The sequence below is a fragment of the Chenopodium album genome, chromosome 8 (genome assembly GCF_948465745.1).
Source record: "Chenopodium album chromosome 8, dcCheAlbu1.1, whole genome shotgun sequence".
Lineage (NCBI taxonomy): Eukaryota > Viridiplantae > Streptophyta > Magnoliopsida > Caryophyllales > Amaranthaceae > Chenopodium > Chenopodium album.
Window position 1 is genome coordinate 70,126,801 of NC_137841.1, and position 72,089 is coordinate 70,198,889.

The 72,089-nt window shown below is 37.0% G+C and overlaps 4 protein-coding genes and 1 pseudogene across 4 annotated transcripts; 4 read left to right on the plus strand and 1 right to left on the minus strand.

The window, feature by feature from the left end:
• The first annotated feature begins 10,836 nt into the window (after positions 1 to 10,836).
• Positions 10,837 to 13,651, plus strand: LOC145642159 (BURP domain protein RD22-like). Its single transcript, XM_081693253.1, has 3 exons — positions 10,837 to 10,990; positions 11,332 to 11,440; positions 12,435 to 13,651. Exons 1-3 carry the CDS (start codon positions 10,952 to 10,954, stop codon positions 13,502 to 13,504), a joined length of 1,218 nt encoding a protein of 405 aa, XP_081549379.1. The 5' UTR covers positions 10,837 to 10,951; the 3' UTR covers positions 13,505 to 13,651.
• A 9,250-nt stretch (positions 13,652 to 22,901) lies between these two features.
• LOC145555441 (BURP domain protein RD22 pseudogene) lies at positions 22,902 to 26,722 on the plus strand (annotated as a pseudogene).
• A 2,838-nt stretch (positions 26,723 to 29,560) lies between these two features.
• Positions 29,561 to 32,199, plus strand: LOC145555442 (uncharacterized). The gene is made up of 3 exons (XM_081617184.1): positions 29,561 to 29,599; positions 29,887 to 30,013; positions 30,351 to 32,199. Exons 1-3 carry the CDS (start codon positions 29,561 to 29,563, stop codon positions 31,706 to 31,708), a joined length of 1,524 nt encoding a protein of 507 aa, XP_081473310.1. The 3' UTR covers positions 31,709 to 32,199.
• A 9,093-nt stretch (positions 32,200 to 41,292) lies between these two features.
• LOC145555443 (BURP domain-containing protein 6-like) lies at positions 41,293 to 43,714 on the plus strand. The gene is made up of 3 exons (XM_081617185.1): positions 41,293 to 41,361; positions 41,953 to 42,073; positions 42,705 to 43,714. Exons 1-3 carry the CDS (start codon positions 41,293 to 41,295, stop codon positions 43,712 to 43,714), a joined length of 1,200 nt encoding a protein of 399 aa, XP_081473311.1.
• A 7,810-nt stretch (positions 43,715 to 51,524) lies between these two features.
• On the minus strand, positions 51,525 to 69,269 carry LOC145642160 (helicase and polymerase-containing protein TEBICHI-like). Its single transcript, XM_081693254.1, has 26 exons — positions 69,035 to 69,269; positions 68,401 to 68,753; positions 67,861 to 68,104; positions 66,858 to 67,748; positions 66,483 to 66,547; positions 66,064 to 66,169; positions 65,755 to 65,955; positions 65,454 to 65,654; positions 64,002 to 64,163; positions 63,687 to 63,926; positions 63,269 to 63,481; positions 62,597 to 62,947; positions 61,571 to 61,723; positions 61,242 to 61,463; positions 60,682 to 60,900; positions 60,456 to 60,573; positions 58,432 to 59,543; positions 57,764 to 57,961; positions 55,876 to 56,135; positions 54,748 to 54,937; positions 54,533 to 54,643; positions 54,096 to 54,448; positions 53,263 to 53,371; positions 53,036 to 53,173; positions 52,469 to 52,565; positions 51,525 to 52,391 (listed from the first exon to the last, which is right to left on the minus strand). Exons 1-26 carry the CDS (start codon positions 69,068 to 69,070, stop codon positions 52,321 to 52,323), a joined length of 6,414 nt encoding a protein of 2,137 aa, XP_081549380.1. The 5' UTR covers positions 69,071 to 69,269; the 3' UTR covers positions 51,525 to 52,320.
• Between the last annotated feature and the right edge of the window lie 2,820 nt (positions 69,270 to 72,089).

Below are 72,089 nucleotides of genomic sequence, written 5' to 3' on the forward strand. Positions count from 1 at the left end.
CCGACCTGAACTCAACCCGAATCCGATTTGACCTGACCTGAACTCAAACCGAACCGATTTGACCCGACCCGAGCTCAACTCGATCCGAAATTGACCCGAAAAATAACCGATCTAATCCAATCTGTTTTGACCCGAACTGATATTAACCCGATCCGATTTTAACTCGATTTTGATTTTTACCCGATCCGAATTTAACCCGATCATAATTAATTATTTACTTTTTTATTCAAGTTCTTATACTATATATTTACTAATTATAAATAAGTTAACTTTTTGACTACAAAGAAATAATCCGGAGTCTAGTTTACTTCATGTACGTATCAATTATATTAATTTACTTTCGAAGCTTTAATAAATGCCACAAAATCTAATAAACCTAAACATTAAGCGGGAGTTAATTGATTTGCTTGTAAAGCTCTAATTAAAGCTACCTAAAGCCTATTGTCATTTTTAATGAATTTCCTCCCATTCTGTTATATTTTATGAACTAATAATTCTTTTCTCTAACACCTACAACCAAATAATAAACATAATTAAGAGGTAGCAAAAGTATTATTATTACCAATTAAAAAATCCGTAATTACACTCCCTATTATTTTCACTATCAACATAGATTGTATACTTGTGCTTTACTTTCGTGCTAACTGAACTTGTGATAAAATTTCATTTCATATACTACACATTTTGTATATATATTGTCATAACTTAGGGTCTATTCTGTTCACCTTGTTTTCACTTACGATTTCAGGTGTGATTCAGATAAGTTCACTTTATATTTAATAAGTTCTAATAAGGTTACCCAAGTACAAATTAAGACTAAAATAATAAGTTTTAATAAGGTCTAGTAAGTTCATATAAGTTCAGGTAAGTTAATATAAGTCAGGTTAGTGAAAATCAGATGAATAGAACACACCCTTATAGACTTAATTATTGTATATTATAGATCATTTAATGTTTAGTTTGATAACTCATATGATTCGTAATATACTAATTAATATTACTTTAAACTTGTTGGAAATATGTTATATTGATAAAACTGAAGTTATTGGTTAAAAGTGCGGAGGACAATTGTGCATTATTGTAGAATTATAGGCGTTATACATCGCACGGTTATATACTCACTACATACATATGCAATAATTTATGCTTAAATAAAAAGAATTTACATATGTATAATGTCAAGTTTTTAATATACAAATTGAATTAGTAATAAAGTAATTCTAACAACTCTAACAAATATCTTTAAAAAATTGAATCAGTAATAAACTAAACTAATAGTACAGAACTCATAGCCTCATATGATTGTACAATTGATGAAGAGTTGTAAACTTGTAATAACCTAAAAAAATGACATACTTTTTTTTTGTATATATCACCATATGTAACTATTATTCGTCAATATATCACTAGCTCGGTCTCACTTCTCACTTATATAGGTATGATAATTATTCAATCTCAATTTTCGTCAAAGATAAAAATCACACATAACTTGATCAAATGAGAAAACTTAAACTTCGTGCTTCGTAATTAATAATCATATTGACCCAATAATAAGGTAAAAACTAAACAATATCTCTAGTTTAAAAATAACCTTATTTGGATATGAATTTGGTCAACTCGACCAAAATCCAGCCAAACATAAAAAGGAATTGAACTGAAATTGACCGAACCGAACTTGATCGAACCGAAATCATCCGAACCGAAATCAACCCGACCCAAATTCATCCGACCCGAAGTTACCCGGCTAAATCCGTTTTAAACCCGATCCAAATATATCCGAACCGAAAGTGAATCGATCTGAAGTTGACCCGACCCGTATCCGACCCAGACTCGATAGACCATGACCCGAATTTGACCCGACCCGAATTTGACCCGATCCGAGTTAAAAGGATAATTTTGATCCGAACATATCCGACCTGAACAGACCCGACCCAAATAGACCCGACCCAAACACCATCCGGTTATCCGAATTCACACCTCTAGTCACAGTGGTGGCAGTGGAGTGTCTAACTCTTTGTAATCCAAGAGTTGAAAAGTACTACTCATTTGAATACTTCGTCACGTGCACCAGTGTATTACAAATTTACACAATATTTTATATCTAATAATTAACTTTTCGATGTAAGATGAATAACAACGAGTAGTTAAGGGTTCGTTTGGCATCGCTTTGGTTTTCTGTTTTTTGGTTTTTTGTTTTTTAAAAGTGTATTATATAAGTCACATAATGAATCAAAAAATATATAGACTTATTAAAATCATGATAATTTTGAAAACTGACAACAGAAAAGTGGAAACACCTTTTTCTTGTTTTCTGTTTTTGGTTTTTGGTTTTCAAAAAAACAGAAAACTGAAAACAAAAAATGATGCCAAACAAGTCCTAAGTTACCATCTCAATTTCTTATTATTTATAATATTTTTTTTAATAATACCCCTTTATTATAAATAATAAAAAAAAGAGGTGGTATTTAGTTTACCATGATCATTGACTTGTCAAGTTAATTTTACATGATTATATCAAATGGTCATGGCCTAGGAACCACATGACAAGTTAATAAAATGTTAAATGTAGATTCAAGCAACATTATTTATGCATGGATTGGTATTTCGAACGAGAATAATTAGCTAGGCAAGGAAAAATAAACATCTTATACACTAATCTAAAAAATAATTTCTTATACAAATTATTTAAATTCATACCAAGTAGAAAATAAAGTTTTCATAAATCCAATTAAAATACACTTTACTTTACGCAATTTGAATTTTATTTTTTCTTCATTCGTTCTTTACGTGTTATTCACCCCATAATAATATCTCACCCTTACCCAACTGTTGGAATTTCTTCTTTGAATTAGTTGTAGTTTCCCAATTTTTTTGCTCTCCATTTTACTCATTAACTCTAAAAATCAATAGCTATTCTTAGTTAAATTACTAAATTGAGTAAAAATACAGTTACATTTCTTTGTAGATCACACTGTAGTCTTAGCCATGCATCCATCCTAAAACTTTCCGCAAATTAACGTATGGTGGAGAATCACTCATCTCATTTTTCCCAATGCCTTTATATACCCCCATCCTAATTCTCTATCTCACAAACAAAAAAAAATTGAATTTTCTTACCTTAATATCATCTCATTTATTAAATAAAAATTACAAGAAAAAAAAAAGTAGAAAATATAAAAAGAATAGTGTTATTCTTCTTCAATTTTTCGTATACAATTTGATCATTTAGAATAAATTCAATGGCGTCTTACTTCCTAAAGATCACTGCTATTCTTTATGTAATGCTCTTTATCTTCTTCTTTATTTTTTTATTTATTTATTTTTTGTTAATGATATAATTAGTTACTTCTTCTTTGTATTTACTAATTTCTTAAATTTTTTTGTCGACTTTATGTAGATTGCAATAACAGTTGCCGAAGCAACATTTCTTATTCCAGCCATATTAGGAGGGGGCCTCCATCATGGAGGTAAGAATTAGTGAAAATATGTTTAATTACTTTATTTATTTATTACTTGTTGCTCCCCTAATTTATTTTCCCTCGCATTTTAATTTACAAGCAGGTTTAAATGGAAATTATGAGGTTTAAAAAAAAAAAAGTTATGAATTCAATTAAAAAATATTGTAATTTATAAGGTCCTATAAGATTTAATTGTATTATTTACTACAAATTACAAACATTTATATTGATTTTAGGTGATATTAACACATCTAAATCTTTGTTCTTTTTTTTTTTCAAGGTCAATTAGGTGGCAACTTTCGCTTCAATCACCAATTAGGAGGAGGATTCAATGCAGGTGGAAGTAAGGAAGTTTCACTCGGAGGTGGAGGGGGAGGCGGATTTGGAGGCAATGCACAATTTGGAGGCAATGCACAATTTGGAGGCAAAGCTAATTTTGACAAACATATTGGAGGTGGAATTGGAGGCGGATACGGAGGCCAAGTGACACCGCAAGGTAAAGCACAATTTGGAGGTAATGCTAATTTTGACAAACGTATTGGAGGTGGATTTGGAGGTGGATTTGGAGGCGGATTCGAAGGTAATGCACAATTAGGAGGCAATGGCAATATTGACAAAAATATTGGAGGGGGATTCGGAGGCAACGGAAAATCGCAAGTTAATGTACAATCAGAAGGTAATGCACAATTAGGAGGCAATGGTAATTTTGAAAAACATATTGGAGGCGGATTCGGAGGTAATGCACAATTAGGAGGCAATGGTAATTTTGACAAAAATATTGGAGGGGGATTCGGAGGCAATGGAAAATCGCAAGTTAATGTACAATCAGGAGGTAAGGCACAATTAGGAGGCAATGGTAATTTTGAAAAACATATTGGAGGCGGATTCGGAGGTAATGCACAATTTGGAGGCAATGGTAATTTTGAAAAACATATTGGAGGCGGATTCGGAGGTAATGCACAATTAGGAGGCAATGGTAATTTTGACAAAAATATTGGAGGGGGATTCGGAGGCAACGGAAAATCGCAAGTTAATGTACAATCAGGAGGTAAGGCACAATTAGGAGGCAATGGTAATTTTGAAAAACATATTGGAGGCAGATTCGGAGGTAATGCACAATTTGGAGGCAATGGTAATTTTGAAAAACATATTGGAGGCGGATTCGGAGGTAATGCACAATTAGGAGGCAATGGTAATTTTGACAAAAATATTGGAGGGGGATTCGGAGGCAACGGAAAATCGCAAGTTAATGTACAATCAGGAGGTAAGGCACAATTAGGAGGCAATGGTAATTTTGAAAAACATATTGGAGGCGGATTCGGAGGTAATGCACAATTTGGAGGCAATGGTAATTTTGAAAAACATATTGGAGGCGGATTCGGAGGTAATGCACAATTAGGAGGCAATGGTAATTTTGACAAAAATATTGGAGGGGGATTCGGAGGCAACGGAAAATCGCAAGTTAATGTACAATCAGGAGGTAAGGCACAATTAGGAGGCAATGGTAATTTTGAAAAACATATTGGAGGCGGATTCGGAGGTAATGCACAATTTGGAGGCAATGGTAATTTTGAAAAACATATTGGAGGCGGATTCGGAGGTAATGCACAATTAGGAGGCAATGGTAATTTTGACAAACATATTGGAGGCGGATTCGGAGGTAATGCACAATTAGGAGGCAATGCTAATATTGATAAGCATATTGGAGGGGGATTCGGAGGCCACGGGACATCGCAAGTTGATGTACAATCCGGAGGTAATGCACAGTTTGGAGGCAATGCTAATTTTGACAAACGTATTGGAGGGGGATTCGAAGGCCACGGGAAATCGCAAGTTAATGTGCAATCAGGAGGTAATGCACAATTTGGAGGCAATTCTAATTTTGACAAACATATTGGAGTTAATGTAGGAATCAATACAGGTGGAAATGTAAGAGGTTCAGGTGAAGGGAATATGGATAAAAGTTCTGAAAGTTCTGTAGGCTCTAACTATGGTGTAAATGGTGGAAGTTCAAATAAAGGAACAAGCCGAGGTAAATCACAATTTGATAGCAATGTTAACAAGAATAAACAAAGTGGAGGATCTACAACCTCCAATGATGGTGTGAATGAGGGAGTTTCGTCCTCAAACCAACATAAAAGCTCAAGCCAAGATAAATCACAATTGGATAGCAACGCCAACAATTATAAACAAGGTGGAGGATCTACAAGCTCCAATAATGGTGTAAATATGGGAGTTTCGGGCTCTGACCAATATAAAAGCTCAAGCGAAGGTAAATCACAACTAAATAGCAATGTTAACCATTCAAGCACAACACATAATTCAAGTATAGGTCAAGAGTCAAAAGCCAACACAAACCAAGGCATTGGTAAAGGATCAAACAGATCGTCTGAAAACTCATCTGAACAAAATACTAAATCCTCTAGAACGTCTTTAGATCACGGATCTAAGAAGTCTTCAGAAAATTCCTCAGGCAAAGAATCAACTAATCAATCTTCTACAACAAATCAAAATTCAAACGAGTCTTTAGGAAAAACACCTAGCCAAGCTTTTGACAAGTCATATGGCAAATCGTCGGAGAAATCTTCTCAACAAGGAGAAGGTCAACAAACGTCAGGTTAATCTTCAATCTATTATATCTTTATCATATACTTTTAGTCATTTATTTGGAAAATAATTATAATACGAAATATAACCAATTTTATACACCAGGCAATAAAGCTAGTGAATCTTCTGGAAAAACTTCGAGCAACAATAGTAACGATTCTTCAACACGTGGAGTCAATCAATCAGCAAAGAACACTGTAGAACAAGGATCAAGTAATAAAGGAGGCACATCCTCAGAAGATTTATCAAGAAAATCTTCAAAGAAAGGAGCAAGTGAATCATCAGGACTAACCTATAATAAAAATTCAGGTAAGTCTTCTAGCCAAACAACCGACAATTATTTAACACAAGGTTTAAATCTTGGGAATTGAAAAGAATCTAATAATTCGTTAGATAATTCTTCAGGTCAATCATATAACCAAGGATCTGAAAAATCTTCCACAAAAGGATCAAACGAGTCGTCCTATGGTAAAACTTCAAAGTCTCTCAACCAAGCCACAGGACACCATTCGGGAGCAACTTTGACACATGGATCAACCAAAGCCTATGATAAATCTTCAACTAAAAGATCAAAGCATTCTTCTAGTTCAACTCATTTCTCTAGTCATGAATCAAGATCATCAAGCCATTCATCACACAATTCTTCTTCAAATTCTTCAAGCAATTTATCCTCAGGAAAATGCACATGCCAAGATCCAACTAGCCCGCCGTCTACCCAAACATCTAGAAAACTATTAGTTAAAGCTGAATAGATTGAAATACAATACAAGGGGCATATAATTGTATTATATACCTCTGATCGCTATTTTACAATTAACTTGCACTGTTGGTTGCATGCACCAATAATTATGTTGAATCCTACATTTCTACATACTTATATCCTAGGGTTTGGAATAATATTTTGGACATTGTGATTTCGTTCAATATATTTAAGCTACTATTTTATGATTCAATAAATTTACATTTTTTGTAATATTGGTTCATTCATTTATATCGATATCTTATTCTTAATTTATATATGTACTAATTTTTTTTTAGAAAGAGTATATCAATTGTTACCTAGTGTTATATTAAAGCATAAGAATTAAAAAAAAAAAATAGTATGTTTTTTATTTTTTTAGTCATGATATAGGTGTTGAAAAAGAAATAGGATTATATGCTCTAATAGTCATTCAAATGCTAGGTTAAATTCAAAAATATATAGGGTCCTTTGAATTTTCTCTTAGTCATTGCCTGCAAATTAAATATATAAAATTACATTTTGAAAGCTTTTAATGATAGAATTCAACAATATTTTCATTGTATACTAATATTAAAAAATGTACTTTAATTTGATGTTTTGGGGATTTTTGGAATACCTAAAAGTGGGGCATGGATTCCCTCGGGAGATAGATTCTGAATGCAACACTAGGATGGTACTACAATCTAAACACATGTAAAACAATGAATTTTCAATTTACTTTATGCTTTATACTAGATATTCTTCCTTTATGGGCTTTGAGCCCTTCTTTATTTGTTGTCTCTCTTAGGCCACAAGTCATGCTTGTATTGGCCTTTTATAGCTGAATAAGATGTCATGTGTTGGCTTGTAATTGGGCCACTTATTGGTATCTCATTTGTCAGTAATAGGAGTTTAAAATGCCCCGAAACAGGCACCCCTAAGATCTAAGATGAGTTGATGAATAAGTATATTGGTAGCCTTAGCTCCACTTATTGGTAATATAAAAATAATTAAGCTAAGCTTTTTGAGACAAAGTAAAGAGATAGAGCTTATTGGCCTCTTGATATTTTTAAAAATTTATTATTTCTCCCTCTACCTTAAATGTATATATATATATATATATATATATATATATATATATATATATATATATATATTTTGGTGAAACAAAGAAATAACAATAAAAAAAAAAAAAGGATTGATGAAGGCTGTCAATTTTTATTATTATTTTTACACGTAGTCTTAACTGATGTTAAATTAAACAATGTGTTATGTATGTGCTACATATAAAACACCTAGGACATACATATATAATTCCTAGTTTATACAACACAAGAAAATACTAATAAACCCGTTCTATGTGGATGATCGAAGATCTTAATTAAAGTTTTGAGAGGTGGTACCGAGGTGTGATCAGATTTCGCCTACATGAGTTGTTATATATTATGTCTCTCTCTTGTCTCTATATCCAAAAAAAAAAAAAAAAAAAAAATAGGAAAAAAACCATTCTCTTAGGGACCTTGATGTTGAACAAAACTTTCATATACTTCACAGTTCACACTGCAATGGCAAATGCAACTCAAGAACCAATCATAAAACAACTTTTGCCGTCGTCCTTTGTAACCTTAATGAGACTTGTCATGCCATAGAAGATATGGCAATGAAGGCATGGGCTTGATCACGGCTAGCTAGCTTAGGTTGCAAAAACCAAACATGGTCACATTGTCTTGTGACTTGATACACGATACCCTTAACATTGGTGCACCGTGCACGTAGTCTGATCTCCCTATTGATTGGAAGAGACTCAATAATGATGTTGGAGTGTGCTACATACCCCCCCAAAAACAATTGCCGGATATTATACTAAAAAGGATGTATAACTATGTACCTTAGTACTTCCCTCAAAAAAATGTACCTTATTACTTTTCTAAGCTTGTCTTGTTCTATGTTAGTTGAACCACAAAAATGTATTACTACTATGGGATAGTATCTCTATTCTCTAATAGTCTTATTGTTATTATTTTTTTTTAGCTTAATGATCGAGTCTTTGATTATTGTCTGTTTTATTATTTGTTAAGACGAAAGAACACCAATTAAAGTAGATCATATTGTAAGAGTAGTCATGATATCTATTTATATTTTCTCCCTTAAGTTAGATAATTACGTGCAAGAAAATAAGAGGAGTATATTCAATCCTACGAGTATGTATCTTTGTTGACATTGTAGCACAGCACAATAAATTAAGTAGTTGTTTGTTAAAATTTGTGTCTTCTCTATTGGTTAATGCAATAAAGAGTACTCCTTCAATTAATAGATTGGTAAAAGGTAGGAGCAAACCAAATGATAATGGTCCACTTAATTACTAAGCACTAGATTTATATGCACGCAATAATATATACTTCATAGTTCGTATGTAGTAATTAATTAGTGATAGAATAATAATGCACTCCATAATATGTGTGATCCAATAAACAAATTACAAAAGACAAACAAATTACTTAAGGGCTTGTTTGGCATCAGTTTTAGTTTTCAGTTTTCTGTTTTTTTGAAAACCAAAAACTAAAAACAGGAAACAAGAAAAAGGTCGGTGTTTCCACTTTTCTGTTGTCAGTTTTCAAAATTATCATAAATTTAATAAGTTTATATAATTTTTGATTCATTATGGGACACATATCATATACTTTTAGAAAACAAAAAAACAAAAAACAGAAAACCATTGCAATGCCAAACGAACCCTTAATTTAAAACCGATTTTATTAAAAAAAAAATTTATGTATATATCTTAAAGGAGGTGAAAAGAAAATACGTAGTAAATAATTTATCCTAATATTACGTAACTGATTATAAATGATGTCGTTCTTTAGTTGTGCATTTTACATTAAAGGAAATACATGGTGGAGAGAAATTAAAGAGGGCAACTCTAGCTTTTTGTTCAACCAACCATGAATTAGTTATACTAGACTTAAACTCGGTAGCATTTAAAGATTGTAAAGAAAGAAAGGCTTCAATCTCATGGTTGTTGTACGTATGTACCTTTATTATATCCTTCCTATTGTGTATGATACTAACCTCGTAGCAGATTAATTCCAATTAATTAACCTTGTAAACACAATTTTAAATATCCTATAATAGAATAATATCACCGCATCTCATTAAGTCCTAACATGTTTTGCATATCTCATCACCTAAATATAACCCAAATCTATCAGATATGATGTGAAGAATGTGAACACCATACAACGTATGAAGTATTTGCCATATAGAAAGCACTTATATCACATCCAACTATCCAAGTGTAGTACATGTACCAAACTGATGCCTGACACCGACACAGAAATATTTTTTTTGGGGGGATATTTAGAAAGCCACAAGGACGGAGTGAGAATCGATTTTAAGATCTCTTGAAATCAGAAAGGAAGCTCTAACCACTTAAACTATCTCTCAGTTTCAAAAATGTCAAATATGTGTCAGACACACACACACAATCTATAGTGATATATGCATTTATCAAATGTATTATATGTATTTTATATTTTTTACCATACACGTGTCCATATTTTAAAATTGTGGTAATAGTTTTGTGTTCATACTCATCATGTCATGCCATGTATCCTAGCTTGCCACCTCTAATCAATGCAAATAAAGAAAGAAACCGCTAGTATGTAGTCTAAACACACATTATTCCTTCAAGAATAACATACAAACTTGTAACACCCCAACCTCCTACAATCCTAGTGTAGTGCCCTCCTATTAATAAATCTTTAGTAGTTGGTCGTTAAAACTTCAAATCCATCTTATAAAGTCCAAAGAATATGAAATAAGCCGCCTTACATTACATTCACAAAATTAAATCATCAACCCACAAATCATTTAAATGTGACACTATATTTTTCAAAAAATACAAACTTCCTAGCTCCCATCTGTTTTTTGCTCCATCATATTCATTACTAGCAAACTGATTTAGTTGAGACTACATTTAATGTTTTGTTGATGTGTCACTTGAAGAAAATTCAGATGCTACTTACATACCATAATTAAGTTCTTACTATAACTATATTTCATATTATAAATACAAGATCCCTTCACTTTTATTTTCTTCATCTAATACAATACAACCTAATTTCTCTCTTTGGAATCTTTATCAGATTTTGTAATAATATTCAAAATGGAGTTTCGTCTACTATCAATCCTCGCCTTCCTTTCTGTAAGTTTGATTTATTTAACTAAACTACTTTTCATTTTTCTTTTACGGAGTATTCTATTTTATGCAATTTATTGTTTTGTTAGCACCCACTTTATATTACAATATTATGTTAAATTATAATAATATACTTTGTATAATAATTGGGTCGAACTTTATTGTAAATAGTTAGTCTATTTACAACCTATCATAACTGCGATTATTATGATTTTCTTATTCAAATTATCTTGGAATATTTTTAATAAAACTGATTAAAATTTCATTTATTATTTACTAGCAAAACCTTAATTTTTTTGGCTATTAATATTTATTAATTCGTACTTTCGATTTTCTTTTATTTTCAGATTGCTTTGATGGTTAGTGAGGCAGCTCTACCACCTGAAATCTATTGGAAAAAAAATTTGCCAAATACTGAGATGCCAAAGGCTGTCAAGAATTCATTGCCTAAGCTTGGTATGGATTGTTCTTCTATTGCTCTCATCATTAAAAAAGACTAGTTATTTTTTTTTTTATATTTGTACTTTTTAACTGATAAAATGTCTATTATGTACACGGGTGCGCTAGTTATGTCACTTAACTATAAGTACTATGTTACTTCTAATAATTTGATCAAAATATATTTGGAAATTAAGAAGTGGATGTAATTAATGAATTATTTAAAGAGGAAAGAGACAGAACTAGCTAGTAATATAATATGGCAAAAACTTTTATTACAATATTTTCAAATTAGTCACAATATATGGTAGAGTATGACACTACGATAGAACTAGAGCTACACCAACAAGTCAAGCTTGAATAATTTCTATTTATGTATGTAGGAAGGTAAGATGTCATTATAAGCCAAATCATAAGGCAAATTAATAATATTTTATCAATAGTTAGTATATACAGTCATGTGGATACTTGTTAAATCGACTCTATGTATACTTTATAATTGATTATTACTTATAATCAAATAAATCACCGCTCAAAGTTCCTATTGACAAATATAAGGGCTAAAATCAAGTATTTTTTTTTTGGAATAGTAATCAAATTCAAGCACTTAGAGTCTGTTCATATTTACTGAACTGATTGGAGCTGAACTGCACTGAACAAAACTGAACTGAATAGAATAGAGCTAAAATGAATATTTTATGAGAGAAGAAAATTAGAAGTTGAACTGAACTTATTGGAGTTGAACTGAACTGAAATTAAGTTGGAGTGAACAGGTCCTTAACAAGAAGTATCAATCAATCAACACTACATACTTTTTAATAGTGTAATATCTCCTGGCCACACTAAATAGTGTATGCTCTCACCTTTTCCATGTTGGTTCAACTGAAATTACACTTGTCAATGTACAGCTTTGATCATACCGTTCATTTTTACTCCGTACTAGAATTCTAATTTACTTCATAGAAGATTTAAATATGAACGTATGCATTATGTTTTTTTATTTGAATTGTAGAATGGATGGAAGAGGAAAGCACATCAGTAAATGTTGGGAAAGGTGGGGTCCACGTTAACACAAGATCCAAACAAGGAGGAGGAACCGCAGTAAATGTTGGGCCTCATAAAGGAGTCAATGTAAACACAGGAAAGCCCAATGGTCACACAAATGTAAATGTTGGCCCAAAAAGTGGTGTTGGAGTACACACTGGTAAGCCCAATGGAGGACACACTGATGTTCATGTCGGCCCAAAAGGTGGAGTTGGGGTCCACGCAGGAAAGCCCGGAAAAGGAGCAGATGTAGGAGTTGGCAAAGGAGGAGTAACTGTTAAAGCAGGCCCAAAAAAGAAGCCCGTTTATGTTGGAGTACATCCAGGCCCAAACCCATTTAATTACAATTATGCAGCTTCTGAGGCCCAACTTCATGATGATCCAACTAAAGCTTTATTTTTCTTAGAGAAAGACATGAAAGTTGGACAATCAATGAATGTGCATTTCACAAGGAGTACTAATGCAGCCACCTTCTTACCAAGAGAAGAGGCGAAATCGTTGCCCTTTTCTTCTGATGAAACCCCGGCGATACTTAAGGAGTTCTCGGTTCAGCCTAACTCCGATGAAGCTAAGGTTATCCAAGAGACAATTAAAGGGTGTGAGGAGAAAGGCATCCAAGGTGAACAAAAGTATTGTGCAACTTCTTTGGAGTCCTTGGTAGATTACGCGAAAAACTCTCTAGGGAAGAATGTTAAGGCAATGTCTACTGAGTCCAAAACTATTGATGACAAGGTCCAAAAGTATACAATTACCGCGGTAAAAAAGGTGGCTAATGACAATGAGGCCGCAGTGTGTCACAAGCAAAAATATGCCTATGCCGTGTTCTATTGCCACAAGACTAAGGATACATCTGCATATACGGTGTCCTTGATGGGCGCGGATGGATCAAAGGCTAAGGCAATGGCTGTGTGTCATAAGGATACGAGTGCTTGGAACCCGAAACACTTGGCTTTCCAAGCTCTTAATGTGAAGCCAGGAAGTGTTCCGGTTTGCCACTTCTTGCCCGAGGATCACATTGTATGGGTTCCTAACAACTAGACTTATGAGAAATTAGTTTTATTTTCATATGGAGGCTTGAAGAGTTATACTTTGTGTATTTTAATTTGGCTACGGCTGGTTGTTATGTACTATATTTACATGCATACTTAGTTTGATATTGAATAATTAAGATGCATTTGTTATAAGTGTTTCGGGGTATTTTTACCCCCTTTTATAGACAAATGAGAGGCTAACAAATGGCCCAATAGTAAGCCGACACGTGGCATCCTGCTCAGCTAAATAAGGGCCAATAAGAGCATGACACGTGGCCTTAAGAAAGATATCAGAAAAAAGAGGGGCTCAAAGCCCATTAAGGAAACATGCCTAGCATGAAGGAAACCCTAATACACGTGTCAACCACGTATAGGGCAGCCAATCTTCCTAGGTTATGAAACCCTAGGAGCATGATCTCCCACTTCCCTATAAATACCCCATCATTTCATGATGAAAAAAAAAACACACAATTCAAAAAGGCACAATGCCCAAAATATGCTCTCACTTCTCTCTACTTTCTCTCTCTAAAATCCCGTTTTCCGGTCACTAACTTGATCGTCGGAGGCGGAACTCCGGTAAACCGGAGTTCCGTTGTTTTGCAGGTGTTCGGGCCGTACGAGTGTTGCATCCCTGATGTGTCTCCCGCGGGAATCTATACCCCCCTTTCGGGTTATCACAAAAATGCCCGAAACATTTGGCGCCATCTGTGGGGAGGCACATCTGGAATGGCACTTAGCCATAATCGAACACCTTTTCAAGAAATAGAACTCTTCGTTACAAATGTAACCCAATGTGAGGGCAAAGTTGTAATTCTTCTAGATCATTCTTAAGAGAATGAGACGAACTCTTGTATGAAGATAAGACTTGGGCAATACTAAAACCCAAAGTCGTGATCATTATTATGATTGATTATCAAATAAATAAAAAATTTAATTCAAATTTTCTTCGAGCTACATTATTTGATGTGTGCCCGCGAGCTAGTCAAACGACTTGTTAAATGGATGAGGAAAAGCGTCTGAGGAAAAGCAAGAAGCTCGGGGACACAAGCATACCTACTCGTACAGGGCAGCCAGACAGCCTGTACGAGTCAAATTGAAAATCTTGTTTACACAAGCATAGCTACTCGTACAGGCCGAGTAGAATGTCAAGCAGGGGCATTCCCTAGATAAAATTACTCGGCCATGAAGACCACACGGTCGATAAGTCCATCCGGCCTTATAATGGACGGACGGATGAACATTAGGAAGTCCTAAAAATCGCCTAAGGTATTTTTTACCTAAATAAGGCAAGGACACTCCGAGGCGTACAAGCCCTTAGAAATTTGCAAGTTGAGAAAATACTTGAAATTTCATGAGTACGTCCGAGAGATAGCGTCAAAGGACGACTCAATACCACACAAATAAAATATATATATGTATATAAGCCGAATGGCCAAAGCTCAAACAACTGAGCAAACACATATACAAATATTCAGGCGGCCATAGGTGTCAAAAAGAGCTTCTAGCTAAAAGATGCATAGAGCCGCTCAAATAGTGATCGATCATTATTATGATTAACTAATTAAAAAAAAAAGAAGCAAAAAAAAAAAAAAAAGTTGTCCAACTACATTCATTTATATATATATATATTCATATATATACATGTGCATGCCTAGAATAATATATGTATATATAATCCTTTATATACTACTTTTTATAGCAGCATACTCATGAAGTATTGCCTAAGTATGAAACGCATGCGGCAGCAAGAATGTATCAATGAAATGCATTTAAAAAATAAAATAAAAAAAATGTTGGGTATCCAACATATATACGTATGTATACAAAAGGCAAGATTTTATCCTCCTAGCTTTGTTCTACATTCATCCAGCAAGAGAGATTAACTCGTGAGCTCTTGTGAAATAAAGGGAACGAATGATCGTCTTCATGGCCGTGAGAAAATAGCCCAAAGGTCTCCATGGCCGTGAGAAAAGAGCCCACCCAAAGTCCATAAATGGCCTCAATGCCGAGTTAAATTAAAAGGCTCGAACTCAAAAAGATATGCGGCTTTTGATGGCCGTACAACAATTAGAGAGCAAGCTGGCCTGGTACATTGAGACGACATCACCGCCGAATGAAAATACAAGCCATGGTTGCTTAGAGCATAGCTACTCGGCATCCTTGGACGAGTAAAATCGCAACGCATGCTCATCAAAGCACAGATGGTCGGCTGACCAAAGATGGGTGTCCGAGTTGCCCTCACGTGAAGCTCCATGTTCGGAATTCTATACGGCCATGGTAAGTTGGCCAAGTCAAAATGCAAAGCAAGCCCTCCAAAGCATAGATACTCGGCCTTAACTTAGAGGAAAGTATGATGATGGCCGAGTACACAAGCAATTACTCTGAGCGTCCATGTGTCCGAGCTGTCCGTCCGAGTGAAATGGGTAAGCTCACCCTCACAAGCAATGATGGTCGGCCAACTAGAGCTGGGTGTCCGAGTTGCCATCATGCAAAGCTCCATGTTTCACATTTTATACGGCCAAGGCATCCAAGGAGGAAGTTGGACGAGTGAAATGGGTAAGCTCACCCTCAAGAGCATAGCAGCTCGGCAAAAATGAATAAAAGCAAGAATGTCGAGCTCCATGTGAATGTTGACTTTCCTTCCAATATTCATACGGCATCAATATAATGATTATTATGGTGATCATTGAAAAACAAAGAATATAAGTTGGCCGCCTAAATTCATCAACTAATACTTTTGTATAGTTTTATATACTACTTTCATGGGCTACGAAGTACTATATAAAAATGCATACAAGAATAAGAGTTAGTACCATGCCAAGAGAATCTACCAAAGCTATATGGTACGACAAGATCAGAGAATTTTACTTGGCACAACACCTGCTATTATGGAGTTAAAAATTCTCACATCAAGCTCAATACTTGGCCGTATTCTTTTGGAATGTGGGTTGCTCTCCAAAGGCTTACTCGGCAATTTGTCATCTTGCCATGGCGGCAAAATGGTGGCAACATTGTCGGCCGAATAAAATCTCAAAGCATGCCCTTGAAAGTAATATTAGCTCGGCCGCTTGTTTGTACACAACATGTCAGGCCGAATGAAAATACGAAGCACTCCTTTGCAAACAGAGATACTCGGCCACAACAGCAAGCAGCCTGACCGAGCTTGGTGATGGCCGAGCTGCTTGACTGAGCGTAATGAGAAAGCTCTCCCTCACAAGCGTACCTGATCATCCCTAAAAGAGTGTCGGACCTACCTTTCAAAGAAGCACAATGTTTTCTATTTTGTGCGGCCAACTACCTGTCCGAGTTGCTCAAGAAGTAGAGTAAAAACTCAAAATCGGTCCTCACAAGAATAGGTGGTCGGACAGTAGCCGAGTTGGGTGTACGCTGACCGAGTAGCAACTAGCTTGTCTGAACAGAATGTCCGCACAAGAGCTCCCCCAGGGCAACCAAACTAATGTCTGTGCAAAGCTGTCTGAGTTGCCATCATGCAAACCACCAACTTCCCGCTTCCATACGGCCTGCAACTTGACCGATCGAGTTGCTCTCAAGTTGTAGCATGCCAAGCTCAACAGCAATAACACAACAGTCAGGCCGAGCATATGGTCAAAGATCGAGGTTTGGGATGGCAAAACAACAAATTAAATTGGCCGAGCAAAAGAACGAAGCATGCTCTTCGAAGCACAACAACTTAGTATGGTTGCTATGCATTAATGCCGAATTCAATATAATGATAAGTTGATGTTTCCATAGTGACTTGCTACGGTGACCTTTATATATATAGCAAGTAAGGAAAATTTCAAAAATAAGAAGTCGTCCAGCGAGATACTAAGTAGTTGGGCATCTAAAATGTATATATGTATTATGTATATGCATAAATGATGTGTATCAAATATATATCTTTTCCAAGAGAAGAGCAACTCAAACAACAGCAAGAAAATGAGCTTGGCGGCCCTCACACAAAGCTCCATGTTTAAATTTATACGGCCACAAGCATGTCCGAGCTACTTATCCAAGTGAAATGGGTAAGCTCGCCTGCAAGAGCATATCTGCTCGGCAAACTAATCAAACGAACGCATGAAAGCGAGAAGGCCGAGCTCCCTAAGAATGTCGACCCTCCTTCCTAATTTCATATGACAACCAGTATAGACGACCAAGCTTGGAGGCCGAGTTGCACATGAGCAAAGGCCTACCTTCCTATTTTAGGCGGCCATCTAGCGGGGCGGCAACATGCATGAAAGTAGCAAATTTAAGGTTATCATGATCATGATAATATGATGGTGTATTAAAAATATAATAATTTTCAATGACAAAATCATTAATATATATATAATAATGGTACTTGATACACATAAATGCATGTGTCAAATTGCCATATTATGTCTGGACGAGCAGCTATATTTCTGCTGACCGAGCAGCCTGGTTTGGCCGAGTTGCCATGCAGCAAAGCCCCTCCTCTTCACTTCTAGGCGGCAGTATCATGGTTAACCAAATTGTTATACCTGACCGCGCAGCCGCCGGCCTGGCCGACCTACTATTGAGCAAGAGCCCATGTTCCTAAATTTAGACAGCCAACAATATGGCCGAGCTTCTTGGCCGAGTGATATGCGAGATTTCACCCTCGCAAGCATAGCTGGTCGGCCATGACTTGGTGTCCGACCAGCCTTCAAGCAATAAACTATCTTCGCAGTTCTATGCGGCCATTAGCCTGACCGAGCACCTACATGGACGAGCTGCTATTAAGGAAGGGTCCATGTTTCAACTTTCATGCGGCCATCAGCTTGACGGAGCTTATTGATCACTATTGGAAAAAATCTATATGCCTCAAATGATATATTTTCGGCAACTACTAGAGTTATACTAATAGTGATTGATCATTATTATGATTGATTAATCATTATAATATATTAAAAAAAAAAACTGTCCGAGCTTCCTGGCCGAGTGAATAGTTGGTCGGGCATGGATAGAAGTCCGGGTTGCTATTCAGCAAGGGAACTCCTAACCAATATCAGGCCTGTCCGAGAATAATCAAGCGGACATGAGACTAACTAAGCATAAAACAATTGATCGAGCTGAGCCAAAAGGCCTAGCTTGAGCAAACAATAATCCTCCTTTGAGAAAGTGTCGACCAGCTAATAAGCAAACAACCTTTCTTTAGAAAAATGAGCGGCACTAGTGAGAAGCCAAGTGGACGAAGACCATCAAGCCTCGACTTATTACTAAAGACCGCAAACGGCAGCAAGCTTATAACTCCTAATGCAATAAGGCCCTCCATGAAGTCAAGATGCCTACTTAGTGTCCAACCCTCTATACAAGCATTCATTGCTCACAAGATAGCTTCAAGGTCGGGTATCGTTACAATATAGAAGAAAGCCATCAAAGATAAGATAGGACAAGTTTCTTCTAGTTTTTGAATGGCCTAATTACTATACTAAGTGTTAGCCGTCACATTTTATTCAAATCTTTGAAACACAAGCCACCCCATTGAGGAAATAAGGAAAGACTAAGGTCCAAACATTCCTTATTGAGTAGCCACTTCATGAAATTAGGGACAAATGTCCCCCCTTAGTATAAGGCTTTGGCCCAATAAATGTATTAATACCTTCAGATAAGCCTCCCTTAATAGGGCAATGTACAGATCTTTATATGGTCCGAGTGTACATTGAATGGCTCCTTCATCTGAACAAGTACAGAAAACTCTAGAAGAGGCTGAGCTGTTCATACAGCACCCTTCCAAGTGTGAGTAAGACTTACCATATAAAAGAGCAAAATGGCACAAATGCCGAGCTCCAATGCAATGCAAGGAGAAAGCCAAGATGGAAGATACATACGGCAACTTTGCCAAGTATAATTTCCAATACGATGGTAAAACACCGAGTATAATCCCGAAGATTTACTCGTCAAAACACATTGTATAGCTTAAACTCCCAGAGTACAAGGATTCTAGGCGGCAGAATTGTCGAATAGAAATCTCAAAGGTTAATATGACCTTGAAGTTATTGAGAATTGGCTCTCTCAAAGGTTAGTCCTAACAACTAAAAAATCGTTGGATGCCTAGAAAAGATAAAGGAAAAACCATCCCACCTGGCATAGAGACGAGACTAAGAATCTCGGCAAATGCTATCTCTAATTCGGCACAGACACGAGGCAAAGCCTCTCGGCAAGTGTTAAATGTTTCTCGGCATTTCCTAGTCTAAGTTAATTGAAAGCTTCTAGACTCTATGCCGAATGAATGCAAAAGAGGCATCTAAGCCTAATTGGCCATTAAAGAAAAAAAAATATCTAAGCCTAGGTCCAAAATAATCCTTAAAAAGGATAGACCAAATAGGGCAAACCTCATGAATGAGAGGAATTATTGAAAAAGCTTAATAGCTAATCAAACCTTGTAAGAAAGGTACTTTAAGTAACCCATTAGTTGCAAGACAATCAAAGTGGGGCTTAAAAAGCATAATGATCGACATTTGTCTAGTTCAAGGGCAATCATTATTATGATTGATTAACTTAGAAAATATCATACCGGCCAAGGTATAAAAATTTTCCAAGTTAATCAAACCTTTTTTAATTGAACTAGACAAGATGTCGAATTCAAAGAAGTTATAAATTCATTTTCGAGAGGTATAATCCCTCTTGGGAAGAGAAATCACCCCTCTCGAGGGGCTATGTTTCGGGGTATTTTTACCCCCTTTTATAGACAAATGAGAGGCTAACAAATGGCCCAATAGTAAGCCGACACGTGGCATCCTGCTCAGCTAAATAAGGGCCAATAAGAGCATGACACGTGGCCTTAAACATGGGCAACGGGCCGTGCCGTGCCGCCGCGGGCCGTGCCTGACCGTGCCGCGGTGGTGGGCGTGCCGTGCCGTGCCGTGCCGGCTTCGCGGCGGGCCGTGCCGTGCCGTGCCTAAATTTGGCACACCCCAGCCCACGGCACGGCACGGCCCACGTGCCTGGCGGGCCGTGCCGTGCCGGGCCGCGGGCCAAACCGTGCCACTTTTTTTTTTTTTTTTTTTTTTTAAATGAACGTACAAAAAAAAAACGATATATAAATATTTTTTAGTACAACTTAATTTTATATAAATAATGTTATTAATTTATATTTGTGTTTATGTTAATGTTAATATATTTTGTTTTGAACAAACTTTATTTTAATTAAGGTTATAAAAATTATTTATCTAATTATGTTTAAGTTTTTATAAATAATTTTATTAATTTAGCAAAAAACAACAATACATATAATAAAAATTAAATTACCACTGTCGTGCCAGACCGTGCCACGTGTCGTGCCGGCGTGCCGTGCCGGCGTGCCGACCCACGGGCCGGCCACCGTGCCTCGTGCCGTGCTCGTGCCGATTCCCAGATTTTTGTTCACGGCACGGCCCACGGCCCACAGGTGGGCCTCCGTGCCGTGCCGTGCCGGCGATCGTGCCGTGCCGGGCCGTGCCGGAATCGTGCTGGGCCCGTGCCGCCCGCGTGCCGGCACGGCCCATGCCCATCGGTGGCCTTAAGAAAGATATCAGAAAAAAGAGGGGCTCAAAGCCCATTAAGGAAACATGCCTAGCATGAAGGAAACCCTAATACACGTGTCAACCACGTATAGGGCAGCCAATCTTCCTAGGTTATGAAACCCTAGGAGCATGATCTCCCACTTCCCTATAAATACCCCATCATTTCATGATGAAAAAAAAACACACAATTCAAAAAGGCACAATGCCCAAAATATGCTCTCACTTCTCTCTCTAAAATCCCGTTTTCCGGTCATTAACTTGATCGTCGGAGGCGGAACTCCGGTAAACCGGAGTTCTGTTGTTTTGCAGGTGTTCGGGCCGTACGAGTGTTGCATCCCTGATCTGTCTCCCGCGGGAATCTATACCCCCCCTTTCGGGTTATCACAAAAATGCCCGAAACAATAAGAACATATAATACTGTATTGATGTTAATTACCTCCTAAACTTTCTAAAATGTCATTTTTTTTTTAAACTTGAATGATGTATGCAATTTTAAAAGTTGAATAAGCATTAATCAGTACTACCTCCGTCCCTTATTTAGTGGCCTGGGTAGCCAAAATTAATGACCTATTTCTATTTAAAGAAAGCACTTTTTGACAAAATTACATTCTTTTTGATGAGTTGTCATCATTTTTCTTTTATTTTTATGTATTTTTGACATTATTGTCCATTACTTTTTATCTCTCTTTTCAATAATTACCAACTATATTTTCTTTCTCTCTATCTCTCTCTAGCTCCACATACATATTTGTACTTCCACTCCATTAACTTTAAGGTATCTATAACTTTTTTTTAATTTTCGTGAAAAAAAGCCACTAAAAAAGGGACAGAGGAAGTATTAAACTTACCTATGAAATTGTCATAATTTCTAAACTTAATATTACACAAAATATTATTTTAGCAAATATATCTAATGTTTCTAGTTAGCTATGTAACAACATTATTTAATTTTTCTTTCAAACAAGCAAGTAAAATTCTAGAAAAATGCTTGCCAATATTTATGACATTTCCCCTTTTAATTAATCTTTTATGAGTTTCCCTTCCGTAAAGAAATGTTTTCCTTAGGTTCCTTTCTAAATATAAATTCTTACCATATAAAATTATCCTTCAATGTATATTATTTATAGAACTATACAATTTTCGCATATCCTTAACCATGCATTTATTCTTGAAACTTTCCAATAATAAACAAGTGGTAGATGTACTTTCAACATCTTTAATTGCTTCACAAACTTTATTTATATATACTAAGTTCTGTTATTGTATCATCAAATCTTAGCTACTTCAATTCATTTTTACTCTCACTTCCTTTAAAAAAAACACAAAAAAAAAAAAAAAAAACAAAAAAAAAATAAAAATTTAAAAGAAGTCACAAGCTTTAACTACAATTTATTATAATACATAGACCAAAATAATAATAATAATAATCTGGTTATAATACAAAATCATTCTTTTTCATTCTTTTCCCCATAAAGAATTGCAAGAAAAATTCTCCACTTAATATTCTGTGTTTCTTTAAGGTTGAGTTTTATATTCTCCTGATGGATTTGTATATTCTACCAATCCTCACCCTCTTTTCTGTAAGTTCATTATTAAATTGCCATATAAGTATATAATAATCCATTTTACTAATTTTTTTGAGCATGCAATTTAATTAGTTTTTTGAAATGCAATAATATTGTATCATTGTATGTTAATATATATATTTAAGTTATTTTTATTATCAATGTTTTATGACTATTTAATATTATAAAAAAACCCCTAGATATATATTTTTTAAATAATAATATGGTGCAAAAAAAAATAATTCTTTCTTGCTAAGCTGGTTTTTTTTTTCCCCCACAGATTGGTGTAGTATTAAGCCAAGCATCTCTACCATCTGAAATTTATTGGAAGAAAATGTTGCCAAATACTGAAATGCCAAAGGCTGTTAAGCTTTCATTGTCTGAGCCAGGTATTTGTTCTTCAATACTAAAACGTTTGTAATAATAATGATACTAATATATGTTAAATTAATCTATAGTTGAAAACTTGAAATACATATATAATAGTACATGTATAATATGGAGTTGTCTTTAGTACAAGATAAGCTAAAGATTTTAGGATATAATCTAATCATATAACTAATATATAAAGCTAAACTTTTAGCCAGGCGATGAGACAGCGACACTTGGCGTTCTAACTTTTCGCCAAGTGTTGCGCCACGTTGGATAAATTTAAATAAACTTTATAAGATAAATAAGTTAGTTTATAATTCCATTTTGATAGAATTTTAGGATAAAATTGTTAGTTTAGGTACAAATTGAATTATAATTTTGTTTATAAAATTTCGATAAAAAATAGCAAATCGTCACAAAAGCACAACAATTCCTAACTAATTTTGTATCAATGATGTATTTTAAAATTCGACATATAGATTAAAATTTTGTATCAATTAACTAGAGTATGATATAAAGATAATTACCTCTTCTCAATTCCTTATCATTAATATTCAAACGTTCAGAAATTTCTTAAAATAATCAAATTATATTCCTTTTAATAAATCTCCTTCCAATGAATTTATGAAAATATCATATAACTAATATATAAAGCTAAACTTTTAGCCAGGATACGAGACATCGACACTTGACGTCCTAATTTTTCGCCAAGTGTCACGCCACGCAGGCGACAATTAAATATTAAAATTTTACGTAGGATTTATTAGAATATATTGTTTATAGAATAGGATTAAAAAAAAAGTTGGATAGATTCCGTAGAATAAAAAAGTTATTTTAGAGTTTTATTTTCAATAAAATTTGGATAGATTATTAGGATAAAAATGTTACTTTAGAGTTTTATTTTCAATAAAACTTTTGATTTAGAATTTTATTTTCAATAAAATACCAAAATTCTACATATAATCATTCTCTTAAGTCTTAACTGCAACCGACCTTTTCTTAGATATTCAGAGAAAATGAAAAGAGATCACAACTTTAGCCTTTAGATGACCGTTCTTTTTGTTTGTACATCATTGATAACCATAAACGGACAAGTGATTATTAATCCATGAGTACAAAAATTCAAATAGCAAATGTATTTTAGATAAAAAAAAAAAATTATTTAAACGTCGATAAACAACCCGGGCATCGCACGGGGCACAAAACTAGTATATATATATAAAGGGGAGTTTTTTCCCGAATTTTTAGAGAGCCACGTAGGATCTAATTTTCTCAGCGCGCCATGTAGGATTATAAATCTTAGTAGTAGCCAATTAAATAAGAGATTATTAATTTCTTTTAGAATTAAATAATTTAAATGCCATGTAAGCAAAATTGGCGAATGAGATTTTTAAGTTTAAATTAATTAAATATTATACATTATCTTTTAATATTAGGAATTTTATCTAAATATATAACAAATTTTAGGCTCATAAATACAAAAAAAAAAAAAAAACATTATTTAAAAAAAATAAAACAAACCGTGCATCGCACGGGCTTCATCTAGTTTAATTAACATATATAAAACTTGTAAACATAAGTTCATGCATGCATCGTTATACTCTTACAAATTAAAGAGGAAATTCATGTTGATTAGCCTGATTTACAATTTGTGCAAATCAGAGGTCAATTTTGTCTTTCCAGTCATAATAGTAAGGGTAATCTTATCAATGCACACATAACTTGGAAAACGTTGGGATAACGCTAGATAATCAATGTCGTTAACTGTTCCCATTCTTCACGTCAGAACCCAGAACCAAGAACCAGAAATCCAGTTCTTCCTCCACGCCAGAAACCAGAACCCAAAAACCCACTTCTTCCTCCACACCACCACCGCCTATGGCAGTTCAAAATGTTAATGCGAATGAAAGAATTCCCCTAACGGGTTGATATGGCCCTAATTTACACTCTTTTCTAGTAGGGTGTCTTTTTGTTTCGCCGCGAAGCGGCCATTGTTGAGGAACAAGAGGAGGACGACGGGAAGAAGATGAGGATGTGGAAGGCCTTTGTGGGTTTGATCGGCGGAAGGAGGAGAGATGGTGGTGGCTGTGATGGGTTTCAGATGGTAGTCGATGTGATGGTGGTGGCTGTGATGGGGTTCCGATGGTATGTGATGGTGGTGGACCAGATGGTAGTTTGGAGAAGATGGGTTAAAAAAAAAATTGTAAAAAAAATGAGACTGAAAGCTAACGTCTTATAAATCTCCGTCAATTTGTCCGGCAAGAGGGGCTCACAAAAGCAACTGATTGACAAATTTTGTCAATCAGGCTGATTGCCTGGGGCGCCCCCCCAAATTAAAATAACAAACACATAGGTACATCCTTAGAAACATTTTTTTTTTTTTTTTTTTTTATTTATTTATCTTGGGTTTCTTGACCACATTATAAAATAATATGGATTACATGTTATAAACAAGTAAACAACCCTTGGTATGAACATAGCTTTATAAATTCTAGAATGAACATGTTATAAGCAAGATCCCCAAATCTTGTAAAATAAAATTATAAATTCTAGAATACTATTATAAGATTTTATAACTAATTTCTTATTAATAATTTTATGAACATAGCTTTATTTGTCTGTATTATATGAACTTATCGAAACTTATATATTTTATGTGAATAGGAGAAGACATAAATGAGTTAAAAGGCGGAGTTCACCTCCACGCCAATGGAAGGGCCTTAAGGCATATTAGACATCATCATAGACACCACGAACACGAAGGAGGTGACACAGATGTGAACGTTGACTCAATGACCGGAGTCGGGGTACACACAAGAAAGAATGGTGGCGGTCACACCGACGTTGATGTGGGGCCGACGAACGGAGTTGGAGTCCACACAGGGAAGCCTGGAAGAGGAAAAGCCGACGTGAACGTAGGGATGGAAGGAGTAACGGTCAATGCAGGCCGCGAAAAGAAGCCTGTTTACGTTAGAGTACATCCCGGATTTAATCCATTTGATTATAGATATGCACATTCACATTCACATTCTAGTAGTAGTAACACTTCTAGTAGTAACAATTATTCCAGCAATAATTCAGATGAACAATTTCAAGAAGAACCAGGCCGTTCATTGTTTTTCTTAGAGAAGGACATGAAATTTGGACACTCAATGAGATTGCACTTCAAACAACGAACAAATGATGCCACTTTCTTACCAAGAGAAAAGGCGAAAACACTTCCTTTCTCTACAAACAAGATTATTGACATCCTTCGTGAGTTTGAAGTCGAACCAAACACAGAAGAAGCCAAGGTTATCGAGGAAACAATTGAAGGGTGCAAGCACAAGGGCATCCAAGGGGAGCAAAAGTATTGTGCCACTTCCCTAGAGTCCTTGGTTGATTACGCGAAAAACACTCTAGGGAAGAATGTTAAGGCAATGTCAACCGAGGCCAAAATTATTGGCAACAAGGTCAAGAACTATACAATTGCAGCAAAGAAGATTGTGGCTAAAGATAATGAGGCCGCGGTATGCCACAAGCAAAGGTATGCATATGCCGTGTTCTATTGCCACAAGAGTAAGGGCACATCCGCGTACAAGGTGACCTTGATTAGCAAGGATGGATCAAAGGCTAAGGCAATGGCTATTTGTCATAAAGATACAAGTGCTTGGAATCCACAACATTTGGCATTCCAAGTTCTTAATGTGAAGCCTGGAAGTTGTCCTATTTGCCATTTCTTGCCTGAGGATCACATTGTATGGATATCAAATTAGACTATAATTAACGTTATTAGGACTTAGATTTTTTTTTCCTTCCTTTTTTTCTATTTGAAGATTTATATGTACTTTTGATTTGGAATTGCATTTTTTTAAAGCATGTTTACAACCTATAACTTGCCTAGTTATATGTGTATGATGATGAGACAAGAGTCTCTATGTAATAACAAATGTTTTATTACTTTCATTATATTCTTTCTCATATATGTTTAGACTCATGTTTATACCTTGTCTCTCCAAAAATTCCCCTAAGACGAGCCAAGATGGTCATTTTTTTTTTTTTTTTTTTTTTGATGTATTTTTGGTGTCCGTGACTTGTGCCTTAGCTTGTTGCCCATGACTTGTTCAAGTTTCAACTTGCGCCTATGCCTAGGCCTTGCCGAGTAGCAAGTTTAAACACAACAAACCCTAACACTATTTTTAAGGGGTTTTAATTTTTTTGGGTGTTTAGAAAGCTATTAGGACGGGTGATGAGATCGAATCAATTACATGATCTCCTAAAATCGAGAGGAAAGCTCTGACCAATAACTAAATTTTTCCTCGCTCTCACTGTCTGAAATTTTTTCTATGGAGGCGAATGCACGATGCTCCGTGCATCCGTTTTCTCTTTAAAAATGCGGAATGAACATTCCGTTGTTCAGTAAAGAACATACATTTGTTTTGTAAAGAACATATAGCTTTTTCACAAAGAACATCACATATAGATGTATTGTAATGAACATATAGTTGTTTTATAAAGAACATATACCTATTTTGTAAAAAAAACATCCAACTTCATGTTCTTTATATATATCTAAAGAACATCCGTAATATTAATTAAAAACATGATAATTAGAGGTGATCAACTTCGGCCCGACCCTAACCAGCCCAGCCCGATCCAACCCGAAAATAGGGTGGGTTTAGACGAGCCTAAAAATGCATTTTTAGTTAAAAAATCCAAACTCGGCCCGAAAAAAAGCCGAAAATCCAAATTAGAGCTGTATTGTAAAGAACATATAGTTGTTTTATAAAGAACATATACCTATTTTGTAAAAAAAACATCCAACTTCACGTTCTTTATATATATCTAAAGAACATTCGTAATATTAATTAAAAACATGATAATTAGAGGTGATCAATTTCGGCCCGACCAGACCCGACCCGACCCGATCCAACCCGAAAATAGGGCGGGTTTAGACAAGCCTAAAAATGCATTTTTAGTTAAAAAAATCCAAGCTCGGCCCGAAAAAAAGCCGAAAAGCCCACTACATTTTTCGGGTTTTTTGGACACGAGATATTATGTTATAGCGCAGCCTGACCCGAAATTTTTATCACCTTTAATGATAATATAATGTAATGAACATTATTTTTATTCAACCACCATAATCTAAAGACAAATTTCTAAGAACATTTCAAATTAAACAATTAACATATGTCACAAATAAAAGTACATGCATTATTCTGACATCAAAGAACATGAAGATAAAGAACATTATTTAACTGCACGTAATGTTCTTTATAATTTTATAACATGTTCTTTACATTTCTATACAATGTTCTTTACAATTCTATAATATGTTCTTTTCACTTAAACTAAATGTTCTTTATATTTCTATGCAATGTTCTTTCCGCTTTTTTTTTTGAAGAAATGCACCATGTGGATCGTGCATCCGCCTGCACGAACCATGCATCACTCACTGTCTCACATAAATGCAATCAAATTTGAAAAGGGAAAAACCATTCAATATAAATGTATAAAATTTGATCTCCATCTTTTTTCAAAGATTGAAGTTATCCACAATCTATATACTGGTACAACAAAAGAATAATAAATAAATAAAGGATATGTATTGGATTCAAATTTCTTTTGCACATGCCTTGTAAGTTTTTATTTATAAAATTGATTTTACTTAATTTTATTTTTTTTAAAAAAACCCACATATGTATAAATTGCTTACTTGGTATTTTGTCATATCATTGCCTTTTTATAATGTAAAACAAAATCAAGGCGACAAATAAATCGTCATGCATGTCCGTCATACATATAATTTAGATTAAGCTGCTGATCACATATCTTGGTTTATTTGTGACAACTTGTTCGTCATAGTTTATTATTTTAATCATCGATTTACAAAAAGTTGTTTAGATCAAGATGCCTATTCAGTGATACTGTTCAATTAATTTAATGAAATCAGTTTATTGCTCAACTATCACAGAATAAGCACATCTTGATCCAAACAACTTTGTTTTATAGAGCTATAAATCTAAAATAATGACGGACAAATGTGATAGATTATTGAACCATGGAAATGTACAAATACCCAAAAAAAAAAAAAATTACAAATCGATCGACTTTCTTAGGGATCGTTTGATATCACTGTAGTTTAACTCATAAGTATGGAGTATTAAGAAAACTGATAACAAAAGTGAAATAACTACTTTATGATGTGTGATCGTGATCAGGGAGGGGATAAGTGATTGATTAAACACAATCATATTAAAGACAATCAGATTACGTACACTACTATGATGTGTGATCATGTGGATATCAACTAATTTAATCATTTTTTTAGAAATTTAGAAAGTGATACTCAAGACATGGGATCGTTACATGCATAATTTACTTGTCATAGTTTTCTCTAGTCTTTTTTAAACAATTTTTTATATTGTCTAGCATATGTAATTCATAACCAAACACTTATTATATTTGGTTCTATATAATTAAACCCTTAAATTGTTTTGGAATCGATGTATCAATGTGTGACATAACTCCTATAAATAACAGTGTGAGTATAATAGCTCTACTCACAAAAGCCTCAATCTAATCTCCTCTAAACTCCCTGTAACAACACTTTCCAACATATATAGTTCCATAGTTGTTATAATGGCAAATTACCTCTTACTCCTTTCTTATTTATTCTTGGTAAGTCTTCTATGCATATTAATAGTAGAAAAATTAGTATCTAAATTGTTTATCTATGTACAATAATTTCCTAAATTTGTGATATAATAACTAATCCGGCCTGAACTTCAACTTATCACCTTAAATTTTTGGTTAATTTGATCCTCTAACATAGAAGGCCACAACAAATTCAAATTATGTTATTTAATATTATACGAAGTATTCGTATAATTTTTGTATAATTCACATAATTATCTATATATTATTTTTTTTTTTTTGAGGCAATCTATATATTATTATTTGTCTAGATTGCTTTGGTGGGATTGGGAAATGCTGCATCAATTTCTCCAAAAGCATACTGGAAACTTAAGCTGCCTTACACACCCATGCCTAAATCTATCCAGCAATCAATCGTGGCAGGACCCCCAAGATCAGGTTTATCTCAATACTCGATCTATTTCATTTTAATTAATACTTCATCCGTTTTTTTTTTTACTTCATCTGTGTTCTTCTTATTATTAAAAATTTCTCAATAACATAGCCAAATTTTGTTTTTACAAATAATTACTCTCTTGTTCTTTTTTGTTCTTCGTGTTTTAAATGTTATGAATGCATATTTCAAACTTTACTTTTTCCGTTAGTTTGAAGTTATATTGGGAACTAAAAAAACGTAAACATGAACAAAAAAGAATGGAGGTTGTATATTCATTTATTATTTGGATTAGAACTTCGTATTAATTTTTCTATTACATTGAATATTATGCAGAAGGAGGCGAACCAATGGATGCGTTGTTATCTCACGGGAAAGCTTCTTTGAAAAGCCTAAATGGTTACATTGGACTACTATCCTACAATAACAAAGAGTCCCTAATTTCTTCTATTCCACGATATTTATCTTATGATAAGCAAGGATTAGACTCGAGTAATCCAAATTATTTATCTTACAAAAAACAAGGTTTAGATTCCAATAATCCCGAGTATTTATCTTATAATAAACAAGGATTAGTGACGGTAAACAGTTATGGTGGATTGTTAGCTTACAATAAATTAGGTCCACACTTCGATAATAAACAAGGATTAGTTAGTACCAACAGTTATGGGGCGCTGTTATCTTATGATAAAAAAAATTCACACCTCGATAATAAGGAAGGATTAGTCACAACCAATAGCTATGGTGGACTGTTAGATTACAATAAAAAAGGTCAGCACATTGATAATAAGCAAAGCTTAGTTACAACCAATGGTTATGATGGATTGTTATCTTACAATAAAAAAGGTCAACACATTGATAATAAGCAAGGCTTAGTTACAGCCAATAGTTATGGTGGGTTGTTAGCTTACAATAAAAAACGCGATATTAATAAACAAGGATTAGTTACTACCAACAGCTACAGTGGATTGTTAGCTTACAATAAAAAAGGTATACACGTCGATATTTCCAAGTCATCCCATGTTGATGATGATGATGCTAATAGTGCAACTAAAGATCAATTTTTCTTTGTAGAGAAAGATCTTTACCTAGGGAAAAAAATGACCTTACACTTCCAAAAAAGCACTAGAAAGGGTTTCTTCCTACCTCGTAAAGTTTCCAACCAAATACCCTTTTCATCGGACAAAGTTCAAGAAACTCTCAAAATCCTTTCCTTAGACCCTAAATCGAAAGAGGCCTATGTTCTGTCGAAGAGGATCGAGCTTTGCGAGGAGCCTACAATCGAAGGAGTCGAGAAGAAATGTGTGACCTCACTCGAGTCCATGGTAGACTATGTTATCTCCATGATTGGTACAAATGTCAAAGCACTCACAACACAAGTAGAGAAAGACTCAACCAAGGAGTATACAATCAAGGAGTTGAAAAAACTCGTAAAAGATGATCATGAGACCGTGGTTTGCCACAAGATGGGCTACCCTTACGCCGTGTTTTTCTGCCATAGGACAAAGACAATTAGGTCTTACATGGCTTCCTTAGTAGGCAAAGATGGTACCAAAATAGAAGCAGTTGTCGCGTGTCACATGGAATCGAATGATTTCTTGGACAATTACGCGAAAAATGTGCTTAAGATTGTGCCGGGAAGTACTCATATTTGCCATTTCCCACCTGCTGAGGACACCGTCATCTGGGTTACCAAGTAGAGTTGCAAGTACGTACATGTAAGCGCGCTTGTAATTGGTGTTGATCGAACCATTGATGTTGTGTGTGACCTTAAGCTTAACTAGCTAGACAAGGTAGTTGCTTTATATTCTCCCTTTGTTTGAAGAAATAAGTTGTAAAATTTGGAAGGAATATATGAACTTATTTTGGCTTCACTTCGCAATTCGCGTGATATGTGTGCAACTCCATTGCTTGTTGAGTAAATGAGTACTAATGTACTACTAGTGTTTTTTTTTCTTTTTTTCTTTTTGTTGTGTGAAATCTAAATACCTATAGGAAGATGGCATTTCATGCAAAGTAATTTCCTTTACGAAAGTCATAAGCTAAGCGGTTTTTCACTTTTTTGTTTACAATGTGAGAATTGAATTGAAACTTTGATGAATTTGATTGGCCAAGACGAAGCGAGCTTTACCTCTTACATGTTTCGTTTTAAGTTTCAATTCTCATTATTCAAAATCGTTGGTACAACTGGTTGTATATGTTATGGTACAATCTCGCTTAAAAATTTCTAAGATGAACATAACACAAACTGACAAACATATAAAAAGTTTTGGTTCATGCAAGTGGTACAAACAGTTGTACAATAAGTCAATAAAAATGTTTTTTAAAAGGCTTGAAGATATATGTTAATGGCTTAGACTTTTAAGAATGCATCTTATATATGTATAAAAACACGCACTTATTGTCTTAAAAAAAAATTAAAAAATTATTATAAAAAAAAAAAAAAACGCACTTATTACATGCAATATGCTGTGGGATTAGGGCCTTGTTCTTCTCACCTTAAAAAAATAATATTAAGTAAAAATAATTTCAGTTCAGTAAAAATAAGTTCAGTTCAGTAAAATTAATTTCAGTTCAGTAAAAATAATTTCAGTTCAGTAAAAATAAGTTCAGTTCAGTAAAATTCAGTTTTCTTAAAGAAGAATTATAATAGAAAATCAGTAAAAATAATTTAAGTTCAGTAAAAATAATTCCAATTCAGTAAAATTAAGTTCAGTTCAGTAAAAATAATTTCAGTACAGCAAAATTAAGGTGAATCAAACAGGGCCTAGTACATTATGAATTTATGTAATACCTATGTACATTAAACTACTTCGTATAATCCATATTACGGAATACTGATCAAATATGTTTATGGTAAAAGTTAGGTATCTATATTGGCAAACATACCCGATTAAAGTGTTGTGCAGACAAAATTAGGTATTTGAAGAGATAAATAAAAGAAAGACCATAAAGACCAAGGTATACTAAATAAATATTGGACGACAGTAGACATATATTTTTTTTATATATATATATTTTTTGTGTATGATCGATGAAGATTGAAGATATTATTTAATCACAAAAAGATCCAATTTAGCTTATGATGACATGAATCAGATGCTTTACTCTCATCAATCAGATGTTTTTTCTTCAATTGCTTTGTCTTATTTTGAATGCTTTACTGTTTCTGAACTTGAGAAACTTCGCAAAAATTTTGCTAAGTACAAAGCTTTCAGCTTGAAGATAACCTGCACTGATAGTGCCTCTTTCCCCCCCCCCCCCCAGAAATCTGAAGACTCAAGTCTTTGGATTGCTGAGTTGGGTTTTGTTTCTTTGACTTTCAGACTAAACTGGATAAAAGATTTTTAACAGTTGCTGTTATCCTTGATTTCTGTCTATCTTTAAAAATGGATATCTGAAACACAAGGCCAACTGAAGGCAATGCTTCAGATAATGGCTTTCTGGGATACAAGGCTCAATTAAAGCAATATCCCAGACTTGTCCATGGACTCATGTCTTTGGAGAACAAGCCTTACTGAAGCTTGACTTCAGCTGAAAGACCAGAGTTCTTTTAAAAAGACGAGTTTTTCAGCAATCTGAAACCCAGTTACCCGAAGGCGAAGGTTTCAGACGAGGCTGAATAAAAACCCTTAAGAGTAGATAGAATAAAGAAAACTTGAAAGGATAAAAAGTTGCAAGTAATTATAGAAATGGTGGCTCTGAGGCCTTCCATTAATAATTCAAAATGTACTTACAAAGATTGTTCTACCCCGAAGGGTTTACACATGATATTTCTTAAGTACATCAGCATTCCAGTGATTTTTCAGCTCAGTTCCATCTAACTGACGAAGTCGGTATGTCCCTGGCTGAAGCTCATCACAGATTTCATAGGGCCCCTCCCATGCAGCTGAGAGTTTCCCATGGATTCGGCCTTTCTGAACTGCAGCAGCATTCCGAAGGACAAGGTCTCCAATTTTGAGAGGCCTTGCATTGACCCTCACTACTAGAAAACAGTCAAATAGCGACGGAATGGTTCCGACGGAGACTAAATTCCGTCGGAATTTTCCGACGGATTTAACAATTCCGTCGGAAATTTCCGACGGAAATTAAATCCGTCGGAATATATGTGTTTTCTGACGGAATTTTCCGTCGTAATTTTCCATTTCCGACGGATTTAAAGTCCGTCTGAAATTTACGACGGATTTTTCGCCGGAATATATTTAAAAAAAAACCATTTTTTTAAAAACCCTAAAATGCTGCCTCAGCCTCCTTTTTCTTCATTCTCCCTTCTCTCTCCTCTTCTCCTTCTCTCAGCCGCTCTTCTCCTTCTCTTCTCCTTCTCCTTCTCTCTCTTTATTTCTGCTCCTTCTCTTCTTCTTGCTACGTATGTTCACTTTCTTCATCTCTCTCTTTCCTCTTCTTTCCCCCTTTTTGACAAAAACCAACACCACCACAATCACCAACAACACCACCACAATCACCAACAACACCGCCACAATCACACCAAAATTGGTCAAGGGAGTCGCCCTTTCTCTCTCTTCTCATGATGAATAAAGAAAATTAAAGGTTTTGAGGCCAAATTCGTCCATTTAAAGCCTAGATCTAGACTTTAAATGGCCGAATTTGGCCTTGTTAAACCGTTTCCATGGTGAAATTCGAAGCATATTTCAATTTAAGGTATGTTTTATATTTTAAATTTTCGATTTTGTTTCTGTTTTTTTTTATTATTATTTTTTGGATTTCGATGGTGGTGGTGGGTGTGGCTTATGTGCATGCGTGTGGTGGCTGGAGATGGTTGTGGTGGCTGTGGGTTTGGGATATGGGTGGGGAGAGTGACGGCCTGAGTGGTGGTGTGGTTTGGGTTACAGTGATTGATGGTGGCTGGGTTTAGGGTTAGGGTGAATGGTGGTGTGGTTCGGGTTGCGGTGATTGGTGGTGTGGTTTGGGTGGGATAGTTTAGATCTGGGCTTAGGTTAGTTTGGGGGTCAGTGGTGGACTGGTGGTGTTAGTGGCGGTGGTGGTGTGGTTAGGGTTAGGGAGCCAGAGCTGGATGTAGCTGATGTGGGGGGTAGTGGCGCCGTGGCGGTGGTGGTCTGCTAGGGCTAGGTTGTAGGTGGGGTAGTGGGGTGGTGGATCTGGTGTAGGTGGATGGTGGGTAAGGTTCTGGTGTGGTTGGCTGGTTGTGTGAGGTGGTGTGGGGTGACGGCTTGCGGTGGTACAGCGTGGCGGTGGCCTTTTTTTTTTTTTAAAGCATTTTCCGACGGAAATTCCGTCGAGAATTTACGACGGAATTCAATTCCGTCGAAATTTTCCGAGGGACTTTGCCGGGCTTGAAAATACTCTCGGCGGACTGAAATCCGTCGGAAATTCCGTCGGAAATTCCGTCGGAAAACCCATTTACGACGGAAATTCCGTCGTAAAAGGGTGTTTTTCCGACAACAACTTTTCCGACAACCGGTTACGACGGAATTCCGTCGGAAATGGGTTTTTCGACGGAAAACAGGGTGTTTCCGACGAAAATTTTCCGTCGCAATTAACATGTTTTCTAGTAGTGCCTTCGGTTGTAAAATTTGCTGATTCTCTGCTTATAAGCAGCCATTCTGTCTCGGGCTGAATCTCTTACTTCATCGAGGAAATCGAGAGATTCCTTCATAAGTTGCTCATTCTCAGCCGAGAAGTAGTGCACTCGTAAACTCTCAGAGCCGATTTCCACTGGAAGAACGGCTTCAGCACCATACACCAGCTCAAAAGGTGAATAGCCCATTGCCTCTTTTTCAATTGTCCGAAGGGACCAGAGGGTTCCTGGGAGCTCCTCCAGCCACTTGGACTTTTGATCTTCCACCCTCCTTTTGAGGGCGTTCAGGATCTGTTTATTTGCAGCTTCAGCTTGGCCATTACTTTGTGGATGACACACTGCTGAATATGCTAACTTGATGCCGAATTGATCTGTGTACCGCCTCAGCGGCAGATTATCAAATTGCCTCCCATGATCGAAGACAAGGACCCTCAGAATACTGAAGCGGGTAATAATGTTCTGCCAGATAAATTTCCTGACAGTTTGTTCTGTGATATTCGAAGCTGCCTCAGCCTCAATCCATTTGCTGAAATAGTCAATGCCGACTATTAACCATCTTTTTTGGTAAGGGGCATCTGGAAAGGGTCCCAAAATATCCAATCCCCACTGGGCGAATGGAAGTGGGTTCAGCACAGACTGAAGCTCTTGGGTTGGCTAATGGATGACTGGTGCGAATTTCTGGCATTTTTCGCATTTTCTGACCAGCTCCTTAGCGTCTGAGATCATGGTGGGCCAATAGTACCCTGCCCTTAATGTTTTGTGGGCCAAGGTCCTTCCCCCGATGTGGTTTCCGCAGATGCCTAAGTGAATTTCCCGAAGGATGTAATCGGCATCCGTTGGTCCCACGCACTTCAGCAATGGGGCTGAGAAGGACTTTTTCAGAAGCTCCCCTCTGAAGACGATGAACCTTGAGCTGGTTCTCTTCAGTTTGGAGGCCAAAATTCTATCCTCGGGAATTTCTCCCCGAAGCTTGAAAGCTAGGATGGGATCCATCCAACTGGGCTCTGGGTCGGCGCAGCACACTTCAGGTGCTTCGTCGACACTTCTTTCTCGGCGCACTTCCACATATACAGATCTGTTAAGCTCAGTGAGAGTTGAACTGGCAAGCTTGGAGAGTGCGTCGGCTTGAGCATTCTGACCCCTTGGGATCAGCTGAACTTCAAAAGTTCTCAGCTTTGCGATGATTGATTTGATCTTGGCAAGATAGGCTATCATGGAGGGCTCTTTGGCCTCGTAGCTGCCACCGATCTGATATGCAACTAGCTGAGAGTCTGTTTTCAGGCAGACATGCTCGGCTTCCAGAGAGATGCACAATTCTAGGCCAGCGATTGCTGCCTCATATTCAGCTTCGTTGTTCGAAGCCTTGAAAGCAAATTTTAGTGCATACTCAAAGGATTTGCCTTCGGGAGAGGCTATCACTACCCCTGCCCTTGAACCATTTACGGTGGAGGATCCATCCGTAAACACGGTCCAGATTTTCTTTTCATCGTCTAGCGTCTCTTGGTACGAGCATTCGGCCAAGAAGTCCGCTAGAGCTTGAGCCTTGATGGCCGCTCTCGGCTGGTAGCTGATGCTGAATTCAGTGAGCTCGAAAGCCCACTTGGCCAGCCTACCAGATTTTTCAACTTTGCCGAGGACTTTTTCCAGCGGCTGATCAGTTAAGACCACTATTTGATGGCAATCAAAATAGGGTCTCAGCTTCCGAGCAGCTACCACTACTGCAAAGGCGACTTTCTCAAGTAGAGGGTAACGAGTCTCGGCATCCGTCAGAGTGTGACTGACGAAGTAGATCGGTTGCTGAATTTTATTATCTTCCTTCAGCAGCACTGCACTGATGGTGGCTGGGCTAACAGCCACGTACAGATACAAAGATTCTCCCTCTGCTGGGCTAGCCAGTGTTGGGAGTTGAGCCAGATGCTCCCGAAGCTGCTTGAAGGCTTCTTTTTGCTCTTCTTCCTAGACAAGCTCTTTTGTTTTTGGGAGTTTCAGGGCTTTGAAGAAAGGTAATCCCTTGTCCGAAGCTCTGGAAATGAACCTCGAAAGGGCTGCCATTCTTCCGGTGAGCCGCTGAACATCCCGCTTTGTTTTCGGCTCAGGAAGATCGAGCGCTGCTTTGACTTTGGAGGGATTGGCATCAATCCCCCTCTTGCTGACCATGAACCCAAGGAATTTCCCTGACTTCACGCCGAAGACACACTTCTTCGGAGTCAGCTTCATTTGGTGCTTTCTTAAGGTGGCGAAGGTTTCAGCCAGGTCCTTAACATGGTCCTCGGATTTTTTGCTTTTGACGATTGAATCGTCAACATAGACTTCCATGTTTCGGCCCTTTTGATCGGCAAAAACTTGATCCACCAGCCTTTGATAGGTTGCCCCCGCATTTTTCAATCCGAAGGGCATCATTTTATAATTGTACACCCCGGCGTTCGTGACGAATGCCGTCTTTGCTCGATCGTCAAGGTGCATGAAGATCTTATGATACCCCGAGAATGCGTCCATGAAACTAAGCAAGGCATGGCCACTTGTCGAGTCAACTAGCTGATCGATCCTCGGCAAGGGATAGAAATCCTTCGGACAAGCCTTATTTAGGTCCGTGAAGTCAACGCACATTCTCCAGGTACCATTGGCCTTCTGAACCATCACCACATTTGCCAGCCATTCTGGATATTGGCAAGGCTCGATGAAGCCTGCGTCCAGCAACTTTTTGACCTCGGCTGTGATGTCTCATTTCTTATTAGCGGAGTAATTCCGCTTCTTTTGCTTAATTGGCCGAAACGTTGGATCGACGTTAAGCTTATGGGAGATGAGGTCTGGACTTATCCCAGGCATATCAGCTGCCGAGAAAGCAAACACATCTCTGTTGCCCCGAAGGAGTTGAATAAGTTCACAACGGGTGTTCGGATCAAGGTCCATCCCGATTGTTACGCATTTTTCAGCATCTCCTTCGGTCAACTCAACCGTTTCAGTCTGCTGGTCCATGTCCATTGCTGATGGGCTGGACTCTTCACAATCTGGCCTGCTATCTATGTCAGCAGGCGTCCCAGACTTTTTCTTCTTCGGCTGGCTCTCTGAGTCTTTCGGCTCAGATGAAGAGCTAGCCTTTTCCTTTTCTGGCCCCTTTTCTTTGGGCACAGAACCTTGGGCTGAAGCACTAAGACCCTTCGGCTTTTTTGTGCTCGGCCCTCTTTCTTTTTCTTTCTCCTCCTCATCCTTGTCATCGTCATCTGGGCGACTAGTGGATGGCTTGAGGTAGTTGCACCTTCGGGCGTCCTTTTGGCTGCCCTGAATCCTTTCGGGGAAGCCGTCGTCTGAAACGTAGATCATCAGCTGATGATAAGTTGAGACGACCCCTTGGATCTCGTGAATTATGGGTCTCCCCAAAATCACGTTGTACACTGAAGGGGCGTCAATGACCAAAAATTCAGTCATGACGTTCCTGGCTGCCTCATCGCAGCCGATGGTGACAGGAAGTGTCACCTTCCCATCTGGATAAGTTGAAGCCCCGTTGAATCCGGATACCGGGTAGGGTACCGGCGTAAGGTGCTTGGGCTTCAGCTTAATTTGATTGTAGGCCTTTCGGAACAGAATGTTTGCTCCGCTGCCACCATCAACAAGAACCTTGCTGACGTCGTGGTTGGCCACCGTGGCGATGATCACCAGCGGGTCCTCATGAGGGAATGTTACCCCCCGACAGTCGGCGGCTGTGAACGTCATGTTCGGCACCGGTGACTGGGGAGGTTGAATGTCAGCGTTGTTCACCTGGTGGGTTAGAGCCCTAAGGTGTCGCTTGTGTTCCCTCCGAGAACATATTCCTCCCGAGATAACATTGATTGGAGAGAACTTTCCCTCTGCATTTTTGCTGTTCTTCCGGGGGAAGTCAAGGTCCTGCCGAGAGTCCTTTGCTGACTTCTTGGTCTCCTTTTTCTCGCGGTGATCTACGATGTATTTTTTCAAGTATCCCTTCCGGACCATGTCCTCGATCTGGTCCTTCAGCTGGATACATTCCTCGGTGTTATGTCCCGGTGATTCGTGGAACTCGCACCACTGATTTTTATTTTTTCGCTGATACCACTCTGGGAGTGGTCTTGGCTTTCTGTAACTCTGCTCCTCCTTTGTCACGCTGTAAATTTTGGCGCGTGGAAGAGAGAGTGGAGTGTAGGACTCATATCTGTCTGTGAATGGGGCAGATTTTTCCTTCTTCGGCTCGTTGGCCGAAGATTGCTCCGAGGCTTTCGCCTTTCCTTTCGTCTTTTGGCCTTGGCCTTCGGACGGTTGTTTTTGTTTCCCATTCCCAGATTGGGGTTGGGCTTTTGTTTTATTCCACTCCTCGGCTCGGATGAATTTATCCGAGGCGTTCAGAGCTTCCTCCAAGGTCTGCGGGGTGTGCATGACCATGAAGTCTAGGAACTTCCCGGGCTGAAGGCCATTCTGCATTGCAAAAACAGCGAGCCCTTGGTCCAGTTGGGAGACGCTGGATGACTCGTTGCTGAAACGGGTCAGGTAGTCCCGGAGACTCTCGGTCTCCCCTTGCTGCAGGCCCATGAGCTCAGCAGTGGTCTTCTCTCGGCGATTTGCCGTGGAGAACTTGCTCTTAAACTTGGCTAACAAGTCATCCCACCCTGTTATAGAGCCTTCCTTTACTCCTTTGGAGATCCACGCTTGCGCGACCCCCTTGAGAGTGGTGGGAAAATATTTGCACCAGGTCGCTTCGGACCTTGGGCAGAGATGCATGTGCCCCTCGTAGGAGGCGATATGGTCCTTCGGATCCGAAGTCCCATCATATGTGATGTGCGACGGTATTTTAACCGTAGGCACATGCTCTTCCAGTATCCATTGCTCAAATGGGGAACTGGTGGGTAGCATAACGGCCTTGCCCTTGTTCCTGGCCGAAGGGACCGCGCTCCGCCCTCTTAGAGAGGTAGGAGTGGTTTTCGTCCCTGGCTGGGAAGTTTGGGCCTCGGCTACAGGGAATGAGAGGCGGCTATGCACACTCGGCTCCCTGCCGCCGAGTCGGTCGAGCACGCTTCGGCGGACAGTCTCAGGTTGCTCTCGGTGGGCCGATTCCGGCCGAGAGGCTGAGCTGCTGCTCTTGTGCGTTCCTGGCCGAGAGGTTGAGGATCCTTTGAAAAATTGAGGGTTCTTTTTCCTCTCTCTTTCAGTTCTCCAAGTATCCTCTTCCCACTTTTCCAGCTCCCAGAAGGAGGGAGGTTTCTCCCATCGTGGTCTAGCTTCCTCCGCTGATGCCTGGTATGCGGAGGAGTTCGGTCACGAGGTGGAGGCATATTTTGTGCCCTCATTGCCTCCATGAGCACTACCAGCGCTCTCGCCACCTCTTCCGAACTGGGCCCCGTCAAAGGGGTCCTCGGCTGAGTGTGAGAATGAGAGCGGATGGTCGAAGGTTGGCTATGGGGCACTGAATGAGTCCTACGATCGGACTCACCTCTGTTAGACCGAGAGGGACTCGGTCTATGATGAGAGTTGTGAATTACGGGAGAAAGGGAATCCTCCCTGTATGATCCTCCCCCCGAACTGGCACCCTTGGGAGAGTTCCGGTCCGGTGAGGGTGATGGTGTAGGAGTTTTAGGCCTTTCGCCTGCTCCTTGTCGTAGGCTTTTGTTCTTGCGGTTCTTAGCCATTGCTACTAAGATGATTGCAAGATGATTTTGATTGGCTTAAAGATTTTTTGAAGTCTTCCCCACAGACGGCGCCAAATTGTTTTGGGTGAAAACAATGGGACCTTGCCGAAGGTCCAGTGACGTGGCGAAGACTGGATTCGGTCCAAGTAATGTTGGGCCGAAGGTTTCCTGCACAGCAAACACACGTAAACTAGCCTCGGGGGTGTTGCCGAGGAAGGCCCCTCCGATGCTAAAGTCAGTACAATGTGTAGAGAGAGAAAGCTATGCAAGAGAATTAATTGCTTGAGGCTTTGTGTGAATATATGAATGTACAAATGTGATATTGATGGCTTTTATACCTTTGCATATATGGAGGATGTGGGCCTTGGCCCAGTTGACTTGCCTTGTGGACTGATCTTGACTTTAGCACAATTGGAGAGTTGAACCTTGACCTTGGGCTTTTAATTGGATCATTTGATGACTAGGCCCAATTGGACTAAATTGGACCCAAACACTCTTGATGGTGTTAAAGAAACAAATGGAGTTCTCTGTTAAATTAGAAATTAAATCTTTGGATATAATTAAAGATCAATAATTTGTCACCTTTCTAATTATAACCATATATTTCCTTCGTTTTTTAGTTGTAACAGTTAACACTTTGACTTTTATCACTATTCACATATGCTACTTTGAATTGAAATGTGGAATTTTATTTAACTCGTCTACATATAATACCGAATTTTTATTAAACATTTTTGAAATATATTTATTTCAGCTTGCACTGGTGGAAGTGGGGAACTCTGCTCCTGCATCAATTTCTCCAGAAGCTTACTGGAAGCTTAAGCTGCCTTACACTCCCATGCTCCAATCCATCAAGAACATACTACCCCCATCTGGTTTATTTCTTACTTATATACAACTTTCTTTAATTTGTTTTTATTTACTCCCTTTATTTCATAATGTATTGACCGTTGTGACACTTGAAATTATTTTGAAACACAAGAAGTGATTTCTTCCCTAGTTAATTTTAACTCGGAGTACGTAAAACCTTTTTTTTTTTACAAAAAATATTTTTTTACCTTGGAAGAACAATAACTTTACTAATATTTTTTATCTGAGGTGATATAATCTGATTTGGACTTGTAGATAGCAATATCTACTGCAAAGATATATACTACCTCGTTATGTGCAACGATTTGACATAAAACAGAAAGGGAAAATGTCTAATCATTGCACATAACCTGTAACGGAGGTAGGACTAATATTACAAGTACTACATATACAGTAAATGAAATCATATTTCTAATCTGATGTGATATAGTCTGCTTTGGGCTAGAATAGTTAATAAGTTTTTCTAAATAATCTGAAGGGAATAAATTCTAAGAGCCTTATATAGTTGTATCAATGAAAAATCAGAGGCATTGTATAATAAATCCTTTTTTTACCTTGAACTATGATAAAAATACCTTAAAATAAACTACTTCATACTCGGTCTAACTTTTTTTCTTTGATTTGAATCTAATGCAGGAGCTAAACCAACATATATGCCACTTAAAGGAAGTACAAAAGAAACATTAGCTTCTACCAATGGCTACATTGGTTTGTTATCTTACGATAATAAAAAAGGATTAGCATCTACCAACGGCTACATTGGTTTGTTATCTTACGATAATAAAAAAGCATTAGCATCTACTAACGGTTACATTGGTTTGCTATCTTACGGTGATAAAAAGGAATTAGCATCTACTAATGGCTATATTGGATTGTTATCTTACAATAAAAAAGGATTAGCATCTACCAACGGCTATATTGGTTTGTTATCTTACAACGCAAAATCTGTTAATATCAAAGAGTCAGTCCATGTTGATGATAATGCTAATAGTGCAACCAAAGATCAAGTTTTCTTTGTAGAGAAAAACCTTCGCTTTGGTACAAAAATGACCTTGCACTTTCAAAAGAGCATTAAAAAGGGTTTCTTCCTACCTCGAGAGCTCTCCAACAAGATCCCTTTCTCATCTAAAAAGATACCCGAAACTCTCCAAATTCTTTCCTTGGACCCTAAATCAAATGAAGCCTATGTTCTCTCGAAGAGAATCGAGCTTTGTGAGGAGCCTACAATCGAAGGAGTGGAGAAGAAATGTGTGACCTCACTCGAGTCCATGGTAGACTACGTTATCTCCATGATTGGTACAAATGTGAAAGCACTTACAACACAAGTAAAGAAAGACTCGAAAATGGAGTACACAATCAATGGGGTGAAAAGACTAGTAAAAAATGATCATGAGACCGTAGTTTGCCACAAGATGGGCTACCCTTACGCCGTGTTTTTCTGCCATAGGACAAAGACCTTAAGGTCTTACATGGTGTCCTTAGTAGGAAAAGACGGTAGCAATATAGAGGCAGTAGCTGCTTGTCACAAGGAAACAAATGATTTCTTGGACAATTACGCGAAAAATGTTCTTAGAGTTGTGCCGGGAAGTACACACATTTGCCATTTTCCGGCTGCTGAGGATACCGTAATATGGGTGCCTAAGTGACAAAAATCGCGTACTAATGTATGTGTGAGTTTGATTGTTAGTGTTAGATGATGTTATGTTGTATGTGAGCTTAGTTTGTTGTTTTATATTCTACCTTTGTTTGTTGAAAAAATAAGTTGTGGATTGAATTTGAAAGAGCATGTTAAGTAGGCTTTGTGCCGCCTCCTTAACAAAGCAATGCAAATTCACCTTACTTCTCTTTACCATTTAGTGTAACGTTTGCAATAATTAAGAACTTTGTAATATTATGTAGCTCTACTACTGCTTGTAATATAGAGTGTAAATGTACTACTGTGTATGTATTGTATGCTTGGTTGTGTAACACATTAAGCTTAGATGGTGCTTCAGCTCTATTTTGTCTAACTCACCAAACTCTACTTCTTGTAGGGCGAGACATTATAGCTACTACCTCCGTTATAGGTTATGTGCAACGATTAGATATTTTCCCTCTCTGCTTTATGTCAAATTGTTGCATATAATCTGTAACGGAGGTAGTATATCGAGTTTAGGCCAAGTATGACATGTATGCCTCCCGCTGCCTCAGGCCGAGCATAATTGGGCCAATATTTTAACTTTTACGCATGTCAACACATCAACTTTGACCATTAATTAATATTGCTAAATGCATAAGAACAGTACCAACCAAAAAAAAAAAAAAAAAAAAAATTATTAATGGAAAAAGTCAAAATTTTAGACGTACTGATGAAACAAAAAAAAAAAAAAATTGTAATAAAAAAAACGAAAAAATGTATATGTATCTATTAATGTTATCTATTAATGTTATTAATGGATTATAAATTAATACTCCGTAACTAGAAGAAACAAATTACTGTTTTCATGGCAGTGCTTCCTTTATTCTTTCGTAAAAGGAGTGGTTTCCTTCTAATCCCTTCCTAAATATAAAGTCTTGCCATTTTAAGATTACCCAATATTTATTTATAGAATACATTTAACAAATTCATAACCATGCCATTGGCCAAAATTTTCTGAATAAATTAATGGAAGAGAATTATTGAGTAACTTCACTTGAAAATTATATAAATACTATGTCTCATTGTGTCTTCAAATCTTAGTCACATCAATTTCTTCTCACTATCATTACATTCCAAAAAAAAAAAAAAAAAAAAAAAAAAAAAAAAAAGAAAACAAAGTAAAAATAAAGAGTATAACTTTATTTCAATTTCTAATTTCTTCATCATATATACATGTATATATAATTGAATCTTCTTTAGTCCGGTTGCAAAAGTTCTAATGGAGTCACGCATCCTTCTGATTGTCACTTTTGTCCATGTAAATCACACTATCTTTGTAACTTAATTTTCTTTTCTCCGTTTAAATTTTTAGTTCTACCTCATTATTTATATAATACTCACTCTAACCATATCCGAGGGTGCCCTAGTTTCTCATGGTGAGAAACAAATTTTGTTTCTCACATGGCATTTTCGTAAATAAATCAACAACTTTATTCAACTGTGGAGCCCACAATAATGAAAAAGTTATTGATTTATTCACGAAAATGCCCCCATGAGAAACAAATTTCGTTTCTCACCATGAGAAACAGGGAATTTCTCAACCATATCCTACATAAACATGTAAATCAAGTTTTACTCCGTTTTTTTTTTTTTTTTTTTTTTTTTTTTTGGTGTTCCACCCGGTTCACCCTTTGGGCTAATCCGGATTCGGGGATCAGTTCTGGGTGGTTAGGTTCCAGTCCCCTCCCGATTGTTGTTGCGGGGGATCGAACACGAGTCCTCCCTGCCAAGTGTAGTCCCAATCACCACTACACCAACAGCCAATTTTACTCCGTATTAGATTTATCTCGATGCACATTCTTAATATGTCAAATATTTACAATTTTCTTATTGATACATAGTTATAGATATTAATGATCGGTCAATATGGTAGAATTGTTTCTCAAAATAAAAATATGGTAGAACTTAGGGATGTCAGTGGGGCAGATCAAGTAGGAGACCCGCCCCATCCCCGCCCCAGTGGGGCGGGGATGGGTCTTGATTTGGTGGGTGGTGGGGCGGGGATGGGGATGGGGATAAAAATCATACCCGCCATGGGTGATGGGGCGGGGGTGGATTTTATATTGTACCCGCCCCATCCCCGCCCCTCTCCACCCGCCCCACTTCGTACCCGCCTTATCCCCACCTCACACCAACATCTATATATTTTTATAAAACAAAATTATATACTTTTATACTATTGTATATATATATATATATATATATATATATATATATATATATATATATATATATATATATATATATATATATATATATATATATATATATAATGTAAAATAAAATAATAGATATAATAATTTGTAATACACTAATTTTATAACTAAAAAAAGTGTGTAATATTAATAATAATTTTATTTGTTGTAATTTATACGTAGTATTAAATATGTCGGATTGTGTATTGGGAGGTGGGTCTTAGGCGGGTCTTAGGTGGGGATTAACTGGGGATGGATATCCAAGTGGGGGTGGGGCGGGGATGATTTTGGAATTGTACCCATCGGGGCGGGGATAGGGATGAATTTTGGACCCGCCGCGGGGATGGGGATGAAAATTTTAGGTGGGGATGGGGATGGGAAGGCCAACATTCGCCCCGACCCGCCCCATTGACATCCCTAGTAGAACTAACAAAAGGAGGAAGTATTAAATAACGATTTTAACTAATACAATTGATAAAAGCATATTCATTTGTTTAATCGTTTTTTTATTTTTTAACTTTCTATTAATTGATATTGCAGCTAGCAATAATGACAAGCCATGTAACATTTTCACAATCAGAAAGTGAAATGGAAAATACTAACAGCAATTCAGAATATTCTTCAGAGTCTCATACATCATCCGAGTCAAGTTCTTATACCAATTTTCATAAGCAAGAAGAATATTGGAAACAACATTTAGGAGAAAATACAAAAATGCCAAAGGCTGTTACAGATTCTTTAAAAGGTATTCTTACTTGTTTGTTTCCTCTAATTTCTGTCTTATTTGAATTTCTTATTTACTTTGATAGATATAATATAGTAAAGATGCCAAGGATAATGTTTAATGGTAAAAGACTAAAAATATATAATCAATTTGTGAAGGTCTTGCTTAATTGAACTTGATCTTGCTTAATTTGTGAAGGTCTTGCTTAATTGAAGTTAATTGAACTCATAACAATAAATAAAAAAAAAAAAAAATAAAAAAAAAAAAAAAAAATTGTTCCGGTTACAGAAATAATGCTTGTATAAACTTTGACATATCTTATAATTTTTTTATTTATTTCTTTTTGTAGAAGATAACAACTTAAAAGGTAATGCACAAATGGATGGCAACTCAATGCTTAAATTTAAAAGTTATGTTGGACCTAAAGGTTCTGGAGGTTCGAATTTTAACACAAATAAACAAATGGAAGATGGTGGAGCTAATACTGGCAATGAAACACCAAATGGTGAAAATTTTGGTTCTTCATCAACTTTAAGTCAATCGTCGAGCAAGTGGTCAAGTGAGCATTCTAGCCATTCGTCTAGCCAATTCTCAAGGTCACACCATGCCTCAAGTCAAGCTTCTGGAAAATCTTCAAGTCACACATCTAGAAAATCTTCAAGTCACAAATCAAGTCATGAATCAGGGTCATCAGAGTCATCAAGTCAAACATCAAATTCTGCTAAAGCTTCAAGTAAATCATCTAATCAATATTCTAATATGCATACGGGGCAAGAATCAAGCCAAGCACCAAGTCCAACAAAAGGCTTAAGCCAAGATAATGGTCAGACGTCTAAAGGATCATCAAGCCAATCTTCAGAAAATTCTTCTCGACAAGATTTAAGTAAAGCTTCAAGTCAAGCATCGGAGTCGGATCATGATTCTAATAAAGCTTCTAACATATCTCCTGAAACACCTACAGGCCAAGAATCAACCCAATCACCAAATACATCTTTTAATCAAGATTCAAATCAAGCTTTGTTGTCAAATAAAACATCAAGTTCAAATGAAGGAACAAATCAAACAGCTGAGAAATCGCCAAATACACCATCAAGAAAAGAATCCAACAAAGCCTTTGAAAAAACCTTAAGCAAAAACTCTAGCCAAGCATTAGGTGAAGCACCAAGCAAATCTTCTAAACATGCATTTGAACAAGGATCTAAGTCATCAAACCAAGAATCAAATACGGACTACACAAATCACACTTCTGAACAATACCCTAGAGAGTCCTCAACTCAATCATCAAATAACGATTCTAATTACGAGTCTGAACAACCTTCTAATAATTCTACAAATCAAGCATCTAGGCATTCTTTTGAGAATTCATCAATTCAAAACTCCAACCAAGCTTCTAATGAGTCTTCTACAAAATCTTCAAGTCATAAAAGTCATGCATCAATACAACCAATAGATAAGCCTTTAAGTCAAGCTTCCAACAAAAACATTAGTCAAGCAAAAGGTGATTCTTTTGAGAAATCCTCAACTCAAGACTCAAACCAAAACACAAATGAAGAAACCAAAAAGTCATTTGATAAATCTTCAAGTCAAAACTCTAACCAAGCATCCAAACACTCTAACCAAGCATCAGATCAAAACTCAACTCACTCCTGTAACCAAACATCTGGCAATTCCTCAAGATTAGACAATAAAGGATATGATCAGGAATCTAGCCAACAACTGAATCAAGGATCCAAACAAGCCTCAAGAAATAACTCTAGCCAAGCCTCTGGAGAAGCCTTAAACCAACAGGCTAATGATGAATCCAATCAAACTTCTAGGCATCACTCTAGTAAGGGATCTGACTATGGCTCAAGCAAACACTCTAACCAAGCATCTGGGAAATCCTCAAGCCAACACTCTAGTCAAAGATCTTCAAAAGGCTCAAATAACTACTCTAGCCAAGCATCCGGGAAATCCTCAAGCCAACACTCTAATCAAGGATATTCACAAGGCTCAAGTAACTACTCTAGCCAAGCATCTGGGAAATCCTCAAGCCAACACTATGGTCAAAGATCTTCACAAACCTCAAGAAATAACCACTCTAGCCAAGCCTATGACAAATCCTCTAACCAACACTCTGATGAAAATTCTAACAAAACATCCCAGGAAACCTCTAACCAAACACCACAACAAGTCTCGAACCAGAATTCAAACCAAGAAAATAATAATTTCAGAAACCAAAAGTCTTGGCAAGATTTAGGAAAAATATCAAGTGAAGAATCAAAAAACCACTCTAATACAGATTCCTTGAAATCATCTGATAAATCCTCAGATCAACACTCAACTAATGGAACAAATCAAGTATCTAGACAACATTCTGGCCAAGAATCTGATCAAGCCTCAAACCACCACTCTCACCAATCATCTACCGAAGCCTCAAACCAACACTCTAGTGAAGCATCTAGTAAATCCTCATACCAGCATTCTAATGAAGCATTGAATAATTCCTCAAACCAACCCTCTAGTCAATATTCCCAAGAAGCCCCGAGCCAAACAACTAGCCAAGATGCTCAGCAAGCCTCAAGTCAAGATTCTAGCAAAACATCCCAGAAAAATTCAAGCCAACACTCAAGTCAAGTACCTAACCAAGACACAAGCCAAAACTCTAGGCAAGCATTTGGTGAAACTTCAAGACAACATTCACACCAAGAACTTAATAAAAAAGAATCAAAACAACACTCTAGAGAAGATTCAAAGAAATTCTCAAGTAAATCCTCAAGCCAAGACTCAGATGATGGATCTGATCAATTATACAATAAACCCTCTTATAATAGATATAATCAAGCCTCAAGCAAAAAATCTATTCATTCATCTGATGAATCCTCCAACCATCACTCTAGTAAATCATCCAATAAATCCTCAAACAAACACTCTAGTCAAGCTTCACAACAAGCCTCAAGCCAACCAACTAATGAAGCATCTAAGGAAGCCTCGGAAAAAAATTCTAGCCAATTATCCAAACACCATTCAAGCCACAACTTTGAATCAAGGCAACAGTCTAGTGAGGGTTATAAGAAATCATCAAAACATCAATCTAACCAAGAATCAAGTCAAAACTCTAGACAACACTCTAGCAATGCTTCCAATCATGCCTTTAATAAACAATCCAACCATGCCTCTAGTAAATCATCCAGTCAGTCTTCCACCCAATCCTCAAACCATGCTTCAGGCTCTAGTAAGAGTTTTTACGGCCCTCCCAGATCATCCGCTACAGACATGAGCAAAAGCTACGGAGCACCTATGGAATCACCTAAAGGCATGGGGAAATCCTCCTCCATTGAAACACTCAAAGGCTCTCAAACTATGAAACAAGACATTTCTAGTATTGTGGATGCTGTTGCTTCTCTCTTCTTTTCCGAGAGTGACTTAAGCCTTGGGAAGAAAATGAACCTCCACTTCATGAAGTCAACTAATCCAACCACCTTTATATCTCGAGATATGGTTGAAAAACTACATTTCTCCCTGGCTAACTTACCCGCAATCTTAAAACACTTCAATCTAAAACAAGACTCACTAGAGGCCACCATGATGAACGAAACACTACAATATTGCGAGGACGAACAAGGTGGTGATAAGTGTTGTTACTCCTTGGAATCCATGGTTGATTTTGCCACCTCTACGATAGGATCGCAAGTTAAGGCAATATCGGCAAACATAGATAAAGATATCAATATGGAGTACAAAGTCACGGGTATCAAGAAGCTTCCATGTGGTGCTCAAGCGGTAACTTGCCATAAGATCCCTTTCCCTTGTGCTGTGTTCTATTGCCAAAAGAGAGAGAACATGGATGTGTACATAGCAACTTTGGTGGGTTCGGACAGCTCCACTTTGAATGCACCAGCAGTTTGCCACAAAAATTCAAACTCAGATGACCATGCTCATTCGCTATCCTTTCAATTTGAGCCTAAAACATGCGCAATTTGCCATTTTCTACTTGATGATGATGTATTATGGATTGCTAAATAGGTCCTCATTTCAAAAGGAAATGCGTAAAATCACATCATTCATTTCCTAGCTATTAGGAATGATGTTTGCCACCTGCCAGAAGTCGGGGTGTAATGCTTTTTTATACAACTATGGCATGGTGTAGCTTGTTTGATCAAGAAAAGTAGAAATACAAATTCTGGTCATTTTTTGCCCTTAAACTTCTTGTGAAATATAACTTCAGGGTTGATGCATGTTTTTAAATCTAAGGTTTGGTGTGCCAAACCTTTTTTTGCCTATATGTTCATAAATAATTGGATCAAAATTTAAATTGAATCAAGAATCCACTAAAGTTTCTCAACCTACTACAGTTTACAAATTACAAAAGATAAAATATAACTAGGTATATCAAAGGATTAGTTTGTAATAAAGAAATTAGTTATTGGCCCGAGCAATGACCATTAGTGTGTGATTAAAGTCTTACAAATTAAATTGTAGAAAATTGGACAATTACTTAGGAGTTACATTCTGTGGGAAAATTAAGTACAATTAAAGATTACACATATAAAGAGTTTTAAGATGATGAATAATGACACATAAAGTGACACATAGAGTTCATGTGGCGCCAATTCATACGGAAGGACAATGACACATGGCGGTAGCATGTAGATAGATTGAATACTTTTTTGTTTTGAAACCAGATAGATTGAATACCTAATAACACATTACACTCTCCATCCATGCTGAATAAAATTTAGAATAGATTATGAAGACAAAGTACATGATAGACAAGAAAAAATACATGAAAATTTATTTCAATGATAAATTTATGTATCTAAGTATCTTTATAGGCTCAGATATAAATCGATGTTAGATTTTACATAAGAACGCAAGTAATCTTTATTCAAACTTTTCTTTATTTTCTGTGAACAAATTGCCAGCTTTGATAACTAGAATAGTTGTCTGAAAGATATTTCTTGTCATCAGTAAAAGTTTTACACTAAATATACAAATGAAGAGGATAATGACAGAATACCTCAGCAATTAATTGATGATCAACAGGTGGAAGATCACTAAGAGACATCCATAGAAATCAACATTGAGAGCAAGTCAATCATCTGCGACTCTTCCAGCATCGACAGACATTTTTCTCTAAAAAGCCATGTACGCACAAAGCAAGATAGTTCCCAGGGCAATCCCTTGAGGCATCTGATTATCAACCAATAAGGCAGCAACTCATCAACGAAACGAGACTGATTACAGACGGTCATGAAGATCTGTGGTGTCCAACGTTGGTTAAAGACAGTCTCATGCAAAATGGCTCACAGACGGCACTCTGCATAAATCTCGATGGAGGACGAGCTATAACAGAAATCAAATTTCAAATCCTTCAGCTCCAAATAATAGCTCCATACAAATGATTCCAACTGCCTCCATGCAAAATATCCCTGAATTTCAAGCCATCTCCCTCAGCCCTCAAGGCCTCAAGCTCAACTAGCCTCATCTGGTCAGAGATCACACCAGACAATGGCCATACCCAGCCAATGGAAGGGCACATGGTGGTGTTTCTCCTTCATCTCTTGAACAAATCTAACCTCCTTTGAAACCCAACCAGATACACCCGCCACAATTGAACCCCACTGGCTGCCGGCAAGATGGAGAAACTTCAAATATAAAGCAGCCTTATCCTCTTTAGTCATTGACATTAAAAGGCTCCAATGAACCCCAAGTTCTGCCAACCTTCACCTTCACTTGTAGAGGGACTGCAACACCATACAATAGTGATGAGTATTAAAATTTGGAAAACAATATTATTATCATGCAAATCGTCAACACAAACCTAAGAGGGAAGCAGCACTCTCCATGCTTGTCTTCAGCAATAAACCAGCTTCCCGTAAAACAGACGGATCAACTTCCAAAACCAACTCATCATGCACCTGGCAGTGAAAAAAAACATTTAAATGATATATCTTGAACACATGCTCAGAAGATCAATAACATTAGTGTAGAACCATGTACATAATATAGGACATAAAATGTGACAAGCATATATGATGAATTGATGATGACAGAAAAACAGGTAAAAAGCATAATTATGACAGGGATGATGAAGCATATATGGCAACAAGAGCTACTGTCAAGCATGATGGGGAGTGCCAACAAGATACTCCAGCCAAACACACTTACACACCCCACTGGTTGCCGGCTATATGTCAGTAACCAAATTGATCCAAAGATGTGAAATGTCTCATTCAATTTTACAGACTGCTAGGCTAACTGATGGTACTCTCACAGAGAATTTTTTAGTAAAACAGATGTACAAAAAGTCTCCCAACTCTCAGGTACTTTTATTAACTCAAATTTCCAGATTTCATAAATCAAACACCATTCAATATGTATGGCAAACCTGCAAAAGAATATGGCAACGGCCCTTGAGCATGGAAAATTTTGTCACATGTGCATCTGTAGAACTATGTGTCTCGGATCCAGCAATTTCAGAGTATATGTTGATCATTGCAATCTTAATTATGTCAGCTGCAGAACCCTGTTAGATGAAGATGCCAATTATAGAATATAAATTCCCTTTCCCTTAAGCAAGGTAACAGAATTGATCAAGCAAATAGAAGATGGTACCTGACATATAGAATTCACAGCCTGTCTCTGCGCTTTAGCTTTCTCCTTACCATCACCAAATTGAATTTTTGATAAGAAACGTTTTCTACCCTTAAGAGTCTGCACATATCTGCACCACAAAGAAGGACAAAGTGGTCCTTGTCAATGCCTGACAAGGTCGAAACTAAGGGGAGCAGTGGCAGGACCTAAATTAAGGGCTCGTGAAACTAAAGATGAATTACTGCTTCACATGATTTATAACATAGATTTTTGGAAATGAACAAAACAATGGCAAAAAAAAAAAATGGTAATAATTTTATATTCTCCAAGAGGGCCAGAAGGAAAAAAATATAAACAATGTTCTTAAAACATTCCTTACATCACAACGAACCCTTAAACTCAGGATGCCAAATACACTATGACAGCAAATCAGCAATACAGCATGTGGAGCAAAACTAATTAGAACGGGTTAACACTGATTCAGGGCCATGTATATAACCAATTCGTTACACACGAATATACAGCAGGATATTGGCATGCTAGTTACTAAAATTACTCAAGATTTGATTTATAGCCCTTCAAATGAGGTACAAGTGAAGAAATCTTCATTACTCTTCCAAGAGGGAGGAAATCATTGTTTGCTTTGTTTGATAGTCTATTAGATTTTTATTTTTTTTTATTTTTTTTTGTGTGTGTGTCTTCAGAAGTTCAGAGTTATATTACTCCTATTCATTATACAAGGACATCATTCTTATGCCAATGAAAATCTTCTTTGTACAAAATGAGTGCAGAATGAAGGACAAGATAAAAACCAATGGATACTAAGTGTGGGAGGGGGGGAAATAATCTAGTACCCGTGTTGACGGCAGAATGCAACAGCTTCATGAAGCCAAGAAGCGACGCCGGGGAAAGAATTTTTAAAACTTTGAATCTTCGCTTTGGCTTCATCTGCACTGCAGTGCAACTGCTCAGCAAGTGAATTAGCACCCATGCCGTAAAGAATGCCATATACTAGTCTTTTGGTTTGGTCTCGCTCTTGAGAGCTTACATTGGATTCCAGCTTGCCCGTCCATCTAGATGCTACCATGGTAAAGGCATCACCATGAGGATTACTAAGTAGTTCAATTAGAGAAGCGTCCTTGGAGAAGTGAGCCATCAACCTCAGTTCTATCTGAGAATAATCTGCCGTTAAGAGAAGCCAGTTTTCCTGAAAGAAAACATCAATTGCTACCAATACTCGGATAGTCGGATAGAAGTAAACAGAAGGAAATAATATAGGCATCTGCCTCACCTCAGTTGGAATAAAAAAATCCCGCGCATTGATTTTATAATCTATACCATCAGAACCACATTGACCATCACCATTTTGATGCATTCTAAATTCAACCATATGTTCAACACACTGCAAATTTTCCATGCACCAACAATTCAGCTAAATTTTTGTATGCTAATGACAAAGAAAGTAGAGCAAATGACAGAAATTCAACCAGAAAAAGGATACTGAACCTGAAGGTTGGGTTCCTCCATTGAAAGTCGTCCAGTAGCTGTTGATGTTTGGAGCCAACGGCCATGTAATGTATACCTCTGTGTCCTCATAGACAGCTTTGCTAAAGAGCATATTGATCCTAAAGTACAATTCAGGAGCTTTGCTAATGTCCGATGCTCCTTTATCACTGGAACAATAGGGTGTTCAAGCCTGCAAATTAGAAAGTTAGCATAATTCACTGAAAGATAAGCATATAGAAAGTACTTGGTACTGTCTTATAAGTTCAACATTTTGTTAAGATCAAACATATGTACAAAGTGATGCATCAATTAAAGCCTCTCTCCTATCTGAAAAATCCATGTCTAATGCCAACTTATTTTCTTTCTGGAGGAAGTATATAGCAGCAATATACATATTTTAAAAACATTTACTGCAAGAATATAGTCTAACACACACGTACCCACCCACCCACCCACACACACACACACACACGCACGCACACACGCACCTTGTTTCTATCATTACTTTCATTAACATAGATTTCCCACAAAATTATATATAGCATCATCCCTAAGAGCATTGCCTCTGCATAGACAGCAATACAAAGGTCTCCTTGTAAATTATGGTGGCAGACAGAAAGTAGCCATTCAAATACAATCAATAGAAAATAAATTTTGAAGGCACGGTTTTGCAGACCTCGTAAGAGAAAATACTGCTTTGAAGGATCAGAGTCACACTTTATATCGTGATACCACTGTGAATGACACACAACCTTCAAATTCATTATCAAGTATACATCTTATGAGTTATGCCCATCAAAGTGTTAGCTAAAACCAAAAGAGTGAAAAGACTATAAAAGATCACCATTTTCAGATAGTAGATCTCAGAGCAAAACAGTATTCCCTATGTTTAGAAGAGTTTACCATAGGGAAGATTATATAGACCTTAGGGTAGAAAAGAAATAGCAACAAATTTTGAAGGAATGAGACACTAGTGACGATGGGCAATTAAAACAAAAAATAAAATGAATTATACAGCCAAAACAATCTGTCCAAAAGTGAAAAGCTTACTATTTCACTACAAAACCAGTGAGAGAGAACCTCAAAGATATTTAACCAACTCATAAACGATTAGATCCAAGAAGGTACCTTAGCGCATCTAAGCAATGTTTGTCTGTACTGGCATGCTGTTTTCCTTTGTTATGTCCCTCAGGTATTGGGAGCTTCAAGTGTCCATAGAGCACATTTGCAATATCTGCAGGCATATTCAGTGAAAATACCATGCCAGCAAGTTTGTAAGCTTCCTTTTCAAGAATCTTAAGCTTTTTACTAATCACTTGCCGTGCCTTGAGGCAACCTTCCATGTCAACACCTATTCCCTGGTTCTCCATTTCTGCAAGGACATGAACCTGCAGGGGAATTATAAATAAACAATTACAAAGTTTAAATTAAAAACAAAAATTTAAAAAAAAAAAAGAAAAAACAAAACAAAATCAAATTCTATAAAATGGTATAATAATAGAGAAAACTCCAAATTTCAATATGATTAAGTAGCAAAAAAGACCAATCAACAACAATCACGACAAAATTTGCCTACCCTAAATTTCTAAGTAAATGGGATGGTAAATTGGTAACTCCCTGATCTGGAGCAAATTTTTCCACATCATAATAAGGAAACCCCCACCATGTCAATCCCAACTACCACTATCAAAAGACCATCCTTTATGTTCTCTGGGATTTTAATCATACTTCAACTTTTCTGAGGCCTACTCTATCCTTTGGTCTGCCAATATATTGCCCAATTGGTCAAGCTAAGAAGTGGATGTGGCAGCTAAGACCGCCTCAGAAACAGAAATTTATACTATGGCTTGCCTGAAGAGATACTCCATGCTAATCTTCTCCTCCCCAAAGGTTTGGGCCTTTTGCCGTGGAAGTTAAAAAAAAAAAAAAAAAAAAAAAAAAAAAAAAAAAAAAAAAAAAAATTAAAAAAAAAAAAAAAAAAAAAAAAACCACCTAGCATATTTAGGGATGTCTGAGAGCAAAAGAAACTTGAATTCTACTGAGACATCCAAACCTGGTTCAAAGCCCTTAACAAGATTGTATCAGTGTTCTATACCACCCAATTAAATCCCCTAAACATACAAAACCTAACCAACATTGGATACGACCTTCCATATAAAAAGTAATGATAAATGTGGATGCTTATTTCTCTCTGGTCTCCGCCTACCTTAGTGGAAGGTATGGAAGGGGTTTGTAGGCTATATACCAACCATAAAGAAGAATGGATTGCAAAATTTTAAGAGCTCTATCTGGGGTGAGTGTGTGACAAAAAACTACTGCTAAATTTTAGGCCATCCAAGCTGCAATCACACAAAAACAAAACCCTCTCAAAGCAACAGATTGTATACCATTTTCAGTTCTAAACAGCTTCTGACCCTTGAGTAAATGACAATCGTATTCCAAAGGAACGGGGACAATCATAACTCATGTCCACAACAGATTGCCTGTAACATCTGCTCAGATGTAAACCCTATAGTTTAAGTTAAATTAAGTCGCCAAGTCTTCAAAAAATGAATTTTATATGGCTTCTGCACCTAAAGAAGACCGTGAAAAAAAAAAAAAAAAAAAAAAAAAAAAAAAAAAAAAGCAAATATAAATTAAATATAACTAGCCATGAATATGGTCAAACAAATCTGCTAACACACTAGACTTACCTAACAGTATAACAAAACATAGATAGTTAAACAGACATAGGCTCTGACTAATTATGTAGTACAACAGCACATGTATTCAAGAAGACCCTTACATATTAATGCCAAGGGCTTCATGAAGATCCATACAGAAAGGTGAAAGAAGCAAAGAAAATAAGGAGAGTATGTCAAGAAGAAAGAAATCCCTCTGAGGACAAAAATAAACACTGACTTTACGTATTTTATCATTGTGTTAAATGAGTTAACAAACGGAAATTAACCACCAGTAGATCCAACCAATTAAAATTAAAAGTTAATAGAAATTAGCTTGCAAATATAAACCTTACCAAGGGAAGTTCAATTCCCAAAAGTGAATCAACAAGTTCTTCAGAAACAAGCAATTTCCAAAGAACACATTGTAGGGCCCGCGTTTGAGCAGCGCGGCGACAGCAGCCATTATGTGCAGCTCTTCGCATTTGATTTTTCCACCTTCCACTCTGATTAGCTGCTGCTGCTGCGTCATTAGTTAAACGCCTCTTAACTTCCTGTTTAACAGAGGATATAGAACAATAAGCACAGCTCTAGAGATTAAACCAAGCCTCCAGTAAATGTGTGATAGAAGAGCTTCCAACTTAAAGAGAGCACATGATTGACACATAACATGAAACACTAGATAATTTCAGTGTCGGTGTCATATAGAAACTGAAAAGCTACAATTAATAACAATATAGTTGTGAAAATAGTGAAATGCAGTGAACTTTTGTCATCAATCACAGAGCTCAAATTCATGGTTGTTTCAAAATACATACTAAAGTGCATTTTTATAGAATTATAGATAATCAAAACAATTGAAACTCACAATGGCTTCTCATTCATTTCTGTTAAATAGCAAAGAAAAACATTAGGAAAAAATATAATACTGCACTGAGACTGAGTGATACATCATCATCAGCCATATTTAGTAATCTACTTGGAGGGGACTGACTGACATCAAGGAAGTGCAACAAAGAATTACCTTCTCAAGATTTGGATTGGAGCTCCTCTCCTCATCAGGCCAAAGGATCCAAGCTACAATACAGATGTCTATTCCATTTTGCAGAATAACCATAGGCAACCTAAAGAAAGATCCGTCAACAAGTTCAATGGCTGTACTTTTTATTGTCTGACTCAAGCTGTTTTTATTCAATGAAAGAACAGCATTTTTCAACACTAAAATCTGAAGTTTCAAATTCCAAGTGAATTTTCGAAGACTGGTCCTCCCTAGTAAACTACCAATCCTATTCCACCGGAGAATTTCTGTAACTGACAAAATGTTTGCATCAATTGAATTAACTTGCCCAGAACTTTCATTGTTACATGAGTCAAAATTGCTGCTCTGTAAAATTTTGGTGAGATTTACATAATACACGGGTGAATTTTCCCAGCAAATGGCAATGCCCAGTACTTCATAAGCAATCATAGAATTTGCTTCAGACTTTTTGTTGAAGTGAATATCAAAATAAAAATCTCCAACAGATTCCCAAAGATCCAAAAGGGCATCTAAACTGCTTGCACTGGCTACATTAATGGGACCTTTTTCATTACAACGTTGCTTATTGCCACCAGTGCACTCATTATTTCTCTCTTGCCTCCGGTCTCCCTCAATCACAGCTCCTACACATGCCATAGTATCCTTCTGCCCCAAACAAGGTGAGGATGTTGTGGCCTCGACTGGAATATCTTCAACTGATGTAAAAGAAGAACGAATTGCACAAGCACCAGGCAAGGAATTGACTGCCTTTCCCTCAGCTGAATTTTCCAAGCCAATTATTAATTTTTTTGCCGGCCTTCCAGCATCAGAATCAGGAGCACCTTCATTCCCCTGTCTTTCAGTCAGTTCAGATGAGAAATGCTTTCTTTTATGGTGAGAAGAACTACTGGTACTTTTTTCTCCAGAAGAGTGAGTCGCTTCACCAGAAGCAGGTAGCAAGACAGGATGAGAAAGTTGAGGAACACTCAGTCCAAGTGATTGAAATGCTGAGAATGCAGCAACTCTCGCCTCCTCAGCTTTATCAAGGACAATTTTCCTTGCACCATTTTTTATTTTCTTTGCTATTCCTAAATGAACACGCCGCTGTGCTTGATTTTCTGAAATTTGGTCAAGTCCCATTATTAGAATCAGAAGGTTTTGTATCTAGGTGAAGAAGGAAAATTAATTTCGGAACACTCGATAGCAGAAAAGCAAGCCCTTAATTCCCCCAAAAAGATTTCCCACAAATTGAACTGAACAGGGTAACCAGACTACCGGCCCATTAGCAAATCAATGTTCAATTCCTGTTAGTCAGAAATCAATGCCCAAACTTGAATGTTACGATTTCTAAAGAACACCCTGTTACCTACTTTCAAGATATCTAAACATGTAAAAACTTTGGAAAAGTGGACAAATGAAATGATTCTTCCATGTACCATATTATAATAGAAATACAATATTGCTAAAAAAAAAATTTTTTTTTGGTGTTTAGAGAGCCACAAAGGGCGGGGGTGAGAATTGATCCCAGGATCTCCTGGAATCGGGAGGGAAGCTCTAACCACTTGAGCTATACCTCACTCTGAATATGCTTTGTGGAACTTTAATTGATTGTACAATCTTACAAAATAGGGTAATCAGACTAGAGGTCATTCAATACATTCATCATGCGTGAGTATGGTTTACACCAGATTTAAGTGATTTCATATTTTCATATACTATATAAAGCAAACAATACAACCCAGTGACCATGTAAGGATAAATGACATCCAAAGCATTTTGCACAAATGAAGGATATAACAGCTTGAAAAATAATTGCAAGTTTTTGCTACTTGATCTGGTTTTGGCATAATAAAGTGATGCAAATAAAATCGGAAAGAATTCTCATTTAGATTCCACAAAATCAGGGAAAGACATTATAAGATGAAAAGGTAGATTAGTTGAAAAAGTAATTTGACTTATCCACACACACAGAATACCAGATAAAGACACTATAGTCCACCAAAAAGGCCATAACTAGTTTAGAGTCTCACCTGACGCAGCCCAAGATGATGATTCAAAGAGAGCCTTTGCTATTTCTGCAACAGCTGCTTCAGCAACTGCCAGAGGAGTACGCAAGCCAGCTTTATATAATGCTCTAGCCCGAGAGCCCTAGATTCATAAAAGAAAATACATATGAGATAGCTGGCTATCAAGCACATAGAAAAAATGAATAATAAATCCACAGCACTATATACAGAACCACATCACGATATCTACCTTTACATATGGAATAGTAGTAAGCTCTACTATCTCTGCTCTCACTCCAAATGAAACACGATTTTGAAATTTGGCAACCAAGCCTTCCAGATCAAGCCAACCGAGTCTCTCACAAAATAGAGAAACCATGGATGCGAACCTTCCAGCATTCTCTTGTAAAGCTTGGACCATTCCCCGTGCTACTTTGAAGGCTGCACAAACCTCGCCAACTGGTAGTTCCTTAACCACATATTGATATACAAACAAATTAATAGATGAAACATCATAAGCAAAGAAATGAAGAGATTAAAGGTCTATTTTACTGAAAGATATTAATGAAAAACCTAACACAAGCTCTACTGCTCCTAAAAATAATATTCAATACCCAAAAAAACAAAAGAAAAGAGCATGTGAATATCAATATTTAAGTTGAGAGAAATGAAGGACGGTGATAAAACATGCTACATTGAAAACATGTCATCAAGAAAACACAAGCCCAAAATAGCACAAAAGATCAGGCAGAGAGCAAAGAAAAGAAAAAGGGGAATCCCACAATAAACATGAATGACAAAAGAGACTACCTGTACCAATCGTGACAAGATAAGGGCAACATAAAAACGCCGGCAAACACGAAGAGACTGCTCATCGGAGAGGGTATTGCTTTTTGAAACTCCTAGTTGGGAATCTATTCGGCTATGCAATCCTTTGATAACATTTCTAGATAGACTTGCAGTACGCACAGGTGCCCCATGTGCCATTCGCATCAAAAATGGCTCAATAACTCCAACACGGTTGCCAACTGACTATATATTAAGAAAGTTACACAAAACATGTAAGTAACAAAGTACAAGAAAAGAACCAAGTTCAATCCAAGAATGGCGTCAATATAAGAAAAAAAATCCCAAAGTACCTGGTCTAAGGAAGAAAGCTCCATAAATCTTTCATAAAACAATTCCCAATCAGGCTCAACTTCAACATTTATTGGTGTTGCCAAGTAAACCAAATGCAGATCAGATGCTAGAACAAATCCTTCTCTTGCACGTGATAGATCATCCAGAACAATCTACAGCAGAAAGAAGTAGGTTTTAGAAACTTGGAACACAATTAGGTAAGCAAGTCAGCCTGGATAAAAATACAAGAAATAAAACATAATATTAAAAATAAGAAACAGCTTTTCAGCAACAGTATCAATTGTCAAACAATGAAGGAGCAGAAGTTCAAATTTATCTTGATATTTGAATTTATATACAAAACCTCAACAGCAGCTCTTAGTTTCACTAACAAAATCATTACCTTGAATTGTCCAATTTCCAGGAAACCTAGTCAAAATGATCTGTTCCAAGGCCTTCTAGATATGATCGATTTTGCCTACTTTGTACACTATTCAGTTCAACTCTATTTCAGTTCAGACGTAAATTAAGTGTGATGTTGCGGATCAGTTCCAACTCTTCCAAGGCTTTCTAGATATAAATGTATAATCCAGTCAATATTGGACAATTTTACTGCGTCTATGTTGTCAGGTATTCGGCTCTTCAAGTTTGATATAAATAGGTTTCCATTATTTCAGCTCAGATCAATATTCTTTTGATGAACCATCCAAAGCTTACATGTATTGATTCTATTAATATGTAAACATAAAAAGTTCCCTTTACAAAGAAATGTCATGAACCATTTCAAAATTGTAGACATGCAAAAACATGAGCAAACTTTAACATACGAATTTTTTGAGTCATTGTTGGAGGAGGCACAGGCAAAGGTCAGAATTAACTCTAGATACCTTTCGGTCAGCAGTTCATTTCAGGTTTCAGGGTCAAGACCAGATAATTTTTTTAAATCAATTTTGGATTATTCAGTAGGAGATGCCAACTCCTAGTAAGGTTTGCAAGTCTAACAGGAAGAGAGATTGCTAGATGTTCAGGTAATTGACAGTACTTACAAGAGATTCTTCTGGAGACAGAGAACTGCCAAAAGCTGCTCGTCCCAAAGGAGTGGTACTGTATAGTTTAGTATCATCATTCCACTCAAGGAATTTTTTCTGACAGAGCCACCTAAGAGAATCTTGTGCTGATTTGACAACATCTTCAAATGGCTTTGTAGAATTAAGGAGAGTACACCTCACATATCGGTGAATATCATTAGCTGTTTGTACAATTCCACTAGCCACAACTTCCAGGATAGCATGAGTCATTCCATTTTTATCTTCTGAAAGACAAGATTGCAGTGGTGGACAACTGTCATTCAAAAGGGCCTTTATTCTCTTAATTTCTTCAGGTCTGCATATAAGAACCTGCCTCAGCCAAAAAAAGGTACTTCATTTGCAACAGTCCAACAGGCATATTCAGTTTATAAACATATGCAAGTACAATTTTACTAGGGTCTGAAAACAAAGCTAAGAAAACGTTGGACACTTCAACTGAAACATTAACTGAAGTCGTCACACATAAAAATCGAATTAGCAAACATTAGAGGCCCCTCTTCCCCTCCCTCTCTCTCCCCCAAAGTATAACCACACAACTCCAGAAAAAATAAGAATATTCATGAGCAAATTAGATAACTACGCCTCAAACGTATTGGAATAGTGATCAAGCAAAAAGATGTAAAAACATACACTTTCTCCTTTCGCATCTATACCAGTTCGACCAGCCCTACCAGCCATTTGTCTGTATCGTGTCCCATCAATGAAATCACGACCAATCTTGGGTTGCCGAAATATGACTCTCCTAGCAGGTAAATTAACACCAGCAGCTAAAGTAGATGTGGCAGTTAGAACACGTACTAAGCCTTTACGATAACAGGTTTCAACAATGTCTCTTTCCTCAACCTGTACAAAGTATAACATGCAACTCTTCAGAAAGCCAACTGCTGAAATTGGTCAATAACTCAGACTATATATCAGTAAAAAAAAAGCGCCTGTAAAGTTATAACAGTTGTACCAAACAAACAGGAGTCATCATACCCATATATAAGCTTAAGACAACAATTGCCACTCATTTATATGCACATGTGCAGTGTACTGCAGTAATTACCGTGAGGCCAGCATGATGATAAGCGACACCAGAAGGGAGAGTTTCCTCCAGCACAGGATCTAAACCCACAGGACACCTTCTCAAAGAATCAATGGCTGAGAATACATCATTAAATTCACTCGACTCTTCTTGGATTTTGGCAGAAAACTTTTTGAGATACAATGAGATATGCTTAGCTGTAGACTCGCATCCTTTCCGACTTGAACAAAAAATGAGCACAGAATGACCATCTTGAACAACCTAAGAACATTTCAGTCCATCATTTAAAAAAGTGTGTAGCACATGGAAACCTCAACTGTGAATATAATTAGATACCTCATTACATAATTCCACTACATGATCTGGATCTTTGCCTCTGAGATCCGCTGACTTAGGTATAGTCCTAACAACTTCCATCTTTTTGTCATAAATATTATTACCCACTTTTATAAATTCCTCCAAAGGGACTGGACGAAATTCAGTCTGGAATAATGCCGCCTAAAAGGGACAGGAAAGCAGAAATAAGGTGTGAACAATTATTAAGTTATTGTTTCTTTGATAAGAATACATCGGTACAGGTCTCAGAAACCAAAATCCAGAGAGTAGAGAGTGACAAAGTAAAACAATACATCTTTCTAGTGTGAACAAGTCAAACAGCTATTTTATTTTAGTTAGACCAGGGGTTTAGACTTCAATCCCTGTACCATATCATCTAATCAATAGATCAACAAAGTGAGCCTTACTTAATACGGCGGAATCCCTCAGCGCCTTATTGAAGTGAGGCTCACTTAATATAAATAGATAAAAGTTCGGTTTGGGGGAGGGGGGGGGGGGGTGTTGCTCCTTGGGTGGTCCTTACGCCTCATTGAAATCTTCTCGTGTCTCGGGCGCACCCTTTTTATACAGTGCCGCAACAAGGCTAATATAAATAATTGAACTTTTATCATATTGTTCTCCTAATCATCGGAATGGGAGGAGCAAAATATAAGAGGAATCCAATACAAGAAAACTTGCCCAGAAACTTAGTGAGACAAGTGATTCAATCATATAAGTAATGCTACTTGCTAAAGCATTGCTGCATCAGAAAGACAGAAACCAGACTTCATTGCCCATTAGTACAACCCAATTCACTACTACTATTACTATCACTAGTGCAACCCAATACATTTCCCACCGTAATTAGGGTCTGAGACCAAGAATCAAGCACGTTCAGCCTCAAACCCTTACAGCTTGTTTGGTAGCCAGTAATGGGAATGAATTCAAGTGTATTTAGTATGAATAACAACCTATAATCTCCATGGGAGCACAATCTCATCCCCCAAACCTGCATTTTTTTCATGTTTTTCCATTACCATCCATTACCACTTGAGACTTGAGAGGTGATATTAGGTGGGAATGGAAATTTATGAAGAAAATTTGGGGGTCATCTTAAGCGTTCATGGGAATAAATATGGATTTTCATCAAAATGCACATATAAATTTATTCCCATTACCATTGTTTACAACCGGTTACCAAACGAGGCGTAACTAATCTGAAGGCTAGTAGGGTAGCTGAATCAAGGTCCAAATTTGCTACGACTTTTAACTCTGTTGCCTCCCTCGATTGTACAACAGCAGACACACATAGAGGGTACACGAGCAAAACAAATAAATGATGTTTCACTTAAGAGACCAAAGAAAAGCTAGGGGGTCAACTTTTTTGTAATGATACATGCTGTATGATTAAGTTCAACGCACATGACTAGTGTCGACTCCAATTGGAAACACACAGTGATGAGTGACACTTACATGAAGCCACTCAGCAACAGCTGCCACATTTGGCATTGTAGCACTCATCCCAACAATTTGAAGACCATGAGTTATATCACCCTTACCACTACTTGTGGCAGAACTATCTCCACTGCATGATTCACCATTACCTTCACCAGCTGCGTAACGAAGCTTTGTCAATAGAAGCTCCAACAGATATCCCCTACTGGGATCAGCAACCTAGTGCAAAACAAATTCTACATAAATTAACTTTAAACTAGGTTTACAAAAAGGAGGCATAAAAATAACATAAAGTGCAGATGTGCAGTAGTACACTAACCATGTGCAATTCATCAATCACAATAATTCCCACTTCTGATAATCTGTCTTCTTCCAGCAATCTGTTAACTAAAGAGTTGGCCTTCTCTATAGTACAGACAGCTACTGATGTATCCTTAGGAAGTGTCCCGCCACCTTGATTCCCATAATAGCTGCGAACATGCTTGCCAAGGGGCTCCAGTAAGACCTCAAGATGTTCTGCCTGCAAAAGATAACCATTCATGCTTCAAGAAAAGGCATGGCCAATCCATATAATGCTGCCTTTAAAAAAAAGTACAGAATAATAAAACAAAAAGAGTTCAAAGATAACCTTTTCAACACAGATAGAGACATAAGGCAGCACTAGCAAGGCAATTTTGCCAGAGTCAATGACACGTCGCAACATCAAGATCTCAGCAACAAAACTTTTGCCTGCACTGTTGCAGAAGGAGAAGGAAAATTATAAAGTCCCAATAACACATGTAATACATTTAGAGCTAATAACGAACAACATCATCTACTGTTCATTTGAATCAATACAGTAAATGCAACTGTTATATGATATAGCAGGTGGTTTTCTAGCTTCTTTTATCATGCCAGCGAGATCTTTTAGGTCTGTTTAAAACAGAGAACAGCGTGATTGGCAATTGGCATGCAGATAGCATTTATATCCCTGTAATGACATCTAATCTAAAAAACACCTAAACTCCCTTTCGCCAAGATAAATTTTTCATAATATTGATTACTTACCTCGTAGATGCACAATAAACAAGATTTCTCTTCTGCAAAACACCATCCATTTGAAGACAATCAACCTAGAAAGTACAGCACAAGTCAGTAAATACATGGGGAAACAGTTCTAGGAACGTATAGATCAAGTTAGCAATCACAAATTCACTATAAAAATTTAAAATGCAGAAAGACCCTATTTATCTTACTGCATACGTGATCACTATATCAGAGCTACTTAAAAAAAAAAAAAAGCACCAGGCAACTACATGACTGGTTTACCAAGAAAATAATCTTCATTGTACAAAATATCAAAAGAAGTTTTTTTTTTCCACAGTCTTCCTTCAGGCTATTTAACAAAGAGATGGATACAATGAACAATGTAACAAGCCTTACCTGCCAAGGATAGAGTTTAGCTATTCCTCTTTGTCTATAGATGCTACATACTGCAGGAGGTAGCCAGTGGCTGAGGTCTAAACGATCTTCCAATGGCATGGAACTTGAAGGAGTACTAGATCCATCAGAGACACCGGGAGCCACTAATTCCGCGTTTTCCCTATTTTGCGGATCGGAATTGTTTTTGTCACTATCAGGGCTAAATAACCTATGCCTCCTCTTTTCAGCTCCATGTACAGGAGCTGCGTTCTCCAATACTTTATGCTTTAATGCACGTAACTGAACTTTACTGCCAGTTACAGCATTCTCATCTAGTGGCCCATCAAGATCTGCAAATTTGCATACAGCACGTTCATCACTATAATCTTGTTTCTTTACTGAAGAAAAATGACTTGGCATAAGTCTGTCCGCAATTTTGTCATCACACGAGAAATCAAAATGCTTAACAGGAAATGGGGATGCTTCTATTTCCAAAGGCTCCCCATAATTGTCCGGCAATATAGTGGTTGATTCAGTTATCTTAGAACTGCTAGCATCAGTACCAACTGGTACATCAAATTTATTATTCAAACTCCCTTCAATACAATGACGGGAGGCCCCTTCATCTTGTCTCTTGCTGATAATGATACTTGTATCTTCTGCAACTTGGGAAAAACTGTTAGCAGTTTGGGCACACAAACCATCAACAACTTGAATAGCCTCGTTCCAGAATGCTTCTCCTGGTGAAAATATTGAGCTTCCACGACTTGATACAGGAGTTTCACGTGCACTCAAACTTTTACAAAAGGCAGCAGGCGTGGAACAGTCATTCACTAATGAAGTGGAATTTGTAATTTTATTGCATTTTCTTAAGCCGGATTGCTGCTTAGAGGAATCTTCATCACAATCAACCTATTGTGAAAATAAGGACATTAGATAGTGTGACATCAAATCAAAGCATGTCAGGTAACAATTGCACCAACCAAAAAAAAAAATGCAACAGTTACAACCAGATAAACCTCACCCTTGTGACAAAGTTGGCAACTCCTTCCACCTTTTCAGAAAAATTACTGCATGACACAAGACCAGGAGCCCTTTTGTGAGTTTTATCAGAACTCGGAGTCTGATGATCCGGTGATGAGATTTCTTTTTCAGCAGCATAATTCCTTTTCTTGGATGCTGCACCTTCCCCAACAAGAACTAATGAACTCCCACATCTTTTATGCTCATTTATATTTTTCTCATATAATGAGCTTGCTTGAATTCCGCTACATATGATACAACATGATAAAATATCAACAAACTGTGCAGCTTTACTTTAGAATCAACCCCTCCATCCCATACATGATTATCTCATTACTGGAGAAACACAGCTTTGAACGAAAGACCTCGAAACAAGCAAACTTTCAAAAATCAAAGTGCGTATCTTTCTACAACCGAAAAACCATAAATACTCAAAACAACCAATCAAAAATGCAAAAACACTACAAACATCATAATTTTTAATTAACCCTTTTAAATTCAAAAAATGTAAAACATGACTGCATCCAGTTAAAATTATTACCTGCAATACAACAACAAAACGTCCATAGGAAACTGCTTAAGCTCCGGATTCTCAATAGCTTGAACTTGGTCCGAATTATCCCGTCCACCAGCTTCACCACTGGCATTTCCAGCCCCTGACTCGTTTCCAGGAACCGCCCCAGATGAAATTGAACCCCTAACTTTACCACCACTGGACAAAAGGGTCTCTTTACTTTCATTTTTGGCAGATAAATCAATCTCCAATGCCAAACTTCTTTTCACAGAATCATTCTGTGAAGTCACCAAATAATTTTCCAATGTCCCTTTTGCACTAGGAGATGAATCTTTAGCAGTCTTAGGTGAGAATGTTTTCTTTTTCTTCGACGCAAAAAACTGTAAATTCAAACCCCAAATTCCATAAACTAGGCATTCATTGACGACAACAATAACACAAATTAGGGAGATTATCCAAGTCAAACAATTCCAATCTTCTACAAAATTCAATTTTTTAGGGAAATCATTCCAAACCCTCCAATCTTGATTCATAATAGAACTAAAAAAAATGCACTTTGTTCAATTTCCCAGCATTAATACTTCGACTAATCGACTGATTGACAGGATATAAAACGAAGAATTGCATAACAATTGAAATTGACAAGAGGAGAGAGAAAGACCTGATCAATACGGGTTCGAGGTGCGTCGGAATCCATAATCAAATTGAATTTGGGGGTTCGCCGGAACCCTAAATCGGAGATTGTCGGGAAGAGAGGAGAATGTGTTAACCTTGAGAGTGAGTGTAGAGAGATGACATTTAAACTTCAAATCCTTAAAAAGACCGCCATCTTCTACAAAACTAGTGTGTAGTGTCCCTACTCCCAATATACAAGGAGCCAAGTCCAAGTGTAGAGCAAATTAGCAAAAGAGAAAATGTACAAGGGTAGACTTTTTTTTCGTCGAGGGGCGGAATACATGGTTTGTTTCTCGGTAGATGTTTGAATTTTTTAATTAATTTTTTAACTTATATGGATGGAGTATTTTGGATCGAGAGAAATGAAGAAGAGGGGATGGATTGGTTAAGTTTAATTTGGATAACAAATGAGAAAGAAAATGAATTATGGAAGAGAAAAATATAGTAGAGGGATTAAATTATAAGAAATTGATCTCACTAATATTAGAGAGATTTTGAAGGAAAACTCGATGTTCTTCCCTCTCCACCCCTTCCCCTTCGTTTTTCCCCTTTCCCTGTAACACATTGTTAGCTTTGAATTGAATATGAAGTTTAGTGCCTTTAATAGGAAATAATATTTTGGGTCGTCGTCAACTTACTACTCGAGTGTTAAGTGTTGTTACTTAATCAAATACTTGGGTAGTATATTAAAGCTCATGTTGGTTCAAGTAAAGGTGTGTTGGGTGAAGACGATGTTATTATCAATGTTCATGAAGGATGATATAGGTTACTATTAAGTTGCAAGGGTGGTTCTAAACATGTGTAGGGTAGTCAATTGCACAGGGGCCCCTACGTAAAATTACTATAGAAGGCCCCAGTTTTTGAAATTTACTTTTACAAAATAAAGAGAAAACTTGTTATCAATAATTTATCACACAATTTTATCACAAACTTTATAATTTTGTAAAATATTTTTCGGTAAAAAAATGATTTTAGTGCCCAATTGAACAAAATTGCACCGGACCATTTTCAGTGTTAGCATTTGTAGCCCTGCCTCTATTAAGTTGCCACAAATCAAAATGTCAAAGTTGATTTTGAAGATGGTAGAAAAAAGGGTCTCCTGTGACCACCACGGAATTTGACGGGTGTGGATAAGTGGTTAGACACATGGACCTCACGTAAAAACGCAATAAGATGTAAGGAACTAAGGAATCTATGTTAAGTCTATAATGTCATGTAATGAACAAGAATTGCAATCTTTTTTTTTTCTTTTTTTTTTTTTTTTTGCCAAATTCGAGCTCAATATAAACCATAATAATTAACACAAACTTTTAACACAACATATTTCATCACTTAAATTGAAAACAAAAAATTAGTAGGTGGATAGTGGGCCCCACTAACGGTCATTGAACATAACAGTGTAACCTCGCTTTATCGGCTACATAACAGTAAGGCCACTGTATAGTTAATAATTGTACCATAGGGTTACAATGTGTAACTTCCAAAAAGAAGAGGCACAACTTGAAAAGTACAATACTAGAGGATCACTATGTAGAATATTAGTAAAGTCCATTCTTTAACTACAATTAAATATTTTCTACTATCTTTTATAAACATTATTCACTAGTAGCATCTCCTATAAATTTTCCGCTAAACCTCGAATTCTCTTTAGGGTTGTTTGGTTTGTTAAACTAAAATGAAATGGTATGACATCTTATAGTATGGGATATGAGCTAAACTAGTTTGAAATTATTTGGTTTACATTATGGAATTATTTATGAATTTTAATAGCGGAATGGAATGTGAATCTTAAGGGATGAGATAGGCATGAAATCTTAGAGGAATGAAGTAGAGTTAGAGACTCGTTTAATATGAGATTTCATACCTAAAAAGCCAACCAAAAACAATAATTTCTAAACATATTTTATCGTTTCTGGTGCACTATTTATAAGGAAAATTTTATTCTATTAATCTAATCTTTCACCGATCTTCGTCTATTATCCCACCTTTTGATTATAGCTTATTAATCCCAACTTTAGGGGGCATCTTATTTTATTAGGCCAAACTGACCGGTTACCTATTCTTTAGGTTTCTTTTTTCAATTTTTTTAACAAAAAAAAAAAGAGGATTTTAAAAAATAAAATAAAATAAAAACTCCAGCAACCACCCATGCCCACCTTCCCAAAGCCACTCCTGAGTCCCCTATGGATTCCGGAAGTCGGAATTATCCGACAACCCCACCTATTTTCGTCCAGTCCTTCCCCCTCCCCCAACCACCCTTTTCCAGCCAAACTCTCCCTCTTCCACTCTCTTTCCGTTGTTCCGACCAACCCTCCCGCCAAAAACCCTAAACAACCTTCCAAACACTCTCTCCCCCTCACCCTAACCTCCCTTTTCCGGCCAACTTGTCCTTATCCCTCTCTCTTTCCGGTCATATGTCCAAAATCCCTGAAAATCCTCAAAAACCCTCGAAATCTCCGTCAGGTAACCCCAACTCGTCGAGAACCCTCGCAAATTAATCTTACAACCATGAGATTAGTCTCCATACTCTAAATTATTCTACAAACTGCACATCATTACCACCAGGATAAAATTGTTGCCACAAAGTATAAGCTTTCCATAAGGAGTTGATATGACTCTACACTATTTACAACTAGGGTGATGGCGTTGGGAAGAAGAAGACTGTGATGATGGTGGTGGTGGCAAAGAATTTGTGGTTAGATCGGTAGGAAGACTTTAAACACCTACCCTTTTGGGTTACCTATGCTCTTTTATATCACCATTCTTACCTAGAATTTTCATTGAATTCGACGGCAAAGCCGTAGGAAATGGACGTCGGAAATAGTGGGGTTGGCTTTGTGTTTGTTGTGGTGTTCGCTTGTTGTATGATATCTTGATAATCTGTCATTATAATCGAGAAAGGAGGGAGGAGGAAGAAGGGAAAGAAGAAACAATGTTTACAGAATTGTCATTTGAGTTACACAATTTGTTACTGCCAAAAATTAGCCCATTTCATGGGCCGGGCTGGATTTTTTGTGCCCAAAGCCAAATCCAATGGTCAG

Bases quoted from the DNA above. Each gene is read 5' to 3' on its own strand.
- LOC145642159 (XM_081693253.1), top strand. From the start codon at position 10,952: ATGGAGTTTCGTCTACTATCAATCCTCGCCTTCCTTTCT. The intron at 10,991-11,331 runs GTAAGTTTGATT...TTTTATTTTCAG, and splicing joins CAATCCTCGCCTTCCTTTCT to ATTGCTTTGATGGTTAGTGA. The intron at 11,441-12,434 runs GTATGGATTGTT...TTTGAATTGTAG, and splicing joins GAATTCATTGCCTAAGCTTG to AATGGATGGAAGAGGAAAGC.
- LOC145555442 (XM_081617184.1), top strand. From the start codon at position 29,561: ATGGCAAATTACCTCTTACTCCTTTCTTATTTATTCTTG. The intron at 29,600-29,886 runs GTAAGTCTTCTA...TTATTTGTCTAG, and splicing joins TCCTTTCTTATTTATTCTTG to ATTGCTTTGGTGGGATTGGG. The intron at 30,014-30,350 runs GTTTATCTCAAT...ATGCAGAAGGAG, and splicing joins GGCAGGACCCCCAAGATCAG to GCGAACCAATGGATGCGTTG.
- LOC145555443 (XM_081617185.1), top strand. From the start codon at position 41,293: ATGGGACCTTGCCGAAGGTCCAGTGACGTGGCGAAGACTGGATTCGGT. The intron at 41,362-41,952 runs GTTTCCTGCACA...TATTTATTTCAG, and splicing joins CAAGTAATGTTGGGCCGAAG to CTTGCACTGGTGGAAGTGGG. The intron at 42,074-42,704 runs GTTTATTTCTTA...AATCTAATGCAG, and splicing joins GAACATACTACCCCCATCTG to GAGCTAAACCAACATATATG.
- LOC145642160 (XM_081693254.1), bottom strand. From the start codon at position 69,070: ATGGATTCCGACGCACCTCGAACCCGTATTGATCAG. The intron at 64,164-65,453 runs GTAAGTGTCACT...TGTCCCTTTTAG, and splicing joins CTGTTGCTGAGTGGCTTCAT to GCGGCATTATTCCAGACTGA. The intron at 53,174-53,262 runs GTACCATCTTCT...TTCATCTAACAG, and splicing joins CTGTGAATTCTATATGTCAG to GGTTCTGCAGCTGACATAAT.